Source organism: Microplitis demolitor, chromosome 4, assembly GCF_026212275.2.
Source record: "Microplitis demolitor isolate Queensland-Clemson2020A chromosome 4, iyMicDemo2.1a, whole genome shotgun sequence".
Classification (NCBI taxonomy): Eukaryota; Metazoa; Arthropoda; class Insecta; order Hymenoptera; family Braconidae; genus Microplitis; species Microplitis demolitor.
The window spans coordinates 9,784,599-9,844,984 of record NC_068548.1 but is presented as its reverse complement, the minus strand read 5'-3'; the positions used below and the strand labels follow the sequence as shown (position 1 = coordinate 9,844,984).

Genomic DNA, 60,386 nt, shown 5'->3' with positions numbered 1-60,386 from the left:
TGTATGAATCGTGCAGTCATGGATGATTATTCATGATCAAGCTTGGCCATGCATGATATTACATGAATCATGTATGAATATTCTTGCCTCGTCATACATGATCATGCATGACTGAGCCTGGCTTTGCATTATCATGCGTGTCTTTGTATGAATCGTGCAGTCATGGATGATTATTCATGATCAAGCTTGGCCATGCATGATATTACATGAATCATGCATGAATATTCTTGCCTCGTCATACATGATCATGCATGATGAAGCCTGGCTTTGCATTATCATGCGTGTCTTTGTATGAATCGTGCATGGTCATGCCTGGATCATGCACGATCATCCCTGAATCATGCATGATCAAGCATGATTAGGCCTAACGACTTTTTCTCGGTGATCGATTATTCGTAGTACTAATTTAAGAATATGACTGTTTCTCCCAAAGAGGTTCAACTTGAAGTTAAAAGGAAATTTGCCCCTATCGGTTTTTATAAATCGATATTTTGATAGTCGAACCTTAACAAACATAAATGAAATTTGTTCCTCGAATTTTAAGTTTCAATTTGAGCTCAATCGCGACTCGTTATTTCTATTTTCCTAAAAGTTGTGAATTTTTAAAGTTCCTGCCTCCACATTCAGAAATCTCTTCCTTCCATAAGAATCTATAAATAAGATCGATATCCCGAAAACTATGAATTAAACTTGATCAACCATTAATGGAAAATAATCTTTGAACCCTAACCTTCAATTTTAACCTTGAAATGAGCCTTAATCTCAATAAGTTGAATAGTGAGCAGTCTAAACATAATTATTTTTCATTTCAGTCAGTCGAACCCTTGTAAATCTTTTATCAAAAAATGAATTTTAAATTGACATGTCTGATATTGTTCGCAATATTGTTGACTGTAGCATATGTTGAAGTAAGTAAATGAATAAAAAAATGTATTTTTTATTTTATTTTCCTTGCAGTAAATTATTCATCGTTTATTATTTTTTCTTTAGTTAAAGGCCGCTTTCATCACAGTTATAGAACCCGCTTTAGAATATGTTCCCTCGCAGTTTTGGATCACGGTGGAAACACTGAGGTTTACATGGTGGAAACACCCGAAAATCCACGGTGTTTACACGGTGTTTTCACCGTGTAAACATCGTGGATTTGTTCCATTCTCACACCGGGTATTCACCGTGTTGACACGAGGTATCCACGGTGTTTTCACGGTGTGACTTTGTTGACTACACACTATACCCACCGTGTTTACACGAGGTATCCACGGTGTTTTCATAGTGTATTTGCCGTGTTTTCACGGTGTGTCAACGGGGACTACACATTTCATCCACCGTGTTTACACGAGGTATCCACCGTGTTTTCACGGTGTATTTACCGTGTTTTCGCGGTGTGTCGACGAGGACTACACGAGGTATCCACCGTGTTTACACGAGGTATCCATCGTGTTTTCACAGTGTATTTACCCTATTCTCGCGGTGTGTCGACGAGGACTACACGAGGTATCCACGGTGTTTTCACAGTGTATTTGCCGTGTTTTCGCGGTGTGTCGACGGGGACTACACATTTCATCCACCGTGTTTACACGAGGTATCCACCGTGTTTTCGCGGTGTATCTACGGTAACTACAAACTGCATCCACCGTGTTTACACGGAGTATTCACCATGTAAACACGGTATGCCCACAGTGGCTACACACTACATCTGCCGTGTTTGAAATCAAAAAAATTACACTGTGCATAAAACTTTCAGAATTCAAGGAATCGGAAATAATAAATTAACAAGCGATTTTTCAATTTTGGTTCACAATGTCGCCTCGTAAAACTAATGTTTTTGGACGAAAATACATAAAAACGATTGAAATAGAAATTTGTAAGTTTTTAGTTTGTAAGTTACATTAATTTGAATAGAGTAACTTTTAAACTAAACGACCAATTCGATCCATCTTTAAACGTAATCAAGATAGTCGCCTATAGAATAAATAGTGAAAATTAAGATCCGATCAGAATGTAGACGATTCCGTGATGACATAAGGGTTTCAATACACAGATACAAAACAACAAATAATTATTATTTAGATGTCACATTTATTTAATTAAACAATTACTTTAACTTAAATGCAATATATTTTAAACTGAGTTATGAAAAACATTATCTACTACTTCTTTGCTTGACGGCGACACTCTTTAAAATATTCTCCCATCCACTTGTCCAAAAATCTTTCTATATCATCATTGCCATTTTTGGCAATGTTTAACTCTCGCTTTTTTTGAATATAGAGAGACAAATCTGCAACAAGTAAATATACCATTTTTAGGTTTATTTCGTTTATTTAATATATATAAATTTTTTTTTTAAATACAGCTATTGCAGGTCTGATGTCAAGATTTTCAAGGAGTTTCGCTGTAGTTTGTTTTATTTTGACGAGAAATCTTCAAAAACGCTATCAGTCGAAAAGTTTATGCATGTACGTATGGATACGTATATTCATAGATATTAGTGTCTCAAAAAAAAAAAAATTTTTTTTTTTAACGTCTTATGGACTCAAAAGATACTTTATATTATAAAAAAAAATCCTCACCAAATTTTAGCCAGATATCTTTAAAATTGATCTATCACAGAAGAGAGGTCCACTTTCTGATTTAAAATAACCGCGAAAATTTTTAATATCAGTTTTTCGTTATTAAAACTATGAAAAAGATTTTTTTTGAAATTTCATCGAGCATAATTTTGTTGGAAATTAAATTCTCTACAAAAAAGTGTTGCTGCATTATGTACGTCAAGCGAACTGGGTAAGAGTTACGGGGATTCAAAGGTCAACAAAAATTTAGTTTTCTCAGTGTTAAATTTTTTAAAATTATTTTTCATTTTTATTCCATCAACAAATATTTTTATTTTAATTTTGACAGGCACGATTTTGTAGGAGATTTAATTTTCTTTTTCCCAGTTCGTTTAACGTACATAATGCATTGGCACTTTTTTCGTATAAAATTTAATTTCCTGCAAAATTATTCTAGTCGGAATTTAAAAAAAAAAAAATTTCATAGTCTTAATAACGAAAAACTAAAATTAAAAATTTTCGCGGGTATTTTAAACGGAAAAGAGGACTCCCTCTGTAATAGCTTAATTTTAAAGATATCTGGCTGAAATTTGGTGAGGATTTTTTTTTTTATATTTCAATTTTTTTTGGGACACCCTAATATATATATTTTGGATGGGCCAAAAAAAAAGAACTAATTTTTTTTTTCTTTAGTTACCGTGAAAATGATGTTAAAGATGATAAACAGAAAATTCTGGTAAAGTTTGAGCTCTCCATATTAATATTAAGAGGTGGCGCTTCGTGATTATTTATTTTCTATTTAAAAAACATTGGAAAAAATCATTTTTTTGTTTGGAATTTTTCACCTTGGCAACGGCTTATTGTATAAATAAGCCCAGCATACATTTTTGTAGGGAATTTAACGCTGTATAAAAAAAACTCTCCTATCTTTTATTTGAAAAATCCATCTGTTCAAAAGTTATTGGAGCTCAAAGTCGAGTTAAAGTAAATTTCGAGATCTTTTTACTTTTTTGGCGAAACTATCGGACTTATCAAAAAATATCATTTAATCTTTTTTGTAGAAAATTTTATTTCCTTCAAATTATCGTTGAGAAATTTTTTTCAAATTCTGCATTGTTTTCTAGTTATTTTCATTTCAATGCCAAGTTCTTAAAGTCGAACAGAACACTATTTTTCAGGAGATTGGCATTATAATTTAAATAACTAAGAAAAAAAGGTATTTCAAAAAAACTTATCAGAAATAATTTTTAGTTAATTAAACTATCTACAAAAAAAAATTATATGACATTTTTTGATAAGTCCGATAGTTTCGACGGAAAAGTAAAAAGTTCTCGAATTTTATTCTAACTTGACTTTGAGCTCGAATAATTTTTGAAAAGATGGATTTTTTGAAAAAAGATAGGAGAGTTTTTTTTATACAGCGTTAAATTCCCTACACAAATGTATGCTGGGCTTATTTATATAATAAGCCGTTGCCAAGGTGAAAAATTCCAAACTAAAAAATTATTTTTTCCAATGTTTTTTAAATAGAAAATAAAAAATCACGAAGCGCCACCTCTTAATATTAATATTAAGAGCTCAAACTTTACCAGAATTTTCTGTTCATCATCTTTAACAACATTTTCACGGTAACTTAATAAAAAAAAAATAGTTCTTTCTTTTTGGCGCACCCTAAATATATGTATTTGACTGTTTCAAATTAGGGGACTATTTTTTTTTTTATGAGCAATGAAAAATCGATAGGGTATCTTAAAATATGGTGAAAGTTAAATTTTGAGGATTTATCGAAAAATGATAAAATACTCTTTGTACAGCATTCAATTTCCTACAAATAACTGCATTGGAAATTAAAGAAAATTTAAGCGCAGAAATCATTTATTGTAATTTCACGTTTCTGAAAGTTTGCAGGATTGTTTCATGGGTGTTGAAGGTATAAATAGTTTTATTTTTCTAGTAGAAAAGTTCGATACTTGGATTTTGGAAATTATATTAACTGTATTACGAAGATATTAACAACAAATTTTTTTCTGAAGTGATAACGAAGATCGTAAAAATGTTATCAAATATAATCAAGAGGTTCATGCAAGACTTTAGTCAGTAATAAATGAAACAAAATATATAGCTACAAAGTATTTAATATTTCTATTTAAAAAAAAAAAATTAATTTTTATTTCAATTGATAAAAAAGTGCCCTCCTAATTCTCAGTTACTCAATTAAATACTTATTACTAAATTTTAAAGCCGATTGACCTTGCAGGCTAGACCCCGAACTTTACACAGTTTTCAAGCGCAAAAGAGCTTAAAAAAATGAGTTTATAAAAAGTTTTTTCATACCTCTAACTTTTTTTTTTTCTTCCGGTGTCACCACAATTTTTAAAGGATCTTTAACATCTGGTTTCATGTACATTTTCACGAGCTTTTCAGGTTCCCACAAAATATTTATGATTCGATTCACTCGTTTCCGCATAGTTGGTGCCTGAACTAATTTGGCGTAATCTTCGGCCGAAATATGTGTACCATCAATGACATACATCTAAATGAAATTAAAAAAAATACAATAGATTGTTGATCATGAATAGTACATTGAGTCGCAAGAGATGAAACAATGGAAGTGCATGAGAAGGTGTTTGTCTGCCCGATATGAACCTGAGAGATGATATCACCCGTGCTTTCATGAATGTTTCATCCCATGTCACTCATTACATTTTTCATCACTTATGCTCAAAACTTTAAATTTCAATGTTTGAGACCAGTCGAATCAAACCAATATCACATTAATATTGTGGGAAACCGTTGACGTATGTTTAAATTACGAATTCCAATTAGAATAAAATATATTTACTTATAATTAAAAACTAGCAGATATTTTGACATTTTAAATAAAATTGAGAAGCTGGAAATTTGTAAAAAAAAAAAATTGAGATGCTGATACGGTTTAATTAAACATTCAGCAACTGCTTTTATGCCACTAATTTATTTAATTCCCAATTTTAGCATACGTCGTAGTTTGCCATGGCATTAATTTCAAATTAGCTTTTTTTGTAAGGAAAGATATCTTTTTTTAATTACAAAGAATACTACCCCGTGCATACTGAAATGACTTCTAACACAACAGTATATTCAACGAATACATGTAGAGTCTTCAGTTAGGTTTATATTATAATAAATTATACACGGAGAGAAAAAAATTGGGAATTTTTTTAGTTTTGCTTGGGGAAAATTCCTTTGTTGGCATTGTAAATTTTACTATGACAACACGTAAATTGTACCTGTGTCACATGGTACATTTTGCTTTGTTACATAGGAATCATTCCTATATTGATAATGTTAATTTTCCCTATGTTAACATGGGAAAAATTCACATGTAGACATTGCCGGAATGCCTTTAATGACATTGGAAATTCTTCAATGTCAAGATGGGAAAATTTCCGATGTTAAGGTAGAAATAATTCCCATGTCAACAGAGTAGAAATTACTATGTACACTGTAAAAAGAGCAGTGCTAAAAAAGAACACATGTGTGCGCGCACACGCACTTGCACACGTGAGCACAAACACGCACACACCCATACACGTACTCAAACAAACCAGCACACATACGCGTATAAACAAACATGTACACATGATCAAATACACATTCACACACAGTCAAACTCATGCACAAACACACACATATTCGCATTCACGTACATATACACACTTAAACACACACACACACACACACACACACACACACACACACACACACACACACACACCCCGTGCACTGTTTAACTGTAGCGATCGAGTGAGTAAAAATATTTCCAAAATAAAATATTTTAACGCTGGTCAAGAATATTTACCGGCGGTGTTAGTTGAACACCGCTTTCGGTGTTGAAACTTAACACCGGAAATTTTAACACCTACATCGCTTGGACTTACCTCAATTATTTTTTACAGTGTATGTAAACTGACGTTTTCTACGTAATTTATGAACTAAATCAAAATAATTGAATTGACGATTATGTACTTTCAGTAACACGACGTAATTGATTATTACGTACTCGTTTATATTCACCGAATTTATAAAAATATTTGTTCATTGGTAGTCGCTACAAAAATTTTTAATTAAATTACACAAAATTTTTTCGAAAACTTTGAAATTCTATTTTTGTATACGTTAAAACCTTCTCATATCTCTATTTTATCGCTTTAACGCCTAAGTGATAATAATGATCAAAATATTTGGTATTTTGTTGGTTTTAGCTTCTTGTGAACTTTTCTCGTGAAACCTAGCAATTCTTTCTATGTTGACATGAAAATTTTTCCCAAGCCAACATGGATATTTTTACTTTATCAACATGGGAATATTTACTATGCTAACAGAGGAATTTTTTCTTTGTCAAGATAGGAAAAATTCCAGTGCTGACATAGTAACAATATCTATGTCAATATAGGAAGTCAGCAATGTTAAAAAGGGAATTTTAACCATGCCTACATGGAAATTTTTCCAATGGTAATATGGAAGATATTCCTATAATATGTGGGTTAAATTCCTATAAAATATGGTAATATTCACCTTTTTCTTTTAGTAAAATTTCCCATGTTGATAAAGCAAAATTTGCTATGTCAACATAGGAAATTTTCCTAAGCAAGATGGGAAAAATTCCCATGTTTTTCTCTCCGTGTATATTAAGATTAATTCAATTGAATCTTACAGTCTGCGACTTTCCGTCGTTGTTAACTTCAGACAGCTGTTGATTGGATATTTCTGTTAGATCGCTCAGATAGAGCACAAGTAATTTATAAAATATAATTTTCCATAGATGTAAAAAGTATAAGGTTTTAATTTCTTTCGCGAAAGATGAGAACATTGTGTGTTATAAATATTCTTGGTAGTATCTTCTTTAACGAATCAAAGACGTGCTTTCTTACAACAAGTTGCTGAAAATAATATAAATAAGCTGTAAATTTACCTCTTTATTATTTACCACCACCGTAGATTCTCTCAACTTTGGATAACGTCTTCTTACATTTGTATTCAAGACTGTAAAGTTTTCATTTGTTATTGTTTTAACGATATCAGCCAATTTATCTACTTTTGTTTCTAATCTTTGCAGTTGTCGATATAAGCCAGGTTTGCAAGGAGTTTGCTTTTTGTGTGAGAGTTGTAAACGTGGTATGAATGTACGGCGTGTGAAGGGATGATGTGATGAACGAGGATTGCTTTGAGAGTTGACTCGTGTTGTTTGTGAATTCAATGATCTTCGTGAAAGTGTACTACTTGAGTTTGATAAGGTTTCATCACTACGGATTTGTGACCGATTATTTGAATTTTCTGTGTTATTTGTAACATCTGCTAAGGCTTGACGAAGTTGCTCTGGGTTTGAGGTGTTATTAATTGATGGTTCCATGGTGACAGTTGTTTCATTTTCCTGTTATTAATAAAATAATTTTATTAAGTTCGAAATTTAGTAAAAGAAGGTTAAGTTTTGAATTATCCAACCGTTTTTTAAAAATTTTTAAAAATAAAAATATTGAGAATAAACCTATATTAAATTCAAACTAAACTGAACAGAGAATAAACCAGCTTGAAAATGAATAAATATGACATTTACAAACAGATACAACATATAAACTAGTTTTATTTTGTACTTTGACTAAACAAAAATGAAACCACTTATCAACGGATTTCAAAGCTTGGAGTGTATGATATTTAAACTAAGCTCGAACTTAAACTCAAATTAAACCGATTTTAAATACGTCAACTCGTCTGCTAGAGAATGTTTCAACTTTTTTTTTTTTTAATAGCTAAATATTGCTTTACTTTCAGTTCATAAATTGTAATACAAAAGTTTGATAACGGTTTCATTCCACACCCCAAATACGAAGCGGAAAAGTAGTGCTTTTCATTAGAAACATTGATGACAAGACGTTCCGATTGGACAGGTTTCATAAGCTTAAAGTCAATTTCTTTGTTATATAACAAAGCTCAAAATGGATTTCTTTATTCAAGTCGTTTTGTCTCAACTTTAACCTTGAATAACTTTTGAAAGAGTAAATTTAGCAAAAAATGTTATAAGACCTTTTTCGTAGAGTATTAAATTTCTTTCAAAAACATGTATCTTGACAAGAAAAAATTCCAATATTTCTAGTAGTTACAAAAATTCAAAATAGAAGCAAAGAATTTAAAAAATAAATCAATATTTAAAGCACGGTTACAAGGAAACGGTTCGTTTTACGTCAATTTACTAAGAGAGATTTATTGTAGGACATTTAATTTCCTTCAAGAATATACATTGCTCAAATTTTTTAGATAGATGACTTACGAGTTTTGGGTAAAAAATGAAATTACTTTTAAAAAACGAATAGTCGTAACGGTACACTTCTTGATATCAATATTAAAGGCTCAAACTTGCACAATAATTTTTTTTGGTCATCAGGAACAATACACGGAGAAAAAAATATTGTTCTGAGAAGTATACTGTATAGTTACAGTAACAATACGTAATAGTTACCTACTAAATTGTTACTGCAACGATCTACAGTATCGTTCTGACAACAATGCGGTAGATAGCTCTGAGACCTATACCGTATCTTCTGAGCCCTATCTTACATAAATAATTTTGATTAAATAAAATAATTTATGAAACTAATATATTATTTGCAGTCTGAATAAATTTCAAATATAAATATGAATATATCTTTCAATTCTTGAGGTTATATATACATATATATATATGTATATATATATAATATAAATTCAACTAATTAAATTGATTTTTACATTTTTATTATTTTATTATTATGTTTTCTAGTGTATAGCCGCAATTACGGCCTTTTACACTTTTTGCCTTTATATCGCAAACTGCTTTACTTCTCCTCCTCTGCCTTTCGTTTGTGCGGCTGTGGCCCGACTTGTGCTTATACTGTGCTGCATCATTACGGTGATACCCTGCAACCTCCCTTGTGCAATGGAGGTGCAGTGGCTAGGGAAACCACAGAGAAAACCTAGCCAGTACAGTTCGGTTTGGGTGAAGCTCCAGTGATCGATAAAATTCCCATTTTACCGATCACTGGATCTTCATCCCGCGCCTAGCGATCAGAGACCTTCGTTCGAACCCGACGTGTGGCTAAACGGTCACCCAGCCAAGTAGTGATCATGCTCGATGCTACTTAACTTCGGTGATCGCCCGAGCCACGCGCGTGCCAAACGGCTGCCTCAACCGCTGTTTGATTTTTACATATTTTTCACAATTGAAATATATAGTAGTTTTATTAGATTGATCATTACGTAAATAATCAGTAAGGTTATTGATAGTTAACAAATTTTTAAAAAAATGAACTCGAATTGTTACATTTGAAAAAAGGCGCCAAAATGGATGTTTAATTAAGTTAGACGCCGGCGTGTGAGATGACGATTACAGAAAGTCGTGTAGGGCTCACAGCTATCCAATAGATAGTTACAGGAACGATAAGATATTTTTACCATAAGTATACGTATCGTTGTGGTAACAATCTACGAGTAGCTATACTTTAGATCGTTCGAAGAACAATATTTTTTTTCCCGTGTATTTTCGCAGTATCGAAAGAAAAAAAAATAGTCGATTTTTTTTGCCCAGTCTAATATATATTACATAACTACATTCTTTTTAAACTGATAAAATAACTGAATTTTAAGCAGGAACTTAAAAAACTATCCTCCTACATTAATCTACGACTGTCTTTTAGTGTAAGATTTCTAAATCAAAAAATTTTTCAGTACGGGGTCTTACCCTTTTTTCGAGTGATACGCGCACACGACTCAGTCAGATCCCGCACAGTAATCAGTGTGGTGCTGCACCACAATTAGGTATTTTTTTCCACCACCGTACTGAGTTGAAAGCAGAATAGTAACCAGTCGGGTTCCAATCTTTCCATGTATAACTTTACAAGCTACAAAAGTTTTACCTGTTCAATTCACGTAAATTTTTTTTTTTGGCAGTATGATATCGGTCAAAGTGATTCGTCCACTTCTTCGAAATGTATCGTGGTCACACGAGTACAGGCTAGCTGATACCTAAGTGATATTTCCTTCATCAACTTTCTTTAAAAATTGTCTAAATTAAAAAACTTAAAACTATGCTAAAATTGTTTATGAGTCACTTCTTGCTAGTAGTGTACTTTTTTGTCCACAGAAATATTATATAAAATCAATGGAGCTCATTTCAGTTGACTAAAAGTCGGTTAAAAATTTTTTTTTCATCTTGAATATACTTAAACTTCAGCATGTACTTAAATTAGGAACTACGTAAGGTAGTCGAGTGTTATCCCAGCAATCGGAATCGCATTGGAAGGCAATGCGATTCAATACTATTTTTGAAACCCAGTGTATCGCGTTGGAAAGTATTGAATCGTATAGGATTTTTAAGGCCCTGTAGATCATGCAGCTTAGAGGTCAAACTGAATAAGCAACTAAGATTTCTGTGTATCATAAGCCATTAAAGTAGTAATAATTGAAATAAAATATCAAATCGAATTACTATTTAATTATCGCGGTCATTTATTGAAAGGAAAAGCTTTTCATAGAATGAAAAATAATAACTGTTATCATCTAAATTTTATAAAATTAAATTATATCGTCAATTCAACGGTTTTTTTGCGGTAAATTAGAAAAAAATATTAGATTAGAGAATATTCCATTAGAATCGAGAAGATTGGTTATCGATCAAAGAAAACAAGATTATTAGTCAAAAACAAAATTTTGGAATCGAAAAAATGAACAAAAACCGAGAAACTACAAGTTATGGTGATTTTTAGAAAAAAATTGATAAATTTAAAGTTTCAGGACATTTAAAAAGAAAAATCGCAGCACTTTGAAATTTTCTGGGTTTTTTCAGGACACTTGGAAATTGAAAAAAAAACGATGATATTCTTTCCTATCCGTTATATCCAAACTTATAGCAAGATTGCCGAATATCCTGAAATATGCGAATTTCGACTTGTTTTTTAGTAAACATTATTGCTTCAAAAAACATTTGTCTATCAGAAGCCATTAATATCGTCTTACAGAGAATGTTTTTCAGTTTTCAAAACCCTACTTTCATTCTCTGTACGACCAATACGTCCGGAGTTATTGATTATCAAAGCCCAAATGGACTCTTTTGCTTTGATCAATGATAACTCGGCGCTAAATCGTCGTACAGACTTTTTGAGGCCGCCAAATTAAAGGGCATAAAATTTCCTAAACGAGTCATAGAACTCAAATTATCGAAAAGAATTTATTAAAGCCCATAGACTTGTTGAAAGACGAGCAAAAATTTTGAAAAAAATTTTTTCTTTTTTTGGTTTTCTTACGATTACTCCGTAACTCTGCATGATAAAAAAATTTGAGGTCCTGATCCGAAAATTATAAAATTGAGGCTAAAATTCGCTTTTTTTTTTTTTTTTATCTACGACCATTGTTTACTGAAGTACAGCATGTTGAAAATCACCCAAAAATTTCCAATTTTTTTTTCTATCCCTTAATTTTTGGGACAAGTGTATAATACGTTTGCTAGTATTCATTCCAAAAAATCATCATTCTACTTGAAATAATTCTCTTTTTATATAATTTTATGCTAATGAAATTCGTTTCAAATTAGTTTGCTTTGTCTATCGGACATTTTTAATGTTAATATTTTAACAAAGTTTAATAGTTTGTATTTTTTTAAATAAATAAATGCATGCTATTAAACTCAATTACTTTCACAGTGATTCAATTTTTGTTTCTTAGTGGATTATTTTACTAAAAAAATTTGATATCATTAAAATGATTGCAAAAGCTATAATTTTACTAGATGTTTTCTATTTACACTGTGTATTAAATAAATTTTTTTCTCTTAATTATTTTAGAGTCATAGATAATCGTATTAAAATTTTTAATTTTCGGCTATCGGTAATCAAGAATTTCGGGTTAATTGGTAAAAACATTTTCCTACGTAACCTATTTCAACGTGCCGCATTGAATTGCATTGATACGGATTGATAAGACAGCCATTCCAAAAATAGGATTGAATCCAATTGAATCGGATAGAAAACTGAATGCGATTCAATGCGATCCCGATTGCTGGGATATTACAGAAGAAATGCAATTTACATGAAGTCTTTTTTTTATTACTTCATTGGTTGAGACAATCGAGAAGAATGAGATGTTCGGAATTTTCACGACAAAATGTATTGAAATAACATATGCAACACGAGCTCTTACGTTGATAAATCCCAAGTACAACATTGAAATGATTTATGCCACGCGCACGCCTCGGCACTCAAAATTCACACTAGATTATTAAAAAAAACTCACCTCATCTATTTCAGTTTCATTACTAGGATTCGCAATCGGTGATGGTGGCAACATATTTAGGTAGTATTGTGCAGATTCTTCAATAGCGGCTTTCGAAGCATTCGGTTCTGTATTCTGAAATATTTGATGTTAATAGTACATTTAATTAAATCAAAATAGATAAAACAATATAAATGCAGACCGGGGTGAAGTTGTCTGCCCGATTCAAAGGCAAGAACTGATATCACCCGTCCCTGAATTAATATTTCACTCCGTACCATTAATTACATTTTCCATCACTTATATTCAAAACTTGGAGTATTAATAATTAATGCCAGTCAAATCGAACTAGTATCAGGTTAATGCTGTCGGAAGCTATTGACGTATATTTAAATTACGAATGATAATCTAAATACAATTTATATACACATTAATAAAAATTAGCAATTATTATGACGTGTAAAATATAATTATAAAGTCTCCAATTTGTAAAGAAAAACAGTTGACCAACCGATGGAGTTAGATATAAAATTAATTTAGCTCCAGAGGGCTGAAATCAAAATTGCATTCATCTCAAGAGATAAAAAGAATGACTCTCACATACATCGCAGGTTGTCAAATCATTAACCGGAAATTTGCTCGATTAAACTAGTTAAATAAGCATTGAAACTTCAAGTTGTTATAAACAAATAGATTAATGCGTTAAGTTTTATTTGTTAATTCGTCAATTGAAATTCAAACATTTTAAATGCTTGTTATTACTTCAAATGTTTTATTAAAGAAATGAACGAATAAAAAATTTGAATTTATATAAAATTAAGTAGATATGCTTTTTTTTTAATGTTTGGATTAGGCAATAAAACAAAGCCAAATCAAAAGTGCTACATTAATATGATTAATTCCATGCGCACGCTTTAGCACTCAAAATTCAAACTAGAATATTAATATAACTTACTTTATCCATTCGAGTTTTGGTTCCAGAATCCGGAAGTATTGATGGTGGCAACACATCTTCCACCGTTTGTTCAATAGTGGCTCTCGAAGCATTCGGTTCTGCATTCTGGTAAATTCAATGTCAATAGTATATTCAGTAGAATCACAAAAGATGAAATAATAAAAATGTAGACTAGGGTGAAGTTTTCTGCCCGATCCAAAGGCGAGAACTGACACCACCTGTCTCTGCATAAATGTTTCATCCCGTACTATTAATTACATTTTCCATCACTTATGCTCAAAACTTGGAGTATTAATGATTAATGCCAGTCAAATCGAACTAGTATCAGGTTAATGCTGTCGGAAGCTATTGACGTATATTTAAATTACGAATGATAATATAAATACAATTTATATACTCATTAATAAAAACTAGCAATTACTATGACGTGTAAAATATAATTAAAAAGTCTCAAATTTGTAAAGAAAAACAGTTGACCAGACAATGAAGTTAGATAAAAAATTAATTTAGATTCAGAGGGTTGAAATCGAAATTGCATTCACCCTATGAGATAAAAGGAATGACTCTCACATACATCACAGTTTGTCAAATCATTAACCTGAAATTTGCTCGATTGAACTAGTTAAATAAGCATTGAAACTTCAATTCGTTGTAAACAAATTAATTAATGAGCTAAGTTTTATTTGTTAATTCTCCAATTGAAATTAAAACATTATAAATGCTTCAGTTACAATTTTAAATGTTTTATTGATCGAGTCAATGATAATAAAATATAAATTGTAATTTTGATTATTATTATTTTACTGCTGAGGAAAGAATTTTTAACATTCATTTCGTTGATTTAAACTATATACCGAATGATGTAAGATATACTTTTATGAAGTGTCCCATTAACACAAAAGCGCATGCCAAATTCAACATTATTTAAGTGTTCCAAACAACATATGAGTGTATAAAAGTTAAAGGTTAGATCTTCGAGAATTTCATTACTCGTACGTGTTACTTTGAACATATATAAATGTTTTTTTTTTTCACAGTCGGTTTATTTTATAATAACATATAAATTAGTGTTAACCGATCGTTTTACACGATCGGTTAACTTGACGATATGAAGTGGTAACTGTAACTTGACGAGTAAGTGGTAACTTGACGAATGATTGTTGACTGTGTATAATTCTATCGGCCCACTTTTTATGATCCTGAAGTTAGTCGACACCCGTCATTTTTAAAATAAAAAATCTTATAATTTTAGAAAAAAAAATTTTCAAATTTTAAAAAAATGCTCGAGTTGATTATTTAATTTTCTAGACGAGTATTTTTTTAAAAAGTTTAAAAAATGAAAACTCAAGGTAAAATTTGAAATTAAACTTTAAGATTACTTATTTTTTGTTTAAAAACTTTTACAAACCTCATTACTTTTTGATTTTTATATACACTGTTTCGAAGTCTTGACGAGTATTTTTCCGTTTATCACTATTTTTTACCGTTACCAAATATGTTTAAATAAACAATCTTGTAATTCGAAAAAAAAAAAAAAAAAAAAATGAATTTTTAAAAAATATTCGTGTAGATTTTTGAATTTTCTAAACGTGTGTTTTTTTTTTTTTTTTTTTTTTGAAAGATCAAAAATACTCGAACTGTTATTTTTAAAAAATTCATAAATTCATTAGTAATTACAAGCTTATTCGTTTTTAAAATTTTTGAAGCTTCAACTCTAATTTATGGTAAATTTCGAGATCTTTTTACTTTTTCAGCGAAACTATCAGACTTATCACAAAATGGGCTCTGGCCCCCACTCATAGTCATAAATACGGGAACCTTCGACTATAAATTTTATAAAAGAATTACCTTTTAGTTAATTTTAAATTTATGAATTTTTATATAAAACAAGAATTCGGACATTTCTGATTTTTTACAAAAAAGACACATCTAGAAAATTAAAAAATCTACACGAATATTTTTTCAAAATTCAAAAATTTTTTGTTTTTTTCTAAATTATAAGATTTTTATTTAAAAATTGCGATAAACGGAAAATTAAAAAAAATGCTCGTCAAGTTTTCCAAAAATTGTATATAAAAATCAAAAAGTAATAGGATTTGTCCAAATTTTTAAACAAAAAAATAGTCATCTTAAAATTTAATTTTAAATTTTATTTCGAGTTTTTATTTTTTAATCCTTTTAAAAAAATACTCGTCTAAAAAATTGAAAAAACTACACGGGCATTATTTTCAAAATTTGAAAATGTATTTTTTTTTCTAAAGTTATAAGATTTTTTATTTTTTAAATGGCGGGAGTTGGCTAACTTCAAGGTCATGACTTTTCTTTATCTATAACTACATATACATTTTATGTAATCGTGTTTAATTATATAACACTTTTTTACTCGGGATATTTGTATCAATATTTATAATTGCTTTTGTATCATTATTATTATTTTCTGTCTTATTATGATGGTACAAAAATTTTTCGAAACTAAAGAAAGATATGATTTATACGTACTACCTTTTTAATCTCTCGTACTGTTTTTTTTTGAGGTATATTCGGACTATATTGAGGAAGTCTTTGCATCCTGATACGTCTTATCTTGCTGTAATTTTTACGCAACTTATAGGGATCATCTAAAAATTAAAACTTCAATTAAAAATACATATTTCCGAATTGAATATTTAGTTACAGTCTTTTCATCTCGATTAGTTAATACCATGAATTTTCATTTGTTATAAAAAAAAAAAAAAATTAAGAGTTTTTTCTAATGCTGTTTAACCTTACCAAACTTATTAAACTTTTCCACTTTAAAACTATAACAAAAAAATCAACACTCGCTCAAAAATTAGCGTCCAGTTATGAACGATACATCATTTTAGGAGAAAATTTACTGCTCATCTAAATATTCGTAAATCCAACCATTGAAAAGTTACCAAGCCTTAAAGTTAATTGGTTTCAAAAATGTGTCTTTTTCGTTAAAAATTTTATTGCCTTTTAAGATATAGGTATATAGTAGGGTGTCCGTTACTTCCCAAAGTTGATTTTTTTACTTGGCCACGATACAAATCATTTGTTTGTGATTCAAAAATAATATAAAAGTTTATTTTAATGCAATTCAACCCCCTCCCTAAGTAATGATACGTTCCCATTTTAATACGATGACGAAAATTTTATTACTCGCTTAAAAATAAGTGTACACCAATGACTAATACATATTTAAGTAGGAAATTTATCTTTCTTCAAAAAAGGTATCTTATGTTTTTTTTCGTGAAGCCAACCATTTGAAAGATATTGAAGGTCAAATTTTGATTTGTTTAAAAAAGTTGACGTTTTTGTTCGAAAATTTATTACTCTCTATAACACATAGATATAAAATTAAGCACTATGAACTTTCCTATAGGAAATTTATCGTTCTTCCAAAAAGGTTTTCTACACGTTTTTCTTAAAGCCAACCATTCAAGTGATATCGAATCTTAAAATTGATGAATTTCAGAAACAATGTTTTTCGATTCAAATCCTATAACTCTTCAGCAAACAGATGTATTGCTAGACTTTTAACGGTTTTTTATTTTTTTGCAATTTACCGCTCTACAAAAAAGGACTTTGATTTTTTTTAATAAACTCAACTGTTTTAGAGATATTTAATTTTAAAATAAAACGAATTTTTTGTATTATAAGAGCGAAATTTTTAGCTAGTTTGTGAAAGTTGTCTTTCATCTTAGAGCTTAAATTTATCTTAAATGGTTGAGTTCATCAAAAAAATCTAACAGACCTTTTTTGTAGAGCGCTAAATTTCTGACAAGAAATGTTAAAAGTCCAATTATATATCAGTTTGCTGAAGAGTTATACAATTTTAATCAAAAAATATTCTTTTTTAAATCTATCATCTTTGACCTTCGATATTACCTAAAAGCATGGATTTACGAAAACAGTGTAAGGAACTTTTTTTGAAGAGCGATAAATTTCCTACATTATATTTCATAGCGCTTAATTTTATGTCTATGTGTTAGAGAGTAATAAAATTCTAAACAAAAACGCCAATTTCTTGAACGAAATCAAACTTTGACCTTCAATATCTTTCAAATGGTTGGATTCACTAAACAAACATACGAGACCTTTTTCGATGGGCGGTAAATTTCCTACAAAAATATGTATTAGTCATTCCTGTACACTTAATTTTAAGCGAGTAATTTAATTTTTCTCACTGTATTATAATGGGAACGTATCATTATTTACACAGAGTTAAACGGCATTAGAATAAATTTTTTAATTTTTTTTTATTATTTTTGGATCGCAAATAAATGATTTATATCGTGGCCAAATAAACAAAAATGTCATTTGGGAAAAAATGGACACGCTAATATATAGACCGTGGCTATATGTATTTGTGTGAATATCTTTAAAAAAATTGAATCGATAAGTTTCAAAATCTAATCAGCTATAAAACTCATTAAACGCACCAATTGCCACCTCAACAATCTGAATCGTTTAATTTGTTCGATAAATATTGTCGGGGAAAGAAATGATAAGGTTTTTCGCGAATTTCTTTAAAACGATTGCACTAATCATTTTCAAAATTTATTTAGCTCGAAAACTCAAGAAATCGCGCCGATTGCTACATTGAACATCAGAATCTGTCAATTAATTGAAAAGATATCGACGATAAAGAGTTAAAAAAAATAGCATTTTATGTCATTTTTCGGATAAATCATGATGTAATGTAATATAATATGTTTGAGTTTAAAAGGTCATACGAAAACAATGACATCCAAGAGTATTTTCGAGCTCAAGGCCAATTGTTGCCTAAATTGTTTTTATTACTATGGCGATATTTCAATAAATATAGCAAGGGGCTGTATATTTATTTTTTATGTAGCAGACAAAAGTCTTTCGAAATAAAAAGATACTTTTGTAAACTTATTCAATTTTAAGAACGGTTATCAGATAATGTTGTCCAAGCTTTTCTCTGAAATAAAAGCTCTAAACGCAAAATGAAGACACAGACCCAATGCTTTACTGTATGAACTATCGAAGTGCACTTTAATTTTTTGATAACTTCCAATTGTTTAAGAGAAAAGCTTGGACAAAGTTTCCATTTACTGTACAAGTGCAACAAAAGCAGTACTGTTTATTCAGTTGAGTACGAATAGAGAAACAAATGAAAACGCGTCTTAAGCTTAGATATCTCTTGAACGGTTAGATTTGCAAATAAATTCTATCAGATCTTTTTTGAAGAGTAGTAAATTTCCTATGAAAGTTGTATATTAGCCATAATCGGAAGCTAATTTTTAAGCGACTAATGAAGTTTTTGTTATTGCGTTAAACTAAAAGAGTTTAATTATTTAGGCTACGTCAAACGGCATTTGATTAAGCTTTTTTCTTTATTAACTCCGTAGCCAAGTAAAACAAGCTCACTTGAAAAATAGCAGATATTCTTACGTGTTTATAATAGAGTGATCAATTCAATTAAACAAAAAATTACCATCAATGTCGATGATTGAAACATGACTCAGGTGTAACCCGATTTTTCGGACAAACAAATCGTCTTCGTGTATGTCCTCTTCTTGAATCAATTTTATGCCGCCGTTAGAGCCAACTTTATATATAAATCGTGTTTCAATAATATAATAATTTGAGTCGTCTTTAGAGCTCGAGACTAGAGCAAACTTTTTCATTTTCTCGATAAATAAATTCTGTCATAAATAAGAAAACATTTGTAGTTTACACTCGTGCCATAAATTAAAGGAACAGAAAATTTTTTTTAATTTTTTAGTGATTTTCGCAAGGCTTTAACTTCGTGAAAAAAAATCGTATCAAAAAATAAAAAAAAAACATTTTGTAGCTTGAAATCTTTACTTTCGACGCATTTTGATTCAATTTTTTTAGAACTTCAGCTATTTACTCTTTTCTGCTAAAATCACTGAAAAATTAAAAAAATTTTTGTATTCCTTCAATTTATGGCATGAGTGTATTATTATATAGAATATATCAACTAAATATAATTTATATAACAACAATATTGGATATGTTCTAATAATCGCTATTTTTTTTTCTCATCGGCTTTGTATAATTTTCATAATAAAAATGAATAAATATTTATTACTCACTTAAAAATAATTGTATAGCTATAAGTAATACACATATTGCAAAAAATTGACCGCTCTACAAAAAAGGTCTTCTCGGTTTTTATAATAAATCTACCCGTTTTAGAGACATTATTTGCGCTCAAAATATACAGACTTTTTTATATCATTACAATGAAATTTTGAATTAGTTAGTAAAAGTTTTCTTTTTTAACTTAGAACTTTAATATTTCTCAAGTAGTTGAGTTTATTCAAAAAACATATGATAATTTTTTTTGCAGAGCGGTAAATTTATGACAAAAAAATGTTCAGTGCCTAAAAACGTATCGTTTTGCTCAGGATCAACAGATTTTCAAACGAAAAATATTATTTTTGAAATATATCAAGCTTTCAGATTCGATATTACCTAAATAGTTGAATTTGCGAAAAAAGCGCAAGAAATGTTCATTGTGGAGGGGTAAAATTTCTACAAAAAATTTATAGTCATTAATATTATATTTTTGTGTTAGAAAGTAATGAAATTTTTAAACAAAAAAACTAATTTTACGAAACAAATGAATCTTTGACCTTCAATATCTTTTAAATAATTGAATTTATGAAAAAAACATAAGTCACTTTTTTTGAAGAGCGGTGAATTCTCTACCAAAATATATATTAGTTATAGCTGTCCGTTAATTTTTAAGCAAGTAATAAAATTTTTTGCCATTGTACCAAAGTGGAAAGTCTCCTTACTTAAGCAGGATTAAAGGGTATTGAAATAAACTTATTTATTTTTTTTATTACTTTTGGGTCACAGATAAATAATTTCTATCATGGTTAACTAAAGGGTGCAATTTGTAAATAACGGACATCCTAATGTATACAAAAAAAATATCTATCGGACTTTTTCATTTATCAAAAATTGTTAACAAAAATTAAATTGATTGAATCAATTAAAGAAATAAAAAAAATTAAAATAATTTTTATTTTTATAGTTTAATCATTTTTTCAAAAACAAGACTCGAAATAAAATAAAAAGTTTGTTCGACACTTTTTATTGTTTTAGATGAAAATTTAATTATAATAGAAAATTTCTTATACGCTTGAATATTTACCCCAGCAGGGTATATAAAAAATTTTCACACGAGGATTTTTTTAAAATATTTTTCTTCATACATAAATACTTAATTTGACCTCTAAATCTTCAACATAAGTGCGCAACATTATTATGATTCGATTTCTTAGAAAAAGTTAAATTGTAAAATTTCGTGGGATTAGAAATAAGCGAAAAAGACCACCGATATTCATGACAAAGGAATCGGTCCACGATGCTATTTCATTTATGTTGATCTTTTGTTTACCATGTTTGTCTTTCTAGTTCGCTCGCACTATAGCAAATTTATATTCGTTAAATATAGTGTTTAACGATCAAGATTTTCGCAAGTATCGTAATTCAAAAAATCTTAGCAGTTATTACATTTATAATACACTAATTAAAAATATGTATAGCAATTTATTACAGAAAAATGAACTATTTTAATTTTTATAAAGCCTAAGTTCAGGTAATTTCACTTTATTCATAAAAATATTCAAAAAAATATAAACATTTTTGTTGTTTGCGGTAAAAAGAAAGAATAAATATTTTTTAAATAAATTAAAAATTCATAAAAAATATCTAAATAAGTAACTTTATATTGAAATATTCATTTTAATATTTTTAGGAATGATTGTTAAAATGCACGGTTTTTTCATTTCAACATGTCGATAATTAAAAATAAATAACTCCCACAGCTAATAATAAAAAACAAAACACTCGAAAACCATAAAAACCAAGTAATTTTTTCAAAATTTATTTAAAATAATATATCAATAATTTATGGCTAGACATTCAAGTAAAAATCACTTACCTTACACTTAATCTGCAAAACTTGCGATTTACATCACCGGTTTACTTTCATCAATAATCGAAATCAGTATATTATTATTAAAAATACAATAAATATATAATAATTCAGTATAATTAATTTATACCCTGAAGCACAAATTTACGGTAGATAATTAGTATAAATAATTATCACTTTCTTGTCAGTATTTATTTTCATACAATAAAGTAATTTTTTAACACTTGCTTTGAAGGACAACACAATGCTGCAGACAATGAGACAATAGATCACGGATTACAATGCTTTGGCTCGCTGCTCTCACGTGGTAAAATATAAAATATGGATGGCACTTCAAACCCAGAAAGGTTGCCATAGAAACGATACTAACATACTACCCGTACTACACTGACGAACTAATATCACATATGTATAGTCTCGATTGTATGTGTGTGTGTATAAGGAAAAGTAGATAATTCTAGATCGTAATCGATACGTTGATGCGTTCGCTATGGTGCGACGACAACGATGTTGCTTTAATTTGACAACGAATGTACGTCAACTTGATGTTCGGTTGTCTAACTGCAGTATGAAGTCATACAGCGCAAATTGACAACAAGTTGACAGCCATAATTTCTCTTAAAGTTTTGCTAGCAGTTTGCCGTCCACATTGGCGATAGATTTAGGTCAAGTTAAGTTTTCACATCGATGACAATTATCAGCAAAAGTAAGTGGTCAGTAGTAAGCTAAAACGCATGCACTGTTACATCACATAAGTTATGCCTCATGGTGCTCATGGTACTCACACATGTTCTATACCTTTAAATTATTGCAGTTAAGTTAACCTATTTAATATAACAAAGTTAAAAAATCAAGCTATAAAGTTTATTGTTTGAAATATATAACATTGAAAAAAAGTATTATTGTCAATATTTATTTAACAATAATAATTTGGAAAGAAATTTCAGTAAAAATTTGAGTAGCACGTTTGTGATAAACGTAGCAAATTACAAGTAAGTATTTTTTGATATTTTACATAAAAATTCTGGTAGTGAAATTAGCCGACCTCTAATAATTTTTGGATTTTTTTTTTCAAAACGATCAATTAAAATAAAGAAAAAAAAATTATTTTCGAAAATTTCATTAACAGTTGTTTAAATTTTTGACATATGCATAATTATATTTTTTTTTTTTTCGTTTTTTTTTTTAATTGTCGAGAAAAAAAATTCGAAAATTTTTAGTTGCTTGCTTATTTCACGATCATATGAAAATTTTATGAGTGTGAATGTAGCAGACATCAGAAAAATTTAAAATAATTCATTAATAGAATAAATAATAAAAAAAATTAAATTAAAAGAAAATTGCGTATTTGAAAAATTTTGAAATTAATAAGTGCATTTTTTATAAATATTATTTTTAAAATTATTTACTCTATCTATTTATAGTTTTATATTTATCTGATGTTTGCTGCATTCACACTCATAAAAATTGTATGTATAGGGTAAAATCACCAGTACTGAGTCCTGAACTATTAGGCAGCCACAGTATATAAAATGACATATAAATATATATATATATATACATACATATATATATATATATATATATATATATATATATATATATATATTTATTAGACTGGGCCAAATAAAACCGAATATTTTTTTTTTTCTTTTGATACTGCAAAAATATTATTCCTGATGACTGAAAAAAATTATTGTGCAAGTTTGAGCCCTTTATATTGATATTAAGAGGTGTATCGTTACGACTATTGGTTTTTTTTTTACAGAAATTTAATTTTTTACCTAAAACTCGTAAATCATTTATCTAAAAAATTTGAGCAATGTATATTCTTGAAGGAAATTGAATTCCCTACAAAAAATCTTAGGAAATTGACGTAAAACGAGCAGTTTCCTTGTAACCAAGCCTTAAATATTGAATTTTTTTTTAAATTCTTTGTTTCTATTTTGGATTTTTGTAACTACTAGAAATATTGAAATTTTTTCTAGTCAAGATACGTATTTTTGAAGGAATTTGAATGCTCTATAAAAAAAGTCTCTTAACATTTTGTACTAAATTCACTCCCTCGAAAGTTTTTCAGGTCATTCAAATCGTTTTGACTCAACTTCAACCTTAAATAACTTTTGAAGGAGTGAATTTAGCAAAAAATGTTAAGAGACCTTTTTTGTAGAGCATTAAATTTCCTTTAAAAATACGTACCTTGATTAGAAAAATTTTCAATATTTCTAGTAGTTACAAAAGTCCAGAATAGAAACAAAGAATTTATAAAACAAATCAATATTTAAGGCTCGGTTACAAGAAAACGGCTCGTTTTACGTCAATTTCCTACGATAAATTTTTTGTAGGGAATTTAATTTCCTTCAAGAATATACATTGCTCTAATTTTTCAGATAAATGATTTACGAGTTTTGGGTAGATAATTAAATTTCTGTAAAAAAAACCAATAGTCGTAACGATACACCTCTTAATATCAATATTAAGGGCTCAAATTTGCACAATAATTTTTTTTGGTCATCAGGAATAATATATTCACAGGATCGAAAGAAAAAAAAAAAGTCGATTTTTTTGGTCCAGTCTAATATTTATATATATATATATATATATATATATATATATATATATATATATATATATATCTTGAGCCAATATTAAGGTATAGGATCAGCTGACTAGGGGCTGCGTGCTGGTGCTCTTATCTTGCCGTTAAATTTTTTTTTTTTGTAACATAAAATTAACACAAAAAATTTATTCAGATAGTTAAAAATGAAGAGAGTATTAAGCGACTCACGCACTGCTGTTTATCGAAGGAGCAAAAGAAAATTATTAAATTTATTAACTGCTGTTTCACCGAGTGAGTGTCCACCTATTCCACAAAGCTATTTCCCGCATGAAGTAAGTCCAAATTATTTATATTGTTGATAAAATTGTGTTTATTTTTCGATTTTGATTGAGTTCGAAAATGAGCTAATCCGGTTACAGATTCAGAAGTAGTACGTGTTGGAAATTTTCAAAATTTTTTTGTCGCTGATTCTATTGCATATTACTACATAATACTATTAACTACATGTATCTATTAACTACATATATCATTACTATTAACCGTAAAGTGATACCTCACTTTTGTTTTGTACGTAACAAAGCTCATCCGATCATACTTTCTATAACTGAAAAATGATTTTGAGAACTTATAATATACTACAAAAATAAATGTTACGTGTCCTATTGCGTAGCTTATTTTTTTTTGTTGCATCTGAAAGTGAGTTATTTCAATTTTCACCAGTTGACTTAATTGTTAAATTATTTTGTTTTTTAGAAAAATGGTTTTGAAAATGTAAAAAAAAAATAAAACCAAATTTTACCCGTGTTGTTACCTTGATTTCGGTGAAAATTTATAATAAAAAGTAGATAAGTTGTAGTGATAAAATTTGTAAATATAAGTTATTTTGAAATATAATAGTTTAATGAATAAAAAAAAAATATACCTTTTAGACACGGAGAAATATGGAGATAAAAAGTTTATAAACTTCTATTATGCTGTCGCCCAAACTTAAAACAAGAAGTTGAAACACTCAAAAATTATTATGCTGCACTATAATTATTATGGTCAGCCTCTAAAAATGTTCTATTCTCTACTATGATTCTTTGATTTTAGACGAATAATAATTTCATAACCGTTTATAAATGAGTTTTAAATGTCTAGCATTTTTTGTAGTGCAGCATAAAAATTTTTCGGAGACTCAACTTCCTGTCTCAAGTTTGGTCGACAGCATAATAAAAATTCGTTCATTTTTTTATCTTCATTTTTCTCCGTGTATAATTGAATTAGTTACAAAATTACATCAACAAATTACTCACATCTTTTAGTTATGATGATGTATTGAATTTTTTATAATGACTTTCAGTAGTCATTTAATGAAAGTATAATAAGAAATCCACTGTCATTTCAGTTGCAAATTGTTTTTTTTATATTTATATAGGTTTTTTTTTTCGAGCAAGTTCCCTGAAAAATAGGAGAAAAAATATTATTGCACGACTCATGATGCGAAGCATCAGAGTGCGCTTTACGATCGAAATTTTCCAATTTTGATTTATTTAGCCTTCAAATTTCAAGAAAAAATAATTTTTTTTGTGTAATTACTGTTTTTATTTTTTCTGCCTCCGTCGACGCGAAAAATAGTATACACTCCTCGGGAACTAAATAATAAAGCCTCAGATCACATGTTTCATGACCTCGGCTTAACCTCGGCCAACAATTACATGTGATCTGAGACATTTCTTACTTTACGTCCCTAGGTGAGTAATATACGATTTTTCTTTTTTTTCGAAACTAGAACTTGAAAACTTTTTTGGAAAATTTATTTTATCGACTTCTTGATACAGATAAAAAAAAATTAATCGTTACGGATTTTAATTATTTTAGGCCTTAAAAAATCAATAATTGCTAAAGAGCAAAAGTAAAAATCTTGTTTTCTCTATTTTTTATTGGATTTTATTATTAATTTTTTTTTCTATCAATCTAAAAATAGATTTTTTTCATCCTCAGGATAATTAAAAAAAAAAAAAATTTTGTTACGTTTATTTTAAATGGAGAATGAACTTTTTAAGCGCCACTACTATTTTGTAGATAGGGTAAACGCACGAATAGATGGACGGTTAAGCAGACTCATGTTTTCTAATCAAAATAAACTAATAAAATATAAATAAGTTATAATAAAATGAATTATACTTATACAAAAATGTTTAATTAACTAGAAAAAAATAATGAAAACTTTGTATAACGTAGTGGTTAATTACAAAAAAGAGAAATTTAAGAAAAAGTCCAAATTCTCAGTAGATGAACAAAATCTCCAATAGACAGTCAATACCAGTAGATGGACGCTTCTTGCAAATTGTATTTTCATCTTATAATGTATATAAAGAATTATTTAATTTTTTATATAACAGTTTGTGTTTAATACTATCCATTAAAAAACAAATGTGAGATAATAATTTTCGAAATATATGTGGTATTTTTATTATTGTCTTTAAAAATGTCTCACTCTTCCATACTGGCTAATGCAAAATATATGATGATATATTACATAATATTAATTAATACTTCATAATTGTTGATCGAGAAAAACTATTTTAAATGATTCAAAACAATTTGAATTGTCTAATATATAGATATACACTTAGCATGGGTTAAATAATTTTTCTTAATAAGGGAAATATTTATAAATTATTAATTATTTTACTTACATTTAATTTATATTAAAAAATAAATAAATAAATGAGTTTATGTTAACAAACAATTTCATTTAAATATAAAAGAAAAAAAAATTGAAAATTTACCAGATAAATTCAACGTCCATCTATTGGGTTATGGTTAGAACTTTGTCTCCAAAACATGGACGGCAAATTTTCTTAAATATCTTTGAATTTATGAGTTAATTGTAAAATTAATAAAATTGTTAATGAAATACGAACACAATCACATAAACATATCTTATTATATTATTTATGTATGTTAGTTATAATAAATATAGTTTACCGGTTGTCTAGCATATGCTTAGTGGTGGTGGCGCTTTTGAAGCAAAACGTCGTCACGTCAAATAAAAATAATTTTTTTTATGATTATAACATACATTAAATGAAAAAAAAATTATTTTCTAGCATCAGAAATATATATAGTTAAAAAAAAATTAATTTTGTTACATTTTCATCTGTTAATTTTATTTAATCGGTTATTAAAATAATATTCGTCCATCTGTTGGGGGGGGGGTGTCTATCTATTGGTGTATTTACCCTATCTATCGAATTTCTTAGGAGGATTTTTTTGTGGGTCCCAAAGAAAGTATAGATTATGAGACTTGGAAAAAATTTTATTTTTTATTTTTTGAGACAACCGAATATAAATTGAATGAGATAAAAAAAGTCGCCTCTAAAAATTTGAGCCCTCAACATTAAGATGAAGTACTGTATTTCCCATTTAAATAAAATGGGAAAAACATTTAAAACTTAGAATTTTATATTTCGGTATTGGTGTATTGTACAAAAAAAAAGCCCAGGATTAATTTTTGTAGAGAATTAAACGCTCTACAATAAAGGTTTCCTATGGTATTTCGATGAATCCATCTGTTTGAAATTTTTTTGAGCTCGAAGACAAATTTGTACTGAATTTCAAGGTCCTTTTACTTTTCCAGTGAGATAAAGTTTTTTTGAATTCTGCATAACTTTCTACTTAAGTCTATTTTAATGTTAAGCCCTTAAAAACAATTTGAAAATTCGTAGCCCCTAAACTTCGCGCTATTTATGAGTTCAAAGTGCTCGAAACCGTAATTTTCAATATTTTTACTCCTAATACCTTTAATTACATAGATATTTTCAAACTTGGAAACAATACGATTTATGTCGAACTTGAAAAACCCAAGTCATCGAAAATACTTTATCAACAAGCGTTCTTAAAAGTTTTATTCATGATTATGTTCAAATAGTCAATGTAATTAGTCAGAAATCAATGTCAGTGATTAAAATAAGGAATCCAATGACAATAGGCTTAGATTAGAACATTAATATATAAAGTAGTCGGAAAAAATGTTAAGATACGTGCTTTTTCAATTTTTTAAAAATTATTTCTTTTTATTAAAATACGCGCTCTATGGTATGTCTTCACTCGCAAGAGATTTTAGCTTAGACTAACTTATTCTTTTAATATTATTTAACACAGAGGTCTTACGACCTCTCCTCTTTTTGTATAACAAAGATGTCTAAGCTCAAAATATATATATATATATATATATATATATATATATATATATATATATATATATATATATATATGAGTGAAAATGAAGAAAAACGTATTGCCTTGTATTTACTTGGAACATGGGCCTCAATCTCTCACCGACCCACGTACCTAAGGTCATAAAATTTGATCCATACTAGCTTTCTTTTCCTTTAGTAAACGTATACACATTTTGAACTTAACTTAAATATATATGCTACGACTTAAATGCAACACCGTTCGAAATAATATTTCGAACAGAATATTTAGTAAAGATAAATATAAAAATAAAATTTATATTGGAATAAAGATTGATTTTTGTAAAGAGAATCCAGCAGTTAGAATAGCTTCTTTGAACCTCAAAATGCCGACATCTGATGAAAACTTGATTTTCGCAAATTAGGGTGAAATTAATAACTTCCCGAATATTTTGCAAATTTTTGATTTCCTTAGCGGGAAGTTGAAAATAGTGTTCTGATCGATTTTCATAGCTTGACATTTAAATGGAAATAAGTAGAAAGTTATGCAGAATTTGAAAAAACTTTATCCAAGTTGATTTGTAGGAAACAAAATTTTCAACAAAGATGATTCTACGATATTTTACGATGCGTCTGATAGTTTGGCTGGAAAAGTAAAAAGATCTGGAAATTCATTATCAATTGAATTTCAAGCTCAAATAACTTTAGAACTGATGGATTTATGAAAAAAATCATAACGGACCTTTTATGTAGAGCGTTAAATTCCCTATAAAAATGTATTCTAGACTTTTTTGTACAATACCGCAATCAGAATTTTTCATGAAAACCTGACAAGGTGTTTTTTAGGTTAACTTTGTTTCATATCAGATTTAAATTGGGACACTTTGACGAGGAATTGCGACATTAGATCCGTGACAATTGATCCTTGCGACGATTGATCCGCCGATAAAATAAACTCACACATATATAAATGTGAAGAATTACGCCCTTTTTTCACTAATTTTGTGTGGTTGTAACATAAAAAATATACTCACACACAAATTTTTCACATTTATATATGTGTTAGGATGGGCCGAAAACACGCTTTTTTGGAATTTTCATTATTAATACCAAAAACATTTTTATTTGAAAAAAAAAAAAAAAAAAAAAAAAAAAAATTTATTTTCGGAAAACAAAAAAAAAATTTAAGTTAACATCTGAGGCTCACCAAATCCCGCTAAAGTTTGAAGTTGTAAAAAAATTTTTTTTTTTTAACTTATTTGGATCGGAAATTTAATTCTCCACAAAAAAGGTCCTATAATAAAATTACGTAAAATTGATGGTTACTAAGATGATTGCAATTTCGTTCTAAAAAATGAAATTTTTTAAGATATTATCAGTTTTTCAGGGATAAATATGAATTTTCTCATATAAATTTCACGGGAAATTCAATTTTCTACAAAACAGACTTGATAAAAATTTATTTAAAGTTACAAAGATAATAGCGATTCTTAGTGACAGCCACCAACTAACGAGAAATGTGACTATCGAGACATGATACTGCCAGTTTCTGAGTAGATATAAATTTCAAAATTTTACCGAAAGGCCAATTTTGTAAAAAATTTAATTTTCTATGAAATTTATATGATACAATTTATATTTTACCCTGAAAAACTGATAATATCTTGAAAAAAATTTTTTTTACAGCTAAATTGCAATAATCTCAGTAACTATCAATATTACGTAATTTTATTGTAGGACCTTTTTTGTAGAGAATTGAATTTCCGATCAAAATAAGTTGAAAAACAAAAAATTTTAAACAACTTTTATCTGTAGTGGGATTCGGTGAGCCTAACATATCAACCTAAAATTTCTTTTGATGTCCGAAATTTTTTTTTTTCTTCAAAGAAAAATATTTTTGATATTAATAATTAAAATTCAAAAAAAGCGTATTTCGGCCCACCCTAATGTGTGTAAGTATGTTTTATCGGCGGATCATTTGTCGCAAGGATCAATTGTCGCGGATATAATGTCTTCGGATCTCCGGCCGCGTCACCGTAGAATCTGACTTTTAGCAACATCGGGTAGTTTACTCACTGTCACTTCATTTTAAATTTTTCCTTAATAGTATATTGTGTGACAAGAGATGAAACAGGATGATTTGAGAGTAGGGTGAGGTTGGCTGCTCGAGCCGCAGGTGAGGGCTGACATCACCCGCAGTTTGAAATCGTGTATTATCCTGAGTCTCAGACTATAATTTTCAAGATTACCTGCATTGGAACTTCTAGATTCAGTGTCGGCAGCCAGTAAGAAACAAGTTAATTTTTAGCCAATGATGCAGAGGACTATTAGAGAATGAGAAATATGTGATTTACAGTCACTTATAAAATAGTAAATATGACAAAAATATTATTTTCACTCATTTTTAAGTAATTTTATTGAGTTAATTAAAACTGTCACTTACAAAGTGAAAAAATTAAACTGAAGTGACAAGTAAACAAATGAGAGTAATAAGGCTGCAAATGAACATTAAATATAACTAACACTAGGCAGAAATAGTTGTTTCTTCTCAAGGGAAGAAACACGTGTGTTTATGTCCTCTGTATGAAGGTATTTGTGAATCAAGAATTCGCTAGCAGTTGTTTTTAGCATCGAATTGAAATTAACTTGTTTCAACAGGCTGTAGGGACACTAAAATTCGAAGTTTTGATGCTGGTATCATAAAAAGGATTTTTCGTACTCTACGATCATATTTCGTTACGATACAGCCTGTCGAAAATTGTCAAAATTCAGAATTTTTTTCATATCCTTTAACTTTTGCGACCAATGCATTAATATAAAATTCAAATTTTTACAGTCAATTACTTATACGAAGAAAATATTTTGGCTATTACACGAACTAATCTTCTATTGATTTCAAGTAGTAGCGCATATTATGTTGCGAATCTTACGTTTATATTTAGCTAAATGATGCACGCGCTTGTAGGGTATACCCTCTGTTATGGGTATGTCACGGTCTGGGCCGCTAATGGGTTAACTTGATAAGACACACTATTTTATTATCTCTGACGGCTTACTTTACACTGTCAGATTTTCATTAAAGTATACACGCACAGCTCCTAAATTTTCAATTATTTAAACGCACCAAAAGTATTATAACTTGAAATATTTGTTTGTTTCTGTTGCAACATTCGTTAAATAGTTAACAAACTAGCTTAAAATTGTGATCAAATCTAAATCTTAGAGAGCCTTTTCAATTTCCAGAGCCTTTCAAATCGATTGATTATAGTTCACGGAACATCGTACAACGAAAATAGATAACATAATATTTTCTAATATTAATAATAATATAATTAGTAATAATTCATGTTCTCTTTATTTATTTCAGAATGATAACCACGATGATAATTGTGATGAGCATAATAATCATGACAACCATGATGATAATAATGTAGCTGATAACGATGATGATGACGTTACTGATAATGATGATGATGACGTTGCTGATAGTGATGATGATGACGTTGCTGATGACAATGATAATGACGATACTGATAATTCTGATAACGCCGATAATGACTTAGAATGTGATGATAATGATATTGAAGTTTGCGGTAATGATGATGTCGATATTGATGGTGATGATAATAATCATGACAATGTTGATAATGATGATGATGATGATGATGATGATGATGATGATGATGATGATGATGATGATGATGATGATGATGATGATGATGATGATGATAATAATCGTAATGATGGTAGTGGTAATAATCAAAGTAACGAAGATAATGAAAATGTTCACGTTCCATTCGTTAGTGTCAACAATATACCCGATCGTAATGTTCCCTTAATTGCGAAACGCGACATGTATGTCAAAGATCATTTACTATCTGTGATTGCAATGTCGGTTAGACATCATTTAACTTTTGAGGCAACTCTTGATCAATTAAAGTGGCTTAAATCGATGTATTTTTGTAATTCAATACCAACAAATAAAGAACAGTTTTGGAAGTGTCTCGGCCGAAATGATGATTGTTTAACACGTCACTACTATTGCCGAAAATGTCGTGGATATTTAGGAGAAAAGTGTAAAGAAACTGGCAAATTATTAAAGGAATGTCCTTGTAAAGCCTGTGGACCAGATGATAAACTAGAATCTGATTTATGTTACTTCATATATATTAGCTTAACAACACAAATCAGAGAACTATTATCTATACCAGGCATTAGTGAATCATTAAAATATCGATTCCACAGAATAAAAAAACATCCAGATGCTTATGAAGATATATATGATGGACAAGAATATAGATCTTTGTGTTCGGCTGGAAAATTTTTAGAAACATGGTACAATTTCTCTTTCACAATCAATACTGATGGTTGTCAAACGGCTAAATCGTCAAATTGTAGTGCATGGCCAGTTTATGCAGAAATCAACGAACTACCTCCGCATATGCGAAAAAAACATATGCTTCTTGCAGCGGTTTACGTCGACATGCAGCATCCGTTAATGACAAATTTTTTAAGACCGTTTACAGCTGAAATGCAAGAACTATATATTACTGGTATTAAATGGAAGCCTTCTGATACATCAGAGGTCACATCGAAATTTATAGTAACCACGTGTAGTCTCGATGCTCCGGCTCGAGCGTCAGTAACTGGCATGATACAATATAATGGAAGAAATGGATGCTTATGGTGTTATGCTAGTGGTAAAAGCTTAGGACCTGGTAGATTTGTGTATCCTTTAAGTCAATGTTATAAGAAGGAACGGACTGATGCAGAGCTTCGTGATGATATGACTCATGTTTGTAAGACCGGAGAGATGAAGCATGGAGTAAAAAATATTTCACCTTTAGTGGCTTTACCATCATTTGATATATGCAAAGGAGTTGTTGTTGAAGCAATGCATGCTGTCTTCCTCGGAGTAATTCAGCGGCATACTCGAATACTTTTAACAAAATCAAAAATTAAGAAAAAGAAACAGCCATATTACATTGGAGGTCCTACCAAAAAGAAATTAATAGCTAAGTTTTTATTAGGTATTAAACCTCCATCATGTCGGTCACGAAAACCAAGGCCTATATCTACTTATCCAAAATGGAAAGCATCGGAATGGAGAAATTGGTTGGATTATGCTCCGATATGCTTGCAGAAAGTATTGCCTGTGAAATACGTCAATCACTTGGCACTTTTATCAGAAGCTATCCACTATCTAAATAGTGATTCTATAACACCAGCAAATTTAGACCGTTGTGAAATACTGTTGAAAAAATATGTAAGACTTTATCAAAAATATTTCGGTATAGTTAATATGACTTCCAATATACATTTACTCACACATTTAGTGAAAGTTGTACGAAATTGGGGTCCAATTTGGGTACATGAAGCATTCATTTTTGAGGCGTGGAATAAAAAAATTATGGACTTTGTAACTAGTTCATTTGCTCAGACTGACCAAATTGCAATACGTTTTCTTCTCCAAAAATTTTTAATTACAACTTTGTATGATGAAACAGTATCTTCAGACACTAAAAAATTTATTGCTAAGCAAATTAAAATACCGATTGAAAAGGGTAGTAGAATTAAACATAGGTTGACTGGGTTAGGAAAACAAATAACACGTTCACCAACTGATGATGAACGCACTGCATTAAGTCGAGTTGGTTATAAGCCTATTAGTATGAAATGCTATAAAAAAATGAAATTAAATGGAGTAAAATATGTATGTGAATCAAAGAAGGACTTAAAGTTTTGTGACTCTACGATTTGTGATGACAATGGAATGTTTGGTACTATAGTTACAGTAGTTCAATTTGACAATGGTAATGAAATAATCGGTGGTATTTTTATTAAGCGCATACAGCATAACAGGTATGCATTCAACACTCAATATATTGCTGAAGCAATTCCTTCAAATGATTTGGTATTTATTCGGGAATCTCAATTTATTAGACCTGCAGTTCGAATTTTTATTGAGGAGAACGTATATGTTATAAAACAAACGAATTGTTGGGAAACAGATTGAAATTATTTCATAATAGAAATGCAGTTTTCTTCATTTCCTTAACAGTTAGTTAATTTTATAATACATATTGTACTCCATGAGGATATTTGAATCGCAAGATTTATGAAATCTAATTTTTTTAAGAATAAGTCATTCGTTGGATATTATTAATTTCGTGATATATTCAGTATTAAATGCATATTTGAGTATGTTTGAAGCATTTTTGAAAACCATTATCGATTCTTCAACGTTAAAAAAAAATTGCATGATTTTTTTTATAATTTTGAATATTGTAATGTCCCAAAATATTGTGGGGTTATAAAATTTATGAAATCATTATTGTTCGCACTTTTATTTAACACCATTTAATATTATTTTTTAGTAACATTTTATTATGATACGTTTATAACCACTAACTTTTGATGTAGCAAGTTTTCTCTATTAAGTTTTCATATAATAGATTTCACTAAATGATCAACTAATTAATTTCAAATTCAGTTCTTTTTTCAATGGATATTTTCATAGTTATGTTATGAAATTTTAGTTTATTTAGTTATTGGATTATCGTACTTTGAAAAACAGAAATTTTCGTATGGGAAAACAAGTTGCAATAAGATCAACTTGAGATTATGAGTGCTATATGAGATCTATTACGTTTTTATTTAATTGCTTAAAAGTAAACGCTGAGTGAGACTATTGTAGATGCTGATATAGTACTGTTTCAAAATGAGTCAGCAAGTAATGATTAAATGTTTTAATTTCCATTCCAATATATTTTTCGAAAAACATTAGGTATTTTTTCAATAATTTTTCCAACAGGATCGAATTAAGCTAAGGTGACTGGATCACTTTTCATGTAATATATTTCTCCTATTACAAGTCCAATATGATTGGCATATCGTTTATGTTATACTATTGCTAAACTGTATTGTTTTTTCTATATTTTTAAATTAAAGAAAAGAATTATATTTTGCATGTAAGGAAAAGTTGTACTATGTGTTCGAAAAAAAAATTAATTCTTACGTAATAATGATGACGGAAACTTGATTTCTATGTTATAGTTTAATATTTTTAAATTTATGTATAAGATGGATATTAATAAAGAATCTAGGCTCCATGATCGAATAAATGAGTTAATCTCTTTATGTATTTGTACATTAAAATATGTAACTTTGTAATCTGAAGAATTTGTATTATATATTTTGTTTACGTTTGTGTAAATAAAGAGGGCATATGTTATTATAGAAATTTTAAATTTGTTAGAGTATCTATTTCAATGTTAGAGTATCATATTTTAAATATGAATTATTATACTAATGATTTATAAACATTCTCATTTCACACTAGGAAAAATTATTTGTGAATTCAAGTGGTTGCCGAAAAAAAGATCTTCCAGAAAAATTGACTTTCTAGCTCTGAGAGATTGCTATTTTGATTTTAATTTCTCATCTGATTAACATGTAAAAATGTAATTCTTTATTAAACGTGTGATTACGCGTAAGCTGCTGAATATTTTTGAAATTCATACATACATTTAAAACTAATACCTCAAGCTTTCCAAACCCCTAAAATTTAGATTATAATTTTCATAATTAAAACGTAAATTGGAGCTATCTGAAAAGTATCGATTTTATATTTCGAAATGAAATTGTTAATTTTTTTTTTTTGCTATCTTTAATTGGCGACAATTTTGAGTAATTATAGGGTTTTGGAAAGCTTGAGGATTCAGCTTTAAAGATCTATGTATGGATTTCAAAAATATTATGCAGCTTACGAGTAATTAAGCTTCTAATGAAAAAAAAAATTTTAACATGTCAATCAGATGGGAAATTAGAATAGCGCCCTCTTAGAGTTGAGGTAGAAAGCCCATCTTACAAAAGCTTAAAAAAATAACAATTTTGATGTTTTGAATTTTTCAAGTCCAATATAAAACGTACCGTTTTCAAGCTTGAAAACACCAATGTCATGAAAGCTACTGTCAATTAAAAAATATTTAAAATTACATTTCTGAGCTCTTTGAACGGAAAACTTTGGGGATGGCCCACAGGGTCAACCAATGCACCGATTTTCTACTTGGCCATGATGTAAATCATTTTTTTATGACCCCAAAATATAATAGTCTATTTTGCTGCTTTTTAGCCTTACTCGAATAATAATGCTGAAATAATTAATTTCGGTCCGATTTTTGGAAATCGAGATTACAACAAATCTCGACGTATTAGAATAATAAGAAGATATTGTGACCAATTTCAAGAAGATGTTCGTACGTGAGTATGTAAATTAGGGTGTGCCATTTTGAGGTGACTTTTTTTTCAACACAAAAACAGACTGAAAATTCACAGGAAGGTGAGAAAATAAGCCTGTTAAAAGCGGAGCTGTTAATATTAATATTTAGAGGTGCCTCTTTCTAATTTCCCATTTAAATAACGTGGAAAAAAAATTTTTTTATTTTTCGAGCTTGACATTCGCATCTCATATCAATAAGTCCATAGCATAATCGTGTAGAGAATTTAACGCTTCACAAAAAAGGTCTCATTATTTTTTGATAAATTCTTCCATTCGAAAGTTATTGGAGCTGAAAGTCTAATCTATAATAAATTTTCAGATCTTAAATACTTTTCCAGCAAAACTATCAGACTTATCAAAAAATGTAATAGGATCCTTTTTATAGACAATTTTATTCCCTACAAATTATTTTCAGTGAAGTTTTTTGAAATTCCGCATTGTTTTCTAGTTATTTTCATTTTAATGTTAAGCTTGCAAAAATAATAGTCTTCTAATCTATTCTGAGAACTGATAGAAAGATGAGCGACAAAGTTTTCAAAAAATAACAATTTACCACATTTTTCATAGTAATTTTATATATTGACGCTCTGATCACATTCATAATTCAGTTAACATTAGTTTTATTGCGTTTATTGACTTTTGAACGAATTCCTTCAAATTGGAAATCTTATTTTTTCGAGATCATTGAAGTTCGTGTAAACTGCGCGGATACTCGGTGTATTCACCGTGGGTGATGTTCGTGTAAACCGGGTGAAAACACCGTGGTTAGTCGGTATATTCACCGGAATTAATGATAATGTACTTGAGTGGAAACACCGTGGATGCTCGGTGTATTCACCGTGGGTGATGTTCGTGTAAACGCCGTGGTTACTCGGTGTATTCACTGTGACCAATGTTCGTGTATACTGAGTGGAAATGCCGTGATTACTCCGTGTATTCACCGTGGTTTTTTTATCGTGTATATCGGGTGAGTACACCGTGTTATCTCGGTGGATACACGGTGGAATCACGGTGTATACACGGTGTGAAAATGGAACAAATCCACGGTGGAAACACGGTGGATTTACCGGCGGTTACACGGTGTTTCCACTTACACGGTGTTTCCACCGTGATTCAAAACTGCGAGGGTTGTACTAAAAAATGCAAGTTTTTAAAACTAGTAATTTTATTATTGGACCAAGTATGAAATATTTATTGGCTTAAGAATTTTTTTCTTAATTGAAGATTTTGAATTCAAGAAATTATTTCACTTCGTTCAAGAAATTTCCAATTTTCATTCCACCCACTGAAAAATTTATTGGTTGAAAAAAAATTTTCTTGAGTCAAGTTTTTTTTTCTGTGCGTTTTTCTAAAATTAAAATATCGATATTAACGTAAAAATTAATCTCAATATGCATTACAACTCTCGAAATCAATTATTTTTTAAATCTTATTTATATGAAATGTACTCAACTTTAAAGTCTTATTATTTTTTACAACGATAGAAACAAATACACGGAAAGAAAATTCTACCAAAATTTAGGATATTAACATCGTAATCGTGGACTAAAATTTAATTGGCGTCAATTTTTAAATGTCTTATTTCTAAATTTACTATAGTTGTTAAAATTACGATGTAGATTCCCGGGTCGAAATATTTGGTCTGATTTTAGTCTAACTGCACTGCATTTGGACTAATTGGTCTGTATTTGAACTAGTTGATCTTTTTTCAATCGTTTATAAAAATTTTAAGCTGTTTTTGATCTGCTGTTTTAAAAAACAATTGCGATACAGAAGGACAAAACTAGATTAATTCTGGAACTTAGAAAAATTTTGGTTCTGAAATTGTGCAAGTACAAAACTAGATTAAATCGTAGACTTATAATAATTTCATTTATGTCTAGAAAAAATTTATAAAAAGTATTCTAAGATCTGAAATGAATTTTTTTTTGTTTACTATTTACTTAGTATCTTTTGTTTGAAAATGTCGGCAGTTAATGATTATTTGACAGCTATATTTTTTAGTTGTCTTGATAGAATATTAATAATATTTAACGAAAGTAGTAAAATTGCCGTTAAAATCTCAACGAAAATTTCGTCAATTCACTGAATAACGTCGAAAAATATTCTGACATTAAAAACCGTATCAAAATATTCCTCTGTGACATTGTAATACGAAATAGCAACAGCACGTTTTAAATATCAAGAAAATTTAAATAATTCTCTATATCTAGATGTTCCCGAACCACTTTCCATGAGCAGTAAGTTTAATTGAACTTTATTCATTCTTGTTATTTTTAATAAATCATGTAGTAATTAATTTTGTCCATAAATGGAAATATTAATTTTTTTTGTCACGTGATTTTTTTTTTCAAATTAAGATTACTCAGTGTCGCACAATCTTTGAATTTCTTAGAATAATCCATTTTTTAATGGCAAGGTTTTTCACCAATTATTCTTTAAATTAAGATTCTCTTTCATTTTGAATATAAACTTATAATAGTAAATTTCTGTATTTATGAAAATATCTAACAGATGATGATAAGGAACTGAATGAGTTGGAGGTAGAAGAAGCCAGAGGAAAATAGTTGATTTTTCTTAGAATGTATGAACAAAGAAAGTCTCAGTTACTAGGATGCACTATCAGAAAAAAAGGAGGAGGCTGAAGTTAATTTTTTTTTAAGTAATGTTTATATGTTAATTGAGGCTAATTTATTTATTAAATAAATATTATTTTATATCAATGTGTAAAAAAATATCAAAATTTCATTCATTTTTTGTTTTTATTATTTATCATTATAATTATAAAAACAAATTTTAATCTGTTTTTGATCGAATATAGATCAAAATCAGACTAAAAATAATAAACAGAAAAAGTCGGATTTTGATCTAGATTAGAATAAAAACAGACTAAAAATGATTGAAAATAAGTCTGAAAATAGTCTATATAAGGAATAGTAAGGGCAAAACTAGATTAAAATTTACATATTAATTAAATATAAATAAAAAATAAAATTTGATAAAAATAACTTACAATTTTTAGTTGATTAAAAACAGATCAAATTTTTCTACCCGGGTTGTTTTCATTACTATTTAACATATTAATTTTAACAAAGACTATACTCTCTAAAAATGAATTAGTGAAATTCTCGCGAACCAGTGGATAGTCACTATTTCTACAGCTATAAGTATACCACTAATTTAACCAGTGGTATACTTATAGCTGGTTCCCAGTGAATATTCACTAATTTGAAGTGAATTTCACTTATTCATTTTTAGAGAGTAATAAATTTTGTAATAAGACATTTAAAAATTGACGCCAATGAAAGTCTAGTCCACGATTACGATGCTAATATCCTAAATTTTGGTAGAATTTTCATTCCGTGTACAATTGATAATAAAAATACATCACACTACTGTTAATTTTACGCTGAGGAATTCCCAGGTAAAAATATTGGGCCGAAATCACGCCGAAACTTTAAAATTCTTATTGAAAGAGCCGAAATTTAGCCGGAAAATTTGTATTCTTCTTAAAGAGGCCGAAAACTGGCCAATAAATTGCCGATATTTGGCCGACAGTGGAGTCGGCCTTTTTTGGTCAGAATATTTTTTTTCTAATAAAATTATCGCGAGTACAATATATCTGATATATATCTAAAAAAAAAAAATACAGATAAAGTTGTCAATTAAATAAAAAATGTCCAGCACTAGCTTGCCATAGATGTCCCTAGTTCCCCTTAAGCTTGGCAAGTTAAACTTCGAGAAACCTTTGGAAAGCTTAACTTGCAGGAAGTAACGGTAACCGAAGGTTTGCCGAAGTTCGGCTTGCCATAGATATCCCGAATCCCATCCATATTTGGCAAACCGATCTTCGCTTTGCCTAACATGGATGTAATAAGGCGCACATTATAGACTTGCCTAAGTTAGGCAAGTCAAACTTGCCCTTTACAAATTCTTCGGCATTCCTCACTATAATTTCTAGTCGGGTATATAATGCATTTTTCCCGGACAATTAAATAACTATTTGATAAAGAAAATGATTTCTATTCTATGCAAACAAATATAATAATAATAATAATAATAATAATAATAATAATAATAATAATAATAATAATAATAATAATAACATCAGGGCCTTTTTTCGGCCGAGAAAAAAAATTATTTTTTTTTTATTTTAAAATATTTTCCCCCGGGTTGTTTCATTGCTGTTATAAAAATGATTTTATATTCACTAAATATCTAAATGATAATCTGATTATAACGTTTTTTCTCCTTATAATAAAATTTGAATTATGAAAGTTTTAAATATATATTTTATATAAATAAGCAAAAAGAAATGATTGATTTCGAGTGCTGAAATGTACAATGAGTTTTTTTCACAGAAATATTGAAATTTCCATTCCATAACATATAAAATTCCTAATAATGGAAGCAAAAAATCATGTTAAAAGTAAAAACAATTTAAATACAAATACAATCAGAAAATGTATGAAAAAAATTTTTCTCCAAAAAAGTTAGAACTGTACAGCATAATGCAGTCAGCTTAGTGAAATGATGAAATAGACAAAAATTGAACCGTTTTGAAATTTTATGGGGTGATTTTAATCGATGCTAAAAATAACAATTAAAAATCTGCATAAAATCCTGTGTAGGACTTTTCAATTTTTGAATTTAAAACTGAAAATTATAAATAATTAGAGATAACCTGATAGCTATAACAATAATTCATATCTTGACTTACTTATGCGCATTATTTGAGTAATGGATAAGAAGACCAAGGAAGAAAAGTGGGACATTCTAACCCGTGTATATAATTGTCTACCCGATATTGCAAAAAAAAAAAAAAGAAGTACGCGCTAATGAAAATGAATAATAAATTGTTATTATTTAAAAAAATAATGTTTTAAAGTTCATATTAACATTGAAATTTTTTCGTTTTAAAATGTTTCTTTTCTTAGCAATATGATTTACTTCTTGAAGAGTAAAAAATTGGTACCTACATTAAAAAAGTTTTTTTATGTAATATTTATTTTGCAAACTGAGCTGTAGAGCTCAATCAGAGCCTTAAAGAAGTACTTTTTTACCCCCTACCAAAATATATGCATGAGTATTCAAAAACAATAATAATATTTACAGTTATCACAGATAATAACATGACTAATTGTTTATAAACTTGTAGTTCATAATTTAGAAATTCATGGTATTAAACATTGAAATTTTAAATTTAATAGACTTTATATGATTGTTTCATTCTGAAGCAACAGTAGGTAGGCAGTCTCGATCTAATAAATAATTTTAATTCCAGAGCCTTAGAATTATGCAGACAAGCCACTAAACGCATATTTTGTTTATAAATGGTAGGTGTATAGGGATTAGCGGATAGTAATTGTTCTAACGATTATTTTACAGCGATTAATATCACCCCACAAATTCTCAACACTTTTCAACGTATTCTACCTCATCATGCATTTATGAATCCTTACTTGAACATAATAACAGTAGAAAATGAAAATAGAAAATAAAATAATAGTTGCAGGCAACTAAAAAATGAAACGCAACGCATAATAATAACCTAAAATTAATAAAAGTCATTAAACAGTATGATCTTCACGATCTTAAAACAATTAATTTAAAATTTGTACTCACGGCAGATTGAGACTTCTTGAGTTTCCGATAAAAAGTAGAACGAGGCATTATACCGTCACCATAACGATCGGAATAAAGTTTATATGGACCTCGCCGCATGTTCAAGTAAAAATTACGGACACTTATAATAAAAAATAAATTAAAAAAAATACGTAAAGTAAAATAAAAAGAAGTGTCAATCAAGTGTAAAGAACTACTGTACAACACTAAACAAAAACGTTAAAAAAACTATACAACACCATGAAAATATATACAAAATCATTTAGATCAAAACGATATTAGATGAAATTAAGAAATTGTCTTAAAAAAGTTGAAATGGACGCTAATTACATAACGACTATCACTTTTTATCCAAACATAACACCACTACACAAACAGTATCGCGGTCAGGATTGAGTGTTACTGAGTCTTTCACGAGTCAGGCAAATAATGCAGAACGCAAAATGTGACTTCAGTTTGCCTGAAACCCCCACACGCTCAAACGACAACTAACCGCTAGGTCCCGAAGATCGCTTGCTTATGTGACTGTTCAAAACTCTCATCAGGAATAAGCATGATTAAAATATATATATATGAGGCATTCGACGTCAAATAGACCACATTTGACCCCGACCCCTTTGTATTTGACTGAAAATTTTTCCTCTTTTTCTACCCGATCAAAAACGTTTCTCATAATTTTTTCAAATTTTTTCACCCAACCAAAAAAAAGTTATGAATTTTTGAAAAAATGGCTTTTTGTTATTTTAAATAGCTATAAAGTTTTCAAAATTCAACTGATTGGAATGTTTTTTTTTTCAAAATTTTTGTTTTTAAATTTACTTTTTGAAAAAAAAAATACAAAAAAAATTGTTATAACCTATCTTTATTGTTTTTTTGTAAATATTTAGAAAAAATCAAAAATTTTTCAATGTTTACCATTTTTGATTTTTGATTTTTTTTTTTTTACATAAAACTTTGATATTTTCTGCAAATCCTCAAAATTTTAATGGTGTTTTTTCGATTTATATTTTTTTTTTTTCCAAATGAAAAAAGAAATTTTTTATAACTAGCCTTATTTCTCATTACACTATGCTTAAAATTTTTGAGAGTGCTCAGAGAACTTTTAAATTTCAAAAAAAAGTAAATAAGAACAATAAATTTAAATGGTAATCATCGAAATAATTTGAATTTTGTTCGAAAAATCAAGTTAAAAAATAGAAGGGCCTTCTGGATAATCTTTTTCTGAAAACTACATTCACAAACAAAGAAAATAGAGAAAAAAAATTTTCGTTTGGTCCATTTTTTGACAGATGCTGGCAATTCAAAAAAAAATTCTTTTAACCATAAAACAATAAGTGTAAAAGGAATTTTTTTGAATTGTTAGCATCTGTCCAAAAATAGATCAAACGAAAACTGTTTTTTTCATATGCGTTTGTGAATTAAGTGTTAAAAAAAAAAAAAAAAAAAATTTATCGGGTAGAAAAAGAGAAATAATTTTCAGCAAAATCAGAAGGGGCCGGGGTCAAAAGTGGTCGATTTGGCGTGAAATACCCCACATATATAAATATAAATATATATAAATATATATAGATCAACAGAGGAATATAAAAAAAAATTCAGTATGTCATTAAAAATTAATAAATTTTAAAATTTTTTATGGACTAATTGGGGTTTTCCCGTACGAAAAAAGTATATATGCGGGCAAATTTCATATATGAGACATATATGCCTCATATATGTCTCGTATATGTAATTTACCCGCATATATTTATTTTTCGTATGGGTTGAGCTAACAATTTTATAGCTGACCTCGTGCGTTAAGACATGCCTATGTCTCTAATTACACACTTTGAATTTAATAATTTTTAAATGTGGAAAAATGTATATTAATCAAAGGATAAGAATAGGAACGAATATCTACGACCATCGTGAGCTGTAAGAAAAAAATAAAATACCCTATACAAATAGACAAGACTCCGTCGTACCCATTAACGTAGTTAGGGTTTTGTTTACATACTTATAGAAACAGTAGTGTTGTGAGTATCGTAATTCACAGACAAGCAAAACAGCGTCGGCTTGGACCGAACATACGACTCGTACACGCACATACATAGACAAAGGGCGCGTATTCGTTTCATAATGCCGTAATCCACTACGTGCCTTCGTCAGTACCGTGATCAAATAATTAAAGATATTGAATGTTAAAAAATATTAAAAGTTGCATGAGAGTAATTAAAATAAATAAATACTTCATATTTCATTATTTATAATTTTTATGCGCTTGTTATTACCGAATATAATGTTTTTTAATTATTTATTTACAATCATTTATTTAAAAGAACGTTTGAATTTAACAATGTAATAAGAAAAGATGGGATTTAAAAAAAAAAAAAAAAAAAAATTAAATAGTAATAATTGCCATATTTTAAACATATACCAGATAAGTTTAAAAAAGATACAATGCAATTAGAGATCAGTAGATTTATTCAATGCGTTTTTTATAATTTATATAACAATAATTTATTTTAAAAAAAGCATGCTTAAAACATTTCTCGTAAAAATATTATAATTTAAAAATAAGATATAAAAGCTTATAATAATTGTTATTTTAAATAAAATAAAGACAAAAATAATTATTTGGTGATTTTAGAATAAGTCTCTTGATAGAATATTGTGTGGCGTGAACGAAGGGCTGTGTATTTTTTCTATTATTTTCGTTTTTCATACGTTTCTTATATTGTATTTCTTTCACAATAATTAAAACATATAGAAAAAATGTTTAGCTCTTTAAAGTACAAAAATGAACAAAGCTGATATTATCCAGAATAAATAAATATTATGTGTATCATTTATTAAACAATAACATAATTTATAATGTCAACTTATTTGGAAATAGACAAGACATTGAATAGAATATAATGAAAACAATTAATTAAAATTCAACAAGCATTGAAATTTTTTTATAACTACCAGATAAAATTTATTACAGATATCAAAATTATTTTGTATTGCCACAAAAAAGGTGCAAAAGAGAATATACGTCATACGAATTGACAAGACTACGATATACAGCGTTGTGTAAATATATATATATATATATACGTTCCGTACAAGCCACTGTGCATATATATTCAATATAGATACAGTAGCTATTGGTGTTAGTATAGTATACACAAGTAAGCGAGAGAACTTACGTTTACTGTGTATCAGTAGAGACGAACATCTTCACGCATATACGTAAACGATCGAGACAAAGGGAACGTGGTTATTTCTAAGCCTCGTGATTGACCACGCGAGTTTGTCAGTAGCGCGTTAGCTGTTGTGTGAAGCGTTTCGAGCTAATAAGTGAATAATTCAGTTTTAATATGGAATACGCATTGGTAGAACTGCCATTAGAATCCAACAGAAGAGTTATTATCAAAACTAATCGTATTAACGATTTTAATAATTATCGTGAATCAACAAAAAATAAAATTTATCGTTATCAGAGAGATGGTAAAGAGATCAAATGCACGATATTAAAAGTCGCAGGTAAATAATTCAAAAATAAGCAATATTTTTCATTTCTGTGTATAACTTCTGTTATTGTTGTTGAATTTTTTTATATAATTAACTAAAATTAATATTGTACATTGGACATAAAGTTGGTAATTTCAGATCAGAAAATCAAATTTCAAATTTTATATTTTTTAATTTTCCTTCGAAATTGTTAAGTCGAAAGTTAAAGGTAATCAATTATTTTTTTTTAGAATCAATTGTTTATAATAAAAAAAATCATCTTTAAAATAAATCAAGTAAAGTTGACTTATTAATTTATACGTCTGCGACAAAAACTCGATCAAGTAATAAATTTCAAAAAATATATGTATAGTAAAAACTATATTAAATAATAAAGATGGTGATTTTTTTTACTTTTATTGCTAGAATTTCATTCATAATAGAAAGAATTCTTAATTTAAAAATTATAACTTTTGAATAAAATAAAAACATTTTCAATATATTCTCAGAACACAGTAGCAGAAGAAAAAAAAAACCAATTAGCACTATAGTAATTTAAAAAAAAAAAAATTTTCCAACTATTTTTTACGAAGATATGGGGGTAGTAGCAAGTATCACTATACAGTTTTGATGAAATTAAATGGACATTTTTTATACTATTATTTCAATTCATTCGTTAAGTATATTTTTTTGATTGTTTAATTGTAAAATTGTAAATCTCTTATCTGACGTAGCATTTCACTGAAGTATTCTCACATGGATTAATTAATTATATTATTATTAAATGAAATTAAAGCTTACTTCAGAAAGTTTTCATATACTAATGAAATAAATTTCAGAAACATCCGATGAATTGAAAAATCCAATAGGTCGTGTACGCCGTCCTAAAATCTTGAATCCCTCGTCTTTAGAATCTTCTGACGATGAAAAAGAATCAGTAACTACCGCGGCTAAAAACTGTAGGAAAGTAAGTATTAAAAATTAATTTTAAAAAAACAATTTATGAGATATTTAATTTATTAATTTTATTCTAGAAACAAAAACAAAACGAAAGCAAAGTGAAAAAACAGAGAGCCGACGAAATCATTGAAGCTTTTGAACAGACTAATGAAATGAAGGATATGGTAAATATTCATTCAACAAAATCTCGTACGACAGACATGTCGTTAATTATTAATAGTATTATTGTTATAATAATAATAATAATGACAACCAATAACAATAATTATTGTTATTATTTTGTTTTTGCTAATAATTTGAATCTCTATTTTTTGAAGCTTCTAAATGGACCAGATTCGTATGGCAAAGATAAAAATGAAGTCACAAACTCTGTAATTCAAAGAAAAATTTAGATGACAATAAACAACAAGTGAATGATATAACTCAGAATAAACAAGACGAAGAAAGAAAAGAAAAGTTTCAACTCGATGGAGTAGCAACTGTATTAAATAACCTGGAAAAGAAGAATGATAATGAAGAAATAAACAGCGAATACGAAATAGAGTTAGACAAAATAAACGATTCTGAATTGATTGGCGATTCCGAAGACGATGCTGATGGGGTAGAAACATTGTCGCAAAGTTCGGATGTACGAAATAGAAAAATGACAGATCCTGAAACATCAACTCATTTAGAGCTTAATAATAATAGCAAGGTAAAAACTTTTTTTTCAAAAATTATTGACAATATTGATTTAAAGATAGGGAATTTTTAGCTAAATATGTAATTTTTTTATGAGAAAATTTTTAATTATTCGATCAATTTTTTTTTTTTTGTTAAATTGAAATGAAAAAAAAAAAAAAATAAATAAAAAATAAAAATGAACTAAATTAAATTAAAAAATCGGAAACTTAATGCGAATATTATAATAACATCGTACTTAAACGTATTCTTCTTTCCTAAAAAATTAAAGGTATTTGTTTGAAAAAGAAAAAAATTATAAACTCGGATATTTAAAAGAAAAGCATATCAAACATTATTATGCACAAATACAAAAAAAAATTGCAGTCGATGAAGAAATCGTAGAAATAAATCAATCGTTACTATCTTATTCCCACATCCAGAAGAAAAAAAAATACATACATATATAAATATATTTTTGTTTTATTTTAAGAAGGCACACTCAAAAATCAAGCTTTTTAAAAAAATAGTATTTCAACAGGGTGGCCACAAACCAGGAAAACCGGGAATATCGGGAATTATCAGGGAAATGTTAGGGAGTTTCGAAAAGTATCCGGGAATTAAATTGCGACAGTTCAAAATTAAAAAAATTTATCAATTACACGCTACAAATATTAAGGGTTATGACAAAAATTTTAAATTTTCAAGTGATTTACAACAGGTTGTAACTCGAAGGAAAATGGTCGTACGATAAAAACATAAACGGCAAATTGTAGCTTCAAGTGTCTAGTTTTCTAATCTGGTCTTAAAACTTTTTTTATTTTGTGCGGTTCCAGATTAATCCAAAGAAAACTATCAAAAAAGACATTCACCAAATTTTTGCTCGTCTTAAAAACTGTCTTCGAGCTTGAATTAATTTTTTTCGATAATTATGATTGATTTTACTGCTCCGGAACCGTGCATAATAAAAAAATTCAAAGACCAAATCAGAAACTAGATATTTGAAGCTACAGTTTGCCTTTTTATTTTTGTTGTATGACCATTTTCCTTAGAATTACATACTGTTGAAAATTACTAAAAAATTTGAAATTTTTTTTAGTACCCCTTAATTTTTGTAACCAGTGTATTTTGAATTTATTTGAATCATAAAATTTCTTATTAAATATTTCAACTAAAAGTTTTTTTACAAGGAATAATCCAAAGTAGGCAATATTAATTTATTTTATTGCCATTTTTTATGGTTTCTCGCATGATTCAATTATCAAATTTATTTATTGAAAATGAAAACACAATAAAAACTTTGAATATCTGAATGATACGAATAAAATTTTTAAATCAGGGAAAAATGTGAAAAACAACTGGAAAACCGGGAAATATCAGTGAATTTTGAAATCATTTCTTTGTGGCCACCCTGTTCAATCAATTTTAAGAGGTTGACATTAAAATCAAAATAACTAAAAAGTTGTGCAGATTATGAAAAATCTTTGTCAAAGATAATTAGTCGAGAATAAAATTGTCTACAAACAAGATCCTACGACATTTTGTGATATACCTGATAGTTTCACTGAAAAAGTAAAAGGATATCGAAATTGCCTATAAATTTGACTTCAAGCTAAGATAACTTTTTAAGAGATGAATTAATCGAAAAATTATAGGAGACCTTTTTGTATACTGGGCTCATTTGTATAATACGCCATTATCAAGCTATAAAATTCTCAATTCCAAATTTTTTTTTTTCTTTGTTATTTCAATGAGAAATAGAAAATCGCGATCAGGGTGCACTTAGTATTAATATGAAGGGCTCAAATTTTGACAGGCGTCTTCTTTTATCTAACTTAAACTTTTGAATGTGTGTCTTTGAAGAAAAAAAAATTTCGATTTTTGTGAATCGGCCTAATATATATACACATATTTTAATTGCAATAATAGATTTAAAATTTTCAATAAATATAAGTTAATTCTTATAGTGTAACAAAATTTAACGATAAAGATAGTAACGATTATTATTTCAAAATGCTTCCAACAAAATTATACATTAACAATGAAAATTTATAACTTACATAAATGAAAGTAAACAAAAAGTTTAAATTTTCTCAAATTAAATTTTTAATTATTAGCAGTGTAACAACTTTTTTTTCGTGTGTAATATTAAAAAGTCTGAAACGCTATTGATAGTAAACATTTTTTTAGAACTTCAATTTTTATTTATAATTAGATTAGGTAAAGGAAATATGATAGGATTATCGTAATTCTAATTCTCAATTTATAAAAATATATTTTCATTTAAACATACCAAAATCAGTCTCTATAGCTACAATTTAAGAAAGAAATACGTAAAAAGCGGCATTTTCTCTAAATATTTGAAATAAAAACAGTAATATTACTTTAAAGTGGCGATTAAATGACCTTCCGATCGGTTATAAAAATAGAAATAAATTATCATCACTTGTTATAGTTTATATTTTTGTTTAAATTATATGTATAAGAAAAAAAATTTGTTTTTTTGTTTTTCATCAATGTCTAACTATAATACTTATATTACAATAATAATAATTATTTTTTTTTTTACTCTTACAGAGTAAAAGTAATTTTAATTTTTATAAGTAAAAATTTTTTTCATAAATATAGAATTCAAAGAATGGAAAAAAATTCAATATTCTGAAATAAAAAAAAAAAAAAATTAAAATTAATTATATAGCATTCAATTTTTCTTAAATCATTAAAAGCTTCAACTATTGTAGTAATTTTCTTAATTGTTAATGCAATCAATTGAGAGTTCAAGTAGGAAATATTGATACTATAATTGAAATAATCATGTTTTCATAGGTTCAACCGTCTACGTCATCGACTCCTCATCAACCACGAGTTCTAGATGATGTGGTAAATTTAATTTTTTTTTCTCATTTAAGTTTCATGGATTTCATTATTTAATGTCTATAATAAATGATATGCAAATCTGAGAAACTGTTTTTAATACAACGAAAAATAGAATTAAGTTATTTAACTGAAAAAAAATTTTTATTTCTTTTTTCAGAACGTAGATATTAATGTTAAGAACGGACTTATAAACCAATTATTAGAGACAAAGAAGAAGCTGGAGTCTGAGCTAAAAAGATTGAAATTCTAACTTCAAGAAGCAAGGCTAGCACATGTTATGAACCAGGAGCATCAACGACAACAACTACCACCTATACGAGCACCATCACCACCACCACCACCACAACAACAACAACAACAACAACAACAACAACAGCCACTACAATATCAACAACATAATCAGCCTTTTGACAACTTTTTACAAAACGATCAATATATTATTGGTGATAATTTACAAATTTCAAGCGCTTCATATCGTGATGCTATCAATGCTGATTTGCCATCAAAATTCGTAACCATCATGTCGCATGCTATATGGGGTTATGAAATATTAGCAACTCGCGTAGTCCGCAAACAATCGAATGCTCCCGGTAGAAGTATTTTAACACCACGAAAAAAAGAGTTATTAGCTTATCATTACGAAAAGTTTTTAAAGAAAAGAAATTACAGTCGTGAAAAAATTGATAATGAATTAAAAAAAATGAATACTTACTTGGGTAGATCAATAACTGCTGCGAAACGAAAATTGATACAATAATAGTAGAGCAAAAAAAAAAACAATTAAAATAAAATATCAAATATACAATCTGTTAAAAAAATTCTCATACAATAAGATAATTATTTAGTTTGCAGTATACTTATAGTTATATATATTCTACGCATAAATTTTGATGTCATCATTGATATTTAATTTTTAAATCCTATATGATATTTAACAATTCCATTTAAAATCTATTGAATTTAGATAATAATCAATAATATTTTAAAAATGCTATTTTATTGTGAAGTTTTTTTCTAGTTAACCATTATTATTTTATTATGTTCTTCTCTATTTTATAAAAATAACTAAAATATTGAATTAATTTAACATTTAGTAGTCTTTTTTTTTAATTAATTTATTATTTATTTATTTATTTTTTTTGATATTTCACATTGTTTTTGTAAAGCTTAATAATTTATTAAAGTAATAAAAGGAAAAAACATATTTATTCATTCATATCTACTTGCACTAGTTTTAATGCTGCGATGTATTTTTTATTTATATGTAAAATATATAATTACCCTGATTAATTGAAAGTATGAAATAAATTTTACTTACATTATAATAATTTTTTTTAATAATAATAATTATTATTATCGGTAAACTATAGCTTTATTTTATTTGAAATTGTGATGGTCATTAGTTCCTTAAATTTTTGTTGATAATTCTAAAACTTTTTGTATTTATGGCGTGAATTCTCTGTTGGAAGTCTCAAAAAAAACAAAAAAAAAACACTTTTTTTATTATTACTACAATAGTTGCCTTAAAGTATTGAAAATTAGGAGAAACTCTGAAAAAAAATTTTTTATTATTATCTCAATTTTTGCCTAAAAGATTTTAAAACTATGAATAACTGTGAAAAATTTTTTTTTATTTTTATCTTAATTTTTGCCTTAAAGTTTTTAAAACTCTGAATAAATCAGAAGAATTTGTTTTTATTGTTATCTTAATTTTGGCCTTGAAGTTTTTAAAACTCCGAATAAATCTGAAAAATAATTTATATTGTTATCTCAATTTTTGACCAGAAGTTTTTAAAACTCTAACTAACTCTGAAAAATTTTTTCAATGCCATGCCACTTCTCTGCTAAAAGTTTTAATTGCTCTTTATTATTCTTCCAGAAGACTCCCAAATTTGACAGAATGTTAGACTTCTAATGACTAATACAGAATTTTTTTGACTTTAAAATAGGTATTCTGAATTTCTGAGAGAAATGAAGACTTTTATAGTTGTATTTTTAGTTTTAAAAGAAGTATTCTCAGTTCTCGAAGAAAAATATTTCCACAAGGGTGTACAAAAATATTATTTTTGTTTTTTGAAATTTGGAGACTTGTAACTTTTTTTTGAGTTGTAGTTATAATCATGACAATTCAGAACATTTTTGTAGGGAAATTGATTTCCTATAGAAGTCTACCAGTCATAATTGGAAGAAAAAAATTTTTATTTAATTTTAAAAAAAAAAGAAAAAAAAATTTTTTTACTTGTATTTTAAATCGGAAAATCAAATTATCAAACACCAGTGAAATTTTAGAGATATCAGACTAATTTCTTAGGAGAATAAATTTTCCAAAGTGAAAACTAGGTTTTTAAGCATAGATTTAAATACATACAATTGTCAATTAATTAATTATTAATTAATCTTGAAAAATCTTCGAATGTTTGAAATAGTAAATTTTTTTATTGTAACTAAAATTAAAAAAAAAAAAAATTAGTTATGACACATCGATATCAAGTTTTTTAGCACCTAAAAAAATTTCTGTGGCTTATGGAAAAATTTCTTTTTGAATTTCAACTTATTTGTAAATATAAATACTACTATACGCAGTCAGATGTTATTCATTGAAGAAAAAATTGAAAACCTTGCAAATTTATCAGTTATATACATAAATATTAGACTGTGCCAAAATAATTTTTTTCTCTTTCGATTAAACGTATCTTAAAAGTATCTTCAATATGAAAAAAAAAAATTCTCCTAAAGTTTGAGCTCAACATCTCAAAAATTAAGGTGGCGCAAAGAGGGGTTTCCTTTCCCATTTAAATAACATATTGTAAAATTTTTTTTTTTATTTTTAAAATAACTACACGAAGAAATTTTTTTTTTTTAATTTTGCTCTCGACTATTTTATAGGAAATTTTATTTTCTACAAAATTGTTCGTGTCCATTTTTCTCTAAACTCAATAGAAACAAAGTTACAGAGGGCCGAATATTTTAACTTATCAATTAATTAACTCAATTCACTTCATTATTCATCAAAAATTTTTGAATTTAACATCGTTTTGAATTAATCACAAAATAAAATTTACAATAAAACAGAAATTAATTTTAATTATAAGGACGAGAACATCAAAATAATCTTATAAATCAGACAAACAACACAGCAGACCAGGTAAAAAAAATTTAATCGGTACCATCATGTGAATATTTAATGTAGTAGATGTGTAAAAACATTGAATTCGAATTAATTGGCTTTTCATAAAAGTATGACAGTCCTGATCTTACCTTATACTTGGTAATTACGTACTGAAAAAATATATATCTGTGTTAAAAAGAAATATGCGTAAGAAATTATGTCTCATGTACGGGACATAATATATGAAATATATTATTTTTGTTCGGATATTTAATTTAGTATGGAAGTTAGGCAACATAAGTTCAATGAGACATATCGGTATTTACGTAACGTAAGAGTAAACTCGGTCCATTAACAGTAATTGCTACAACTTCATCAATATTTCAAATAATTAAAAAACCAAAGAAACCAAACTGGCTCTCTTTCAAACTGGTGACTTATTTTCACGTGCCGTGATAATAATGAATCAAATCCATTTAGAACAAACATTTAAGTCAAAATTTAAAGATAATTAAACAAAAATTTAAATTTCATTGTTATAATAATTAGCACTCGTTAAAAACTCAGCACTAATAACAGTGCATGTGAAAAAGTTTTTTTCAACAGTTATTAAGTTTTAATAGTTTTTTATAGATATCAAACTATTATATTCATTAGTATATTAGAGTTGATTGACGGTGATATTTGTTCTTTTAATATTGTTTATAATTAGTTGAACATGAGAAAATAGTTATCTTGAAAAGAAGAACTTAAAACTTTATTATTTTTGAGAACTCCGGAAAAATGCATTTCGTCGTAAACTTAGTCTCTACAAAATTAATTTCTATTTTTAAGAATAACGCTATTTTCCGACACGTAATTTTTGATTAATTTTCAAAGACATATTATGCTTCACCAACCAGATTAAAAAAAAACTAAATGGTCCAACTTTTGATTTTTTTTCAAACTTTTAAAGTTGCAACTGACTATTATTTTATTTTGTAAGTTTGGATTACAAATAAAAGCAAAAAAATTCGTTCATTATGCTAAAAAATTATTTTTGAAAAAAAAAAAAAAAAATTTATTGAAAAAGTATAAGATTACAATAATTTTGTTGGTATGTAGGTTGAAACTCTTTATTTGGTTGACATTTGTTGATGTATCGAGATATGAGGAGATCAAAACTGAAATGTACATATATCTACTTAGGTCATGAAATATACGGAGATCAACGTACAGCTGAATAGCTACACGTACATTACAATTTTAATAGCATTATATATATTATCTCTAAACATTTTTGATACACTTATTGTGTGTAATCAAAATAAGACATATCCTCACACGTATATGAACTTCGAAATTGAATGCATAGATTATTTTATATTAATCCAAAATAAATCAGTAATAAACAAAAAAAAATACAGGTATAGAAAATTGGAAATGATTAAGTCTCTAAGCTAATCGATTTGTTCTAAAGAGCAAAAGACCATAAAGCTTAGGTCTGTTAAATAAAGTAAAAATCATTCAAACTTTGTTAGAGTAGCTTTTAGCGATTGTAAGATTCGATGGATATATTTGCTTAATTTAGCATTTTAGTGATTTTATTTACCTCTGTGTATCACGTGTGCCTTCGGAAAAAAAAAGTAATTATCAAAAAGACTTTTTTAAACAATGCTCAGCAATAAAATGTTAATTTAGGTATTTTTTTTAATATTAATACGGCCAATAGATAATTAAAAGTGCATTCACTTAAATTAAAAATACAAGCGAACGTGACATTGCGTAGTTTAATAAGCAAATGAAGCAAATGGTAAAAAATGCACTATCGATTGTAGATTGTTTTGCTTATATTATTATTATTATACATTATAATTTCAAGTTACAGAAAAAATTCCGCTTGTACGTTGAAAGTAGAGCTTAACTTAGAATAAAATTTGTTTTTGGTAACTTAAGGAAAACCAAGTACCCTGCTAGTGTAAAGAATGTCTAAAAAAAAAATAATACGTAGAAATACTTTTGTTATGCATCTTAAAATTAATTTTTAAATTAATTAATAATATTTTTGAGGAAATTTCCGAAAAATTTACGCATTAAATAATTATTAACATTTAATAATTATTTAATTGACTAAAAAAAATAGAGAACTCTGAATTACCGATATACACTTGACAACACCGCAAGAGTTCTCTAACCTTGACATTTATTTATTTGTAAACATGTCTCAGATAAACCGGCATAATTTGCGAGCGCAGTTTGGAAAATTCTCTACACGTTTTATTAAAACTACTAAAAAAAGAACATACGAGGCACTATATAATAAATCTAAAGTTCACGAACAAATTTTGACGGATTGGGGTCGAAGAATAGTTGAAATAAATACACTTGCCAAAGAATTGTGGTGTTTCAAATGTGACATTCCCTTATCTCTTAAAAATATTCAGAGTGAAAAACAATTTGGTTTATCGAATATTTTTTGCATTAAATGTTTGAGTTGCTGTAAAATTCATGAAGTTCACACTAATAAACATCATACAGATCATACTCAACTGTATTATGTAAATTTTAAGCTAGTTATTGGTAAGTATGTCAATTGAACTTTGTACACAAAAATTTGTTTATTTTATTTATTATGATGTATAAAATACTCCTAATTGTTTTATTTTAATTTTAGCTTTAATTGATGCAGGCATTGGAGAAGCTCACATAAATACAATACTTTCAGCTTTAAATATTCCGCATGTGACTGGATCTTTGATTCAAAAGTATGTAAGATTAGTCACTCCAGCATTTAAACTAGTCGCTAATGAAAGTTGTCTAAAATCAGTTCAATTAGAAAAAAAAATGACGATTGATATTGAATGTCTAAAAAATGAGTAAGTATACATTTATTACTCAATGCTATTGGCTAAATGATCGGATTTTTTAAAAAAATATTTACTCGTACAATTATTATTTTTAAATTTCATTTTGTTGCTTCAAAATATAGTAAATAGCAAACATTCAATCATAAAATTAGTTTTGTCAATGAACTACTTTTATTGTGAAAAACATAATCTAATATTATAAAATTTGTATTATTAATTAATAATTAATATTTAAATTGCGTACAAATGTATATTTTTTTACAAAGAAATATATTATTTTATTTATATAATCTTGTTAATTAAATTATATTCCTCACTCATCGATTAAATGATTTCCAACTTTGAATTGTAAGTATCTTTGTATTTTTAACTTACTTTAGTAAAAAAAATTATGTTTACTGTCTAACTAAAATGACTAAGATCTTCTAGCATTTAAAAAACCGCGGTTACTTATGCGCTGGGTCACTGCGCAAGCGGTGTTGCCAAGTCAAATACGAGAATTTAAAGAACGGAAGTTCCTTGTGATTTTTCATAAAAAATATAAAATATCTCCGTAAAACGTCCGGAAACCTACTTTTTTATTATTTTAATCGAAAGCTTATTAAATTTTCTATCAAATTCAATAAAAAAAAAATTTTTTTTTAATCGCTAATTGCATTAAATTCTTAACCAAATACACGGCTGGTGGAACCTCCATTTAACTACATGTAAAAATTACAATTTTCAAACTTCATTATTTCATAAAATATCCGGGAAACCTACTGTTTTTTAATTTTTTTATTGATTATTAGGCTATGTAGATTAAATTTACAAATTTTCAAGAAGTTTTAAAAACTTGACTACTTTGTGTGGATCTCCTTAAATCATTATTCAGCAGATGCGAAAGTAAAAATTTATTTTCAGTCATTAATTATCTTTATTTGCAGGTTCAACAATTAACTACAAAGACGTATGGGAGGCACATTAATCTAACTCATGGCAGTAATGAGGTGAGTTAAAAAATATTTTGAAAATGTGAAAAAATATTTAAAGCAGTAAAAAGTCTTTCTTTATCTACGACTTTGTTTCAGGAAGTACAGAACAATAATAACAATGAAACAATAGAAAAATTAATGGAGGAAAATAGGCAATTAAATGACGAAATGCAACCAATGCCCCGTCAACGACATTCTGATGATAATAATGAAGATCTCCAACGACTACAACGACAACAAGAACAACAATTACAAGAGCAACGACTAAAACAGCGATTAGAAGAAGTGCTACGACAACGATAAAACCAACGACAAGAACAACAATTAGCAGATCAATGACGACAACAGCGATTAAAAGAACTACAAAGGCAACAGAAACTAAGACAAGTCCAGGAATTAGAAGAACATCGGCGACGACAGCGATTAGTAGAACAACGTCGGCAGCAACTACAACACGCCGAAGATGAAGAAGATCAGCGCATAATTGACCCAGTTCACGTTGGAGGACAAATATACGTTTCTAGCTGTTCACATACCGAAGCATTGAGACAGTATAAATCATCAAAATTTATAACGGTAATGTCACATGCGATTTGGGGGTATCGAAATTTGGCTCTTCGAGCGGTTAAAATTACTAAAAGAAACCAAAGTAAATTGCCATCAACACCTGAAAAGAGAGTGGTCCTGAAACACCAATATCATAAATTTCTCAAAAAAAGAAATTTATCTAACGAGATGGTCATCATGGAACGAAATAACATTAATACGTATTTAGGACGTTCTATTACAAGTGCAGAAAAAAAAGCAATGGGATCAGGATAATGCATGTAATATGGAGATTCAAGTTAAAATAAATACAGATACTAAAATACTCGATTTACTAATTTGCTCATAAATAATAAGTAGATCATTACCGATTTCCAGCTACCAAATACAAAAAAAATAACAGTTATTCACAAATATTTTTTTTTTTTCCAACTGGTTCAAGTCTTCAACTGATTAAAGACAAAAGCTGCACTACACTGTGAAAATTTTCCAAAAAATTTTACTATGGGTGCATTGTAATACCGGACCATAAGAAAACTGGTACAAAATTTACAAGTGTCCCATAGCAAAATGTATGCGCATAGGTCCCAATCGTGTCGTCTGTGCATACGTTTACTATGGGACACTTGTAAATTTTGTACCAGTTTTCTTATGGTCTGGTGTTACAATGCAGCCATAGTAAAATTTAATAAGAATTTTTCACAGTGTATTAGAAATTGCTTAAAATTCGTAAAATACATCAGGAAATGAAGTAAAAGAAAATAGAATGTTTGAAATGTCTCATTTTCTAAAACATATTATACTTGCTGAAAACTTTCAAGATGTTACATTAAAAAATTAAGAACCATATACCTTAGAAGTGAATTATTTGTTCCACAAAAAAAGGCCTTAATACAAATTAATCTTAGCAGTTATTTACACGACATCATAAATTAAATATAAATTAATTTTTTTTAATTTTCTTTTTAAATTTGAAAATTCCGTACAAAATCAAGAAATCAAGCAATAAAATTAATAATTTTGGAAATAAAAATAGAAAATTGTCATGACAAATCTATTAATATAAATATTGACAACTCAAACTTAAACGATATCGTCTGTTGTGTACTTAAGACAAAAAAGTCAGTTTCTTAAATTCAGTATACTCTATAAATTAAGGTGTGTCGAAAAATTATGTTTTTTTTTTTTGGCACTACCAAAAATCGATGGTATATGACAAAATAAAAATTCCGTCAGAAAATCAGCTCTTAAATTCAAGTTTTAGAGGTAGTAACTCATCGCGATTTTTCATTTCCCATTTAAATAACATGGGGAAAAAAATTGCGATGAGCTGCTTGTAAAATTAGAATTTAAAAGCTGATCTTCTGTTAGAATTTTTATTTTGTCATACACTATAAATTTCTGGTAGTGTCCAAAAAGAAAAAAAAAAGATATTTTTTGACACACCCTAATATAAATATTAGACTGGGCCAAAAAAATCGACTGTATTTTTTTTTTAGAGTATGTTAAAAATATTATTTGGGATGCGGAAAAAAAATTATTGTGAAAATTTAAGCCCTTAATATTAATATTAAGGGGTCTATCATCGCAGTTTTTTAGTTTTTTCTAATGAGCGGGTTTTTATCTCATCACTCTAAAACCATCGAGGCAAACGAAATTGACTTGACCACATTTCTGAAAGGAAATTGAATCTTCTACAAAAATGGTCTGATTGAAATTTTTCGTCAGATGAACCGTTTCCTTATAATCATGCCTTCAACATTTGTATGATTTTACAATTTTATTGTTCGACTTTGGAATTTTGTAATTAATGTAAAAATAAGTTTCTGAAAAAAGCTAATAAATATTCTTGAAGGAAATTAAATGCTCTACGAAAAAAAACCTCTTAACAATTACTGCTAAATTCATTTCGTCAAAAGTTATTCAAGGTTGAAGTTAAGTCAAAACGACTTCAATAACCTTGAATAACTTTTGAAGGGCCAAGTTTAGCAATAATTGTTAAGAGACTATTTCAGTTCAGCACTTAACTTCCTTTAAAAATATTCATTGGCTTTATTTCGGAAACTGATTTTTACATTAATTACAAAATTTGGTTGAGCAATCAAATTGAAAAATCATACCAATGTTCAAGGCATGATCATAAAGAAACGGATCACCTGACGAAAAATCGCAATCAGTCTTTTTTGTAGAGCATTCAATTTCCTTCAGAAAATGTACTTAAGTCGATTCCATTTACGTCGATGGTTTGAGAGTTATGAGGAAAAAACCCGCTCATTAGAAAAAACTAAAAAAACTGCGATGACAGGCCTCTTAATATTAATATCAAAGGCTCAAATGTTCACAATTTTTTTTTTCTCATCCCAAATAAAATTTTCAATATATTAAAAAAAAAAAAAATAGTCGATTTTTTTGGCCCAGTCTAATAAATATGTATTTTACACACTCACACAAAGTTATGATTTCACTGTCGAAATATTATTTTGTATAAAAAGAATTTCATGAGTTCTTTTATTATCTTACTACGAGCATTTTCCAGTAAGACTAAGCGCGCGTG

The 60,386-nt window shown here is 28.1% G+C and overlaps 4 protein-coding genes across 7 annotated transcripts; 3 read left to right on the top strand and 1 right to left on the bottom strand.

The window, feature by feature from the left end:
• Positions 1–2,059: 2,059 nt before the first annotated feature.
• On the bottom strand, positions 2,060–22,114 carry LOC103578708 (uncharacterized). 4 transcript variants are annotated; one of them, XM_014443432.2, is made up of 8 exons: positions 21,740–22,114; positions 19,253–19,463; positions 16,285–16,403; positions 13,786–13,890; positions 12,852–12,965; positions 7,507–7,965; positions 4,887–5,085; positions 2,060–2,281 (listed from the first exon to the last, which is right to left on the bottom strand). In XM_014443432.2, the coding sequence occupies exons 2-8, from the start codon at positions 19,443–19,445 to the stop codon at positions 2,151–2,153; spliced, it is 1,320 nt and encodes a 439-aa protein (XP_014298918.1). In that variant the 5' UTR covers positions 19,446–19,463; positions 21,740–22,114; the 3' UTR covers positions 2,060–2,150. The 4 variants fall into 4 exon arrangements, with proteins under 4 accessions (XP_014298918.1, XP_014298919.1, XP_014298920.1 ...); XM_014443433.1 differs by having other exon boundaries at positions 16,288–16,403; positions 21,740–22,109; XM_014443434.2 differs by lacking the exon at positions 19,253–19,463 and having other exon boundaries at positions 21,740–22,110.
• A 238-nt stretch (positions 22,115–22,352) lies between these two features.
• On the top strand, positions 22,353–35,718 carry LOC128667554 (uncharacterized). The gene is made up of 4 exons (XM_053737968.1): positions 22,353–22,439; positions 22,548–22,725; positions 24,487–24,625; positions 31,845–35,718. Exons 3-4 carry the CDS (start codon positions 24,497–24,499, stop codon positions 34,491–34,493), a joined length of 2,778 nt encoding a protein of 925 aa, XP_053593943.1. The 5' UTR covers positions 22,353–22,439; positions 22,548–22,725; positions 24,487–24,496; the 3' UTR covers positions 34,494–35,718.
• Positions 35,719–45,691: 9,973 nt separating this feature from the next.
• On the top strand, positions 45,692–51,218 carry LOC106694145 (uncharacterized). Its single transcript, XM_053738276.1, has 6 exons — positions 45,692–45,893; positions 46,700–46,827; positions 46,895–46,984; positions 47,138–47,514; positions 50,307–50,360; positions 50,515–51,218. Exons 1-4 carry the CDS (start codon positions 45,728–45,730, stop codon positions 47,210–47,212), a joined length of 459 nt encoding a protein of 152 aa, XP_053594251.1. The 5' UTR covers positions 45,692–45,727; the 3' UTR covers positions 47,213–47,514; positions 50,307–50,360; positions 50,515–51,218.
• Positions 51,219–55,610: 4,392 nt separating this feature from the next.
• On the top strand, positions 55,611–57,915 carry LOC128667606 (uncharacterized). Its single transcript, XM_053738426.1, has 4 exons — positions 55,611–56,025; positions 56,120–56,321; positions 57,239–57,301; positions 57,383–57,915. Exons 1-3 carry the CDS (start codon positions 55,665–55,667, stop codon positions 57,249–57,251), a joined length of 576 nt encoding a protein of 191 aa, XP_053594401.1. The 5' UTR covers positions 55,611–55,664; the 3' UTR covers positions 57,252–57,301; positions 57,383–57,915.
• The last annotated feature ends 2,471 nt before the right edge of the window (positions 57,916–60,386 follow it).

Bases quoted from the DNA above. Each gene is read 5' to 3' on its own strand.
- LOC128667554 (XM_053737968.1), top strand. From the start codon at position 24,497: ATGAAGAGAGTATTAAGCGACTCACGCACTGCTGTTTATCGAAGGAGC. The intron at 24,626-31,844 runs GTAAGTCCAAAT...TATTTATTTCAG, and splicing joins AAAGCTATTTCCCGCATGAA to AATGATAACCACGATGATAA.
- LOC103578708 (XM_014443432.2), bottom strand. From the start codon at position 19,445: ATGAAAAAGTTTGCTCTAGTCTCGAGCTCTAAAGACGACTCAAATTAT. The intron at 16,404-19,252 runs GTAATTTTTTGT...TTTAATTTTTAG, and splicing joins TTCAATCATCGACATTGATG to ATGATCCCTATAAGTTGCGT. The intron at 5,086-7,506 runs GTAAATTTACAG...AATTTCATTTAG, and splicing joins TGGTGGTAAATAATAAAGAG to ATGTATGTCATTGATGGTAC.
- LOC128667606 (XM_053738426.1), top strand. From the start codon at position 55,665: ATGTCTCAGATAAACCGGCATAATTTGCGAGCGCAGTTTGGAAAATTC. The intron at 56,026-56,119 runs GTAAGTATGTCA...TTTTAATTTTAG, and splicing joins AAATTTTAAGCTAGTTATTG to CTTTAATTGATGCAGGCATT.
- LOC106694145 (XM_053738276.1), top strand. From the start codon at position 45,728: ATGGAATACGCATTGGTAGAACTGCCATTAGAATCCAACAGAAGAGTT. The intron at 45,894-46,699 runs GTAAATAATTCA...AATAAATTTCAG, and splicing joins CACGATATTAAAAGTCGCAG to AAACATCCGATGAATTGAAA. The intron at 46,985-47,137 runs GTAAATATTCAT...TATTTTTTGAAG, and splicing joins CTAATGAAATGAAGGATATG to CTTCTAAATGGACCAGATTC.